Source organism: Ptychodera flava, chromosome 13 (assembly GCF_041260155.1).
Source record: "Ptychodera flava strain L36383 chromosome 13, AS_Pfla_20210202, whole genome shotgun sequence".
Classification (NCBI taxonomy): Eukaryota; Metazoa; Hemichordata; class Enteropneusta; family Ptychoderidae; genus Ptychodera; species Ptychodera flava.
The window spans coordinates 22,889,324-22,942,557 of NC_091940.1; the positions used below are offsets into that span (position 1 = coordinate 22,889,324).

General features: G+C 38.9%; 3 protein-coding genes across 4 annotated transcripts; 1 reads left to right on the top strand and 2 right to left on the bottom strand.

Annotated features, from left to right (window-relative positions):
• The first annotated feature begins 275 nt into the window (after positions 1 to 275).
• Positions 276 to 16,497, top strand: LOC139147857 (CUB domain-containing protein 2-like). The gene is made up of 10 exons (XM_070719070.1): positions 276 to 394; positions 2,485 to 2,678; positions 3,445 to 3,584; positions 4,889 to 5,239; positions 7,109 to 7,343; positions 11,070 to 11,243; positions 11,851 to 12,039; positions 12,629 to 12,763; positions 13,283 to 13,475; positions 14,861 to 16,497. Exons 2-10 carry the CDS (start codon positions 2,540 to 2,542, stop codon positions 15,018 to 15,020), a joined length of 1,716 nt encoding a protein of 571 aa, XP_070575171.1. The 5' UTR covers positions 276 to 394; positions 2,485 to 2,539; the 3' UTR covers positions 15,021 to 16,497.
• Positions 16,468 to 33,287, bottom strand: LOC139147856 (CUB domain-containing protein 2-like). Of its 2 annotated transcripts, XM_070719067.1 has the most exons (11): positions 33,122 to 33,255; positions 28,875 to 29,029; positions 27,097 to 27,248; positions 25,823 to 26,167; positions 24,007 to 24,348; positions 22,905 to 23,139; positions 22,470 to 22,640; positions 21,704 to 21,892; positions 20,397 to 20,528; positions 20,064 to 20,241; positions 16,468 to 19,174 (listed from the first exon to the last, which is right to left on the bottom strand). In XM_070719067.1, the coding sequence occupies exons 2-10, from the start codon at positions 28,963 to 28,965 to the stop codon at positions 20,105 to 20,107; spliced, it is 1,794 nt and encodes a 597-aa protein (XP_070575168.1). In that variant the 5' UTR covers positions 28,966 to 29,029; positions 33,122 to 33,255; the 3' UTR covers positions 16,468 to 19,174; positions 20,064 to 20,104. The 2 variants fall into 2 exon arrangements, with proteins under 2 accessions (XP_070575168.1, XP_070575169.1); XM_070719068.1 differs by having other exon boundaries at positions 16,468 to 20,241; positions 33,122 to 33,287.
• A 4,406-nt stretch (positions 33,288 to 37,693) lies between these two features.
• Positions 37,694 to 50,195, bottom strand: LOC139147858 (NXPE family member 4-like). The gene is made up of 5 exons (XM_070719071.1): positions 50,053 to 50,195; positions 48,076 to 48,260; positions 42,497 to 43,055; positions 40,901 to 40,953; positions 37,694 to 40,329 (listed from the first exon to the last, which is right to left on the bottom strand). Exons 3-5 carry the CDS (start codon positions 42,931 to 42,933, stop codon positions 39,563 to 39,565), a joined length of 1,257 nt encoding a protein of 418 aa, XP_070575172.1. The 5' UTR covers positions 42,934 to 43,055; positions 48,076 to 48,260; positions 50,053 to 50,195; the 3' UTR covers positions 37,694 to 39,562.
• Positions 50,196 to 53,234: the final 3,039 nt, after the last annotated feature.

A 53,234-nucleotide genomic window follows, 5' to 3' on the forward strand; every position in this document is an offset into this window, starting at 1 on the left:
GACCTTCGCAGGAACCGTCATTTTGATTGTGTATCTTTGCAGATATGTCAAGAATAAATTCTTATTCCTCAGAATAAGGGAAAAGAATTCGGTTTTATACATTTTGAGATTACACCTCATTAAAATTTATTGCGTTTACTCCCCCGACCTATATAATAAATCAACGGCAACAATATAGATTTCACCTCTAACCCTAAAATAAGTGTGTGTTGTTATACGATTTGAACAAGCGGTATACGTGCGTCAATTATGATAATGCCGAGCGAGTCCGCTCCCTGACTACGAATATTGTCGACGACGTTCAACTACAGAGTGGAATGGTTGGCGAATCCTTGTCCACGCGGACTCTTCCCGGGATGCCGACGACGAAGCCGGTTTGATCAGGGAGCGGTCTGTGAGTATATTATGCGTTTTGTAAGCGCGGGTACGCGGGGACACGTCAAATTTGTGGCAGCTCGCCCTTTCATCATTTGAAATTAATCATAACCCGATCGACGGCAGCCATCTTGAAAATAACGGGAAACCGTTCGACGTGGACACAAGGGCTGTTTGCACACGCAAATCAAATTTTACTACACTGACGAGTGTACGTACGTGTACACAGCTTCTTTGCAAGTAAATTATTAATAGTATAACACAGGTACTCTACGAGTGACTTCAGCGCTTGTTTTGTTTGAATTGTTTAAGTAAAAGCCCACGGGCAGCTCATGGGAATTTTGATATCTTCCAACGCTTTGAGTGATTGCATCAATTTGTTATGAAATTATTAAGGACAACGTACATCCACTTGAACGCGCTGCTAGAGGTCGTTACGGTACTTGCTTTTTTAAAAATCCTTGTTTGCACATGAAAGCAATATTAAAACGAATATTATTTTACAAATTTTGCGATAGATTTACTGGAAAGGCTCGCTGTTTATTAACATAGAAGCATTTACGCTGCTTGGGTTACATATAATTCTCACAGCTTACGACACCTGCCTTGTCAAACTGACACGGGGGCAAAACCTGTGACTGTTATCGGAGCTACATGCATGTTTGTTTTTTTCCCTTCAAATCTGTCGGCCCGGCTGTCTTTCTGCTCGTATCAGTAGCTCTTTTGCAGTATTTTATGGACCAAATTGTCATCATTTTGAAAATATGACCAGGCTATCTTCGATGCTTTGCGTAATTCACACGGCAATTGTGCGTCCCTTGACTAATCGCCACGTTTGAAACTCTGAGAGACAAAGAGAGACAACAGGTCTGGAATAAAAAGGGTGAGCAACATCGCGTCTTATATCACGGGAATGTACGACAGATTTTGAAGTTAGCTGTGCGAGTGCCTTATACCCATCTGGACTCCAGATAGGGTCATTCTGATTGCCTCTTCTGTCTATTAACCATCTTGTCTGTCAACCAACTTTCCAGAATTTTCATTACATGACTATCAGTTAGGCATCGGTATTTGGCATAGTGATCGTTCTTGCAAAGGATTTTAAAAGTCTATAGGGATTACGTTATTAAAAGAGAGAGAGAGAGAGAGAGAGAGAGAGAGAGAGAGAGAGAGAGAGAGAGAGAGAGAGAGAGAGAGAGAGAGAGAGAATTGACATGATTATGATATGTAACATGCTGTGGAACGAACAGAGAATCGTGTTAGCTGCTCAATACTGGACTGAATGGGCAAAATTTTGAAATAGATTCAAGCAGTATTTTGCAATGAATGCTGAGGCGCAAACATATATGAATAACACCATGCCAATTTAGTGTAAGTATTGCCACTACAAGTAATTACCTCATCGTGTAAGGGAATGTCAAGGTGTATAGATTTAAATTATGAATAAACCCGATGAATTTCATTCTTCTCGGAAAAAAACCCATCATTTTATTTTGTAACGAATGTTGATCTCGTTGTTAAGCATAAAGTTCGTTGACGCGTTCAAGTACGTTAACATAATTTGGCACCATAGCGCTTCCGTCAAAATAAATTACATGTGTGTTAGCAACCGAGCATTCACTTTTACGCTACACATCACCCGACTGAATGTAAATGCCAATCAAACGTTGAGTATGTGATCCGTACACAAACAAGCTGACCTTGGATTTGTAATGATATTGGAGATCCGAAGGAGAGAGAGAGAGAGAGAGAGAGAGAGAGAGAGAGAGAGGGAGAGAGAGAGAGAGAGAGAGAGAGAGAGAGAGAGAGAGAGAGCGCGCTGGGAAGGGGAATGCAAAATGACAAGCTGTGAAATGGTCAAAGGATCGTGTTTAGCTGCTTAATACCAGATTGAATGGGCAGAATTTCCAAATAGGCTTATACAATGTTTTTCAATAGCATATAGCTGAGGCACAATTCATGTAAATAACATAATGAAACGGAGGCTTAAGGTATACAACATATACTAAAGCAGAACTGTACATTCTCCGTGCATGTTTATTCAAAGAAGTAAACATTCAAATAACAAAAATCGTAATAACAGCTGTTTTCATATGATTGTTTCCATAGATTCATATATTCATAAGAAGCGGATAGAGTAGGACCACACGTCAGTGTTAAAGGGATGCAAATCTACTCAGATAAGCTGTTTTCAGTCTTCTTCGTTTTGTCTCTGGCCAAGCACAGAACAGACGGCGTCGGTAGCGACGACAAGACGTCTGCAGCACGGGTGCTAGAAATCGATGACGCTCCACATCACATAGGTGAGGGCGGTAAATATGTTGCGGTTGCTAGGCAATTATCAGTTAACGGCATGAATACGACGCCTGTTTTAGTAATACCGGTAAACGATTCTTATTGAATTCCGATGCTTTGATGGCCTACTTTTGAAAATTTACAAAGATACCTCACCGGTAGTAATTTCACTGTTTTGGTAACACTGCACTGGTGACGACACTTTCAATAAAATTATATGGTCAGATGACGTGAAAGCCATTCATAAATAATTCACACCACACAACCGGTTTTTTTGGTAACGCCCTGAATGCAGAACAAAGTACAGACTTTCTTCATAACCATGGCCCGCATTGTGAATCATTAAAATGCAATTTCGCAATTTTACAATATATTCCAAAATACTCGTCCCACTAGCCAAAACATGTAAAAATATCCAGTCTGGTATCCAACTGTATAGCCAAGTCAGTCTGTTTGAATGCGTAATGGCTAATATTATCGTTGACAACTGAATTTAAGTCCCAACTCAGCGAAAACCAGCAAATATATCAACAAGGCATTGTGTTTGTAAGGTAAATACTCCGTATTTTAACGTGCTAAGGAGTAGAGTAGTATAAGAGTTCCTATCATGATAAGGTAAAACTATTTATTGTAGTAATATAGTAATTACAAATAGCAAATGCAGTATCTCTTTACTTCAACTTATATAGCCATTTCAGATAACTTCAAACAAGCGAATATCTGTTCTTCATTCAGAACTTCTCTGTGTTTTTTTTAATTTCTTTTTTGGAACAGAGCGAAGAAATATCGGAGAGTGTGGCGGATCATTCACCGATGAGGAAGGTGAATTCACGTCACCTGGTTACCCTGACAACTACCAGGATGACAGCTCATGCGATTACTTCATCTCTGTGTCAGCTGAAAAACACGTAGAGGTCAGATATTTCAATGTTTGTGAATCCACGCATACACCTACACATTGCTTTGGTATATCCATATGTGTATGCATTTTACATTAATCTATTCATAAATGACAAATACACACACAAGCTGGTACCTGCTATATAAGCTTGGAAAGTGAGTATTTGTGCAGAACATGAGAACAAAGAACATTGAATCCTTTTATATCTTCGCAATTCGGAAATCCTCTTCTACCGATGTCATTTACATATATATATATATATATATTATATATATATATATATATATATATATATATATCTCAAGCGCTGTACATATATGATAACTATTTAAATTTGTAATCGTATTAAATCACAAAGTCACGAAATAAGCTGCGATTTGTCACATTCGACAGTGATATTATGTAGCATCGCTCAGAATTGTTAAGGGACATAAAATAGGGTTTGATCAAAACACAGCACTGTTGATTAAAGGACAAATATGATAACCATACGTCTTTATATCGTCTATATATTCATAACGTAGTTCTTATTCTGTCCGAGTATATGTTTTCAAAATTAATCCTCATTTATATACCTCATCAAAATTGAGCACTAAGTTCTGACTGGGTGGCAATCGATATCACGTCACCGGAAGACATCTGCACAGAACAGTATAACGAGTGTCCCTTTTGACCGAAAGCTTGCTGTATTTTCAAAATATCTAGGTCATAATTCACAACTATTGAGAGAAGCCCAGAAGAGTTTGAGCGAAAACTCTGACTCTTTCAGATTTTGAAAACCGCCCCACTTACTAAATCTTTTCAGTCCCGAACACATCTAGAACAGAAAATGGCAGTACTATATTAGCACATTATAATCAGGACATAAATTGACGAAGTGTATCAGCTACTTCCAAAGGCAATGACGTAAATTGTATTAAAATTTTACTTGGAAGTATACTATGACATGATCAACGGAACACTTTAAATCCGCCTTCTGTGCTAGTCTGACCCCTTAGTTTAACTAAATAAAAATATCATTCCGTAATGACGGCAAATATCTTTATCAAGTATCCATCCAAAATTACATCCATTTAAAATTTTTTGTTCCTCAAACCTAATTCTTCAAAACAACCGGAAGGTTTTTTGATGGATTCTTTTCAATAATTCAAACATTGACAGCCAATACGATATGACAAAATTGCGATTACTTCCGTTTAATGAAAGATATGTCCATGTACTGAGAAGAGGCGGCGACGGAACTCTCCGATGAGGAAAGATATATTCTATTCGAAATGATGCCGACTTCTATCTGACTTGTGCCTTTATTTTCTCCAGTTAACGTTTACGGTGCTCGAGACGGAGTTCCAGTTCGACACCGTCAAGATCTACGACGGCAGCTCGACGTCCGATCTACTGATCGGCACGTACTCGGGCTACTCCCTGCCGCCACCAGTCAGCTCGTCCGGTCCAACAATGTTGGTTGTCTTCCAAGCGGACGCCAGTAACAGCTTCGGGGGGTTTCACGCCAACTACCGGGCGACCGAAGAAACCCTCGATGACGGCTTCTGTGGCGGCACTTTCATTTCGAATATCGGCACCTTGAGCTCACCCAACTACCCAGACTTCTACACCAACGACGCACAGTGCTACTATTACATCGCAGTGATGGCGGATAGAATTATTCAGGTAGAATCATCAATTTATTGAATTATTATGTAATTTTCAAGTTAAAGAATGAATACGATAAACAGCGTGGAACTTGGTAGGAATTATTCCACGAACAGTTTTACTGAAGTGATTAGAGCTCAAAAGCATATCAAAGTTCGTTCGCTGCTACAGCCAGACGCGTTTCATCTGTACACTTTCAACCTTTATGAGGGGCTGAAAACAGGTTTGACAAGGAAAAATATTTAATGATAATATAAAACGAAATAAAATATTCTAAAATTGGCAAGCTGTTGTAACAGCCCAACCACAGCAGCGGCTAAATGTTTAGTGCCCTTTGCTGCGATAATTATTTTGAAGTGCATATAAAATAAAGGCGTATAAAATAGGTCATGTGCATATGTGACAATTTAAGATACCTGCTCATCCAAAACAAAGTTGAATACATTTGTAATTAAATAGAATTTTCTGCTAAGACAAACTATATCACAAATCCACGGTGACTTTGCATCATGTACCTGCTGTTAAGTTTCACCAATGAAATTTGCTCTCCCTCTAAAACAACGATTTATCTTTGGGTGGACAAGGAGTATTAATAATCATAAATATAATATTCACTTTGTAAACAGTTTATGGTTGAAAACCATGTTTTTAATGTGTTTGGTCACTCACATATCACAGATGTTATCAACAGTTAATCGAATTCGGATTGAACGTCAATTGCAAAAGCTACCGAATGCATGTTCTGAGGACTAGCTTGTGTTGACAGGGTGAACACTGGGGTTTTTCAACGTGATTCAGGGGCAGGAAAAAGTTGATGCACTGCAGTGCAAAATGACAATGAAATCGAAATAGCAGAAAGCGAATATACGTTGTTTTGGAGAAAATATGCCAAATTAATGATAGTGATAATTCTTCATATATTTATGAACGATGAAGTGATGACGACGATAATAATAAAACATACTGTAACAAAGACATTTTGAAGACTGGAAAGGCCCTGAATTTCGTAATAGTCATGCCTAATTTTAAAAAAGCAACAATTTGACAATGCATGTTTTGAAATGTTAACTTGAAAGCACATCCATCGTTCTTCGTTCCCAAAAGGATTGTCCTTTTAGTTCTTTAACACTGTTGTGCTCATACATTACTTTTCATTCATGTTAATTCTAAATAAGATATAACACATCATTGATCATTTCAGTGTCCGGTCTTGTTCCCGGTATAAATGTAATATATTGTACCTATCATTCATCAACAGACTTCTCCCGCTTTTTTTTACTTTGCCCAAGGCAGAACTCAGTGTATGTAATAGTGTATTCTGTGTCATGGGCGCGCTTTGATATTTAAATTACTTTTGAAAAAAATCTTCAGGGTATAACTTGGTGCCGTCATAGTCAATTTTTAAGCGTATTCCAGAAACGAGAATGGCACCAGTGAATTCTTCTGTCAAACAACAATAGCTTGAGAATATATTTTTCGTCATTTTGCCATGACAGAAAGGTAGAATCACACTGAGTAGCTGTCTATACAGTTGTCAGTGATTTCATAGGCTCATTCGGGAATATAGTGACACTGTCATATTATTGCTCAATGGTCATTCTCTCATAAAATACGGTTTGAGATTGAGGTGTTCACAAAAGAACATATTTCACTTTCGTACAACGCATGCGTGACTATATCTGATTTGCCTGAAAACAGAGGCTCCCTCGAAGTCTGACTATCTCTCTTACACACAGACACACTCAGAGAGAGAGAGAGAGAGAGAGAGAGAGAGAGAGAGAGAGAGAGAGAGAGAGAGAGAGAGAGAGAGAGAGAGAGAGAGAGAGGTAAATGTTTACTTTTAAACGAGATTGTCTTTTCTAAGAGAAATTTGTTTTCTGTATTCAGTTACAATTTACAGCATTCCATGTCGAATATAGTTGGGACAGAGTAAGAGTGTACGACGGACGAGATGTGTCTGGAGAGGTGATTGGTTTATTCACCGGTGATGTCACACCACCCGTCGTGTTTTCCTCCGGTCCAGATCTGGTCGTTCTGTTGCAGTCTGATGCCTCCACAACGTACCAAGGTTTCTATGCCATTTACACTGCTGTACCCAAGAACAGTGATCGATCTTATTCAGGTACTGTCGAATATGTATATTGGGGTTTGGAGATTCCAAAACATGCCTGTATGCGCACCTACCTTCTTACCTACCTTCTTACCTATACATACATACATAGGCCTACATACATACATACATACATACATACATACATACATACATACATACATACATACATACATACATACATACATACATACAATACTTATATATAATCCCATGGTATTTTTCTCTGTTTGACGTCATCGTATACGAGTGTTTTTCGCGGAGCCGTACAACTTCGAGCCGAAGTTTGGAGATTCCAAAACATGCCTGCATGCGCACCTACCCACCTACCTACCTTCCTTACCTATACATACATACATACATACATACAATACATACATACATACATACATACATACATACATACATACATACATACAATACAATACAATACTTATATATAATCCCATGGTATTTTTCTCTGTTTGACGTCATCGTATACGAGTGTTTTTCGCGGAGCCGTACAACTTCGAGCCGAAGGCGAGAAGTTGTGCGGCTCCGCGAAAAACACGAGTATACGATGACGTCAAACAGAGAAAAATACCATGGGATTATATATTTATCCACATGAACAGTCTTCTTATTTTTCTTTTGACGTAAATGGATCAAAATTATCGTAACAAATTGCATGAATTTCGTCGCGATTTGTGTTTTACTTACGCGGATTACTTTCATTTAAAGGGTAAAGCGGCCCGTCACCCAGGAGATACTTTCATTCATAAATCCCATCAAGCTGAAATTTGCTACATGAAATAGTATCTCCACCAACCAGACATACGGATTCGGTCACGTGAACCTGTCAATCATTGTCTCGCGCGATGCCAAGGCAAGTCGGCCATCGGTACGGTCGACATAACTTTCATCGTGCTAGCGACGGATAGCCACAGTATTCAGAGTTATTCAGAATATTTACAAATAGATTTATGAAGTAAATGCAACGACACGATCGAAACAGTAATTCTCATTCTCAGAGATTCCGTGGCTTTTCAAAATATCACACAAGTTTACGACCGTGGCGAGCGCGAAAGATTCCGTTCGATGACACACAGAGTGTACCTCATTGCATGTTTACGCCCACAACGCTGCCGTCACCGGTCTCTGCCATGCCGGTGTCAACTCGTTAATCCCGATCTCGGTCGTCAATGTTTTCGTCTTAAGGATTTTGATGTTTGCAGTGACATATATCTCACCCGTCGATACATCCTAATTTTACTTGACGGAAACTCTGTTTTGAGTGTTGTCTGAGTCAACTTTCGAAGTACATCGGATTCCACAGCGCTGCAATGCATAAGCTTAGCCTACAACTCAACAGTTGATGTCTTCGCTAGCGCTACAACCTTACGCCGCTACAGGTTTGATTCCGAGCAAGAATTTACGGAATTTATGTATGATGAAGGAAATTTATCGTTGTTAGTCGAATGACTTTATGCTTGTGCCTGTATGTCGCTTTCCCGAAGATTATACTGTACTCCTTTATTCAGTTGAACTTCCGTTGAGGTGAAGATTTTAGGTTTATCGCCAACCGGGATCGCCAGGTACGACGTCCACATTGAGCCTTACGAGGCGACTCGACTGGATCGGCGGTATCCCCATTCGATTCTCGGGAACAGCTATAGTTTTAGCGACTCGAAATTTCGCTGGACATGCCTTCTATGTTTCCATGTGTGAATTTATCGGGTCACCTTTTTTGAAAAAGTGTCTTGAGAGCATGGCACATGGCATCGATCACGACAAATCGGTCATGTTCACGTCGCGACCCGCATGAAGGGTACCACGCAAGAAAAAAGTTCCGGTTGATGACGTACAACAGGCCTAGGGTAATTCGGATTTCTTATCCGTCCTGTTCTACGTCACACAGGTGAGAATTCGGGCCAGTTCATGTGATAAAAGGATAATACACTGACGACAGAAAGAATTTTAAAACATAGAGAGTGTACATACATTAGGTGGCATAAGACAATGGCAATGAAAAAATATGATGATTGTGAACCTCGCCTTTTCTCCGAAACCTTGAAATACAAAGGAAGCAAGTACTGGACGTTAGCAGGCCTGGAACTCAGAAGACAGGAAAAGTCAAATGCCTGGGTGTTAAGACTACCAAGCCAGCGACTATTACATCTCGTTATTAAAATTGTACCCGACCATGGATTTTGAATTCCTGATAAGAAATGTTGAGGAGCAGTTTAAACGCCGAAAAGTACCACACTGTCCACAGGCAGACTTTGCGGAGTCCAAGGTTGCAAAGCAGAGGTCTGATGAAGACTTGCATGATTGGGCAATCCGGGTGGAAATACTCAGCCATTTTGCATTTGGCCAAGATTGTGGGTCGTCCACAATAGATTTGATGGCCACCGCAAGGTTCTGTCACGGATGTGATAATAAAGGCGCGGCGTTTATACGGCTACGTCACGTCCTGAATCCATAGATGAAGCTACCAGGAAAATTGAATATCATCGATTACTTGAGAAAATGATTTGTGGTGAAGCACATCGGCATCGGGACAGCAATACGGTATCAGACCAAGGGGAGGATCAGCAGCGTGAACAAGTCGGAACAATGGCGCCTACTGATGAACGGGTGAAACGCCTTTGATGATCCTCATTGGGTAGCAACAGAGTTGCACAGCATATTACACCATGTTCGCAGATAAGGACAATTGCCGCTAGTGTCAAGCACCAGATGATTTTAAGGATGGACACATCCCTTACACGAAGAGATTCACCATCCAAAAGGCCAGTTTCATGTCGGTTATTGACTCAGAACAAGACCAGCGTTGACCAGAGCGAACGTGGTCATAGTGTAGGGACAGTGGTTGTGTTACCAATTTTCCCACTCAGTTGGCCTTGGTATCATACCCTTTCATTCTTTGCCTTCGGATAACTGTCTCCCAATTGATGGAAACAATCGACAGAAAAGTTGTGCCCCTGCAAAAGAAGTAAAGGTTTTAGTGATTTTACCTCTCTGTTGCTAACGATGAGTAGCTTCATTAGTTTTCTAGTTTAAGTAATTTTGGGAGCCCTTCCTTTTAGGTAGATTGTATTTGTAAAATTTCCTTCCTGGTGGAAATTCAGCAATTTTTGCAGATGCACTTTGACATCTTCTGCAGCCAAATGGTCTCAAGTGTTCTTCAAATTGATATCAAACTAACCAGTGAACGAATATTGAGATCGGCCTTCCGTTGCAACTGTTTTTCTGACCACTCTCTACGCCCCTTCAAAGTGGAAAATCAAAGTAGGACAATGTAGAAGACTATAGGCCTAGGTAGATATTACTGCAGAAACAAATTCATCTGTAGACTTAAGGAGTAACAGAATGTATTCACAGTATAAATTGGGAAGTGTGACTTATTCTCAAAAAAGGCAATTGTTGGGGATGTTTCATAAAGTAATCCTTATTACACCTCTTCGGTTTTCACTCGTCATCCCTCATATACAAATATCCATTCAATATTTTAACTACACATTTCGGAAGCTTATATGTTCATGCACTCCATATTTCGCCATGAAGTCTTATGCAACCTATTGTATCCACATTCTTTGATATATTTTACACTTTTGCTCGTTATTTTTCGCACTCATGTACACTTCTGAGGCCCTAGGGCAAAACGTTGTCGCAATACATATCTGACTGTCAACCACAAAGCACTGGGTAGATCAGCTCTGTTCTTGAAAACATGTACACATTTACACCTGCTTCTAGTTTGCAGCAATCAGAACACGGTGATGTCACTCGGGGGAACCATTGTATCACATTACTCGTACGAAACGGTTGAGAATGACGACCCTACATCTCCTGGCTGCACGCTGAGTATATATCCATTCGGAAAGTATGACCACATCTACTTGAACTTCATCGAAGTTGATATCGATGCCGGTAAGGATATATTTTTTATGTTTATTTGATGTTTTAAGGTTTATGAAATCATCATAAAAAAGCATTACAAGTTCTATTGTTTATTGGGGGCGCTCTCTGATAAGAGATGCATTGAGACTGGTCTCTTAATGGGCATGATTGAGGATTATGTGAAAACATTTTCATGGTAGTGTGCATATTGCGGCTAATTTTTAGTTTAAATTAATTCTCGTGTAGTTGATGTTTACAATTACATTATTCAATTGGCATCATGGGACTGTTTGTCACCATAATCGCTTTCATAGTGCCTTTACAGTTGCGTATGAAGTCCTTGTGGAAAGTTTAGCACACAATTAATACATAGAAAGCATAAAATGGAAGCCCTTTCTGCTCCAGTATTTGACGAAACAAAAGATCCCCCATATTATGCAAATTATGAACTGCTTTGCATATCCAGTAGTCGCGCTCGCGCGCTCTCGAGTTGTCAGTTCTACATGCAGATGTCTGAAGTAGAGATGTTTCCATCGAGGGCAGTTACAACGATATCCTCGCTTACGATGCATAAACTGCCCATAGATTTTTAAAGTAGTTTTGTTCGGCGCCTAATTCGACCTTATTCTCCTACAAGATTGCTTGGGCGGAAGTGACGCAATAGTCGTCTATGACTCTTCTGAACAGCTGATGCACCTGTGTAATCATAACGAGACTGGAGTAGTCACGACATCCCCGGATGAGCGGATGACCGTCACCTATACACCCAAGTCAGCTTTACACCACCGCCGATTCAAAGCTGTATTCTCAGTCTACACAGAAATCGGTATGCAGATACCTCACATGTTATGATAAATATAAAACCTCTGTGCGGTAGATTGGAAAATTGCAGACATAAGCGCTTCGACACTTGAAGGTCGCTACGTCTATCCGATTTGAAGAAACATTATAATTCTTTCTGAATTCGAAGGAGCAAAATAGGTTGAACTTATCAATTGTAAATATGTTGTCAGAAGTATAACTCACCTTATCAGAGTCAGTATCAACGTATAGAGAAAAGAATCGAACTTGCATGCACTTCATAACTTATTCAGAGCGCATGCGCCCTCCTACGCACACATTACGTATGTCATTCGTATTCTAATCTGTTTTTAGTCCCACCCTGGAACGAAAATATTTCGACGGGAACAACTGGAAAATATATCAAAAACTGCAGCTAATGGAACTTTATTAAAATTTAATCGATAAATAATAGTCCTTCATCAACTCACGGGAAAACATAAAGAAACAGACGTACCGGAAACGCAAAGTGCGCACTAACACATTTTCAGCCGATCGTCTCTGAATCGCCGCGAAGCGGCTGATCTGCCAAAGTACGACACTGATCCACAGACTGACCGACTTGTATTTCACAGGTTCATCAGAGAGCTGTACATACAGAAACGATTACCGCTGCGGCAATAATCGCTGTATATCATCCATACTGCGTTGCGATGGTTACGACCACTGTGGCGACGGTTCTGATGAGGTCAAATGCTCAAATGCAACAGGTAAACTTGAGTTCATCATCATCAGACAGATTTTTTAATTCTTTAAACGATTATCCAAAGTCTACATTTTATGCCACTAAGGTCTTTTTTCGAGGAACAAAACCAAGTTGTATGTCGTCTCAGTACGCCTATGATTAATTCAAGTTCAAATATAGCGAAAACTCTGTTGATACACATGTCTATTGATCCGCTAAATAGGAAATTATTTGAACTATACTATTTGGGCAATTCGATAAAGCTCATATTACACCTTCGGGATCACCAGAAGTGTAATGACGTCATCACAGTCTGTTGTTCTTGCGCGAATCACAGTACAAGGCTCCTTTATCCGATTTTACTCGAACAAAGTGTTTTATCATGCATGTTTCTATCGAGGAACTGTATATTTCAATCAGTCACAATTAGACAGGAATCTATATATGTGTTCTTAAATTCCCACCGTTCTTATCAATAATAGATTTATTAGCTTTAATAAGAAATAAATGTATGAATATCCGGATTTTTTTATATCTAACAAAGATGCTGGCATCGGAGTTGCCGTTGGCATAGTTTTCTTTTGCATAATATTCATCGTCGTCGTAATCTGCGTCGTCACGTACTGCAAAAAGAAGAAATCGTCGACGTCACCGATACGGCCCAGACACGAGGTCATTTCCATGACGACAGCGTCAACGGTCCTGACCTATCAAAACAGCGGGTTCGTCGCAACCGGGTGAGTCATTATTTCACCCAGACTGGCAGAACAAGTCTTTTGTGAAAATAATATCATGAGATAGTCCAATCTGTCTGAAGACGTGATGTGTGTGGTTCCTTTGATGAACTCTTTTTGTGAGTCGGTAGATCGAATTGATTTTGATGAAGTTGTACATGATCAACATAATGCTTAGAGGCGAGACTGCTTTGAAGGGCAGTATACTAGAAATTGCGATAATTGTCACAATTTCTTTCTATATCGACTTAGCTGTGTGTTCTGTGTAGTGTATTGAAATGCGCGTTGTTAGCTTGTCAACGCAGCCTGCACATGCACAGGGCCTCAATATGGATCGCAAAAGAAACTGAACATTTTTTGACATGTATCAAACAGTTGTGTAAACGGTGGACAAAGGGTTTGGCATCAATATTCAGTACTCAGAACTATGATATTTGATTGCTGTACACAACATACATTGAAAAAATCTGCTTCCTTCTTTAAAGGTGTTTCCTGTTATATCGTTATAGTTTTGCCAATTTTTTTCTGCAAATTTGATAACATATCTCACGGTTAAGAAAGTCAACATTGTTGGCATCGACTGCTGTTATGAATTTTCGATTGAAACTGTTTAATTCAGAACAATTAACGATTTTACGATATATTTTCCTATCGAGGAAAGGTGACGGTTACATATAACTTGCTCAGTCTGGTTCCCTGACCCATTTCTACCGTTTGCTGCGCTACTAACGAAAATAGGGTCAGGTATGGACTAAGTTTTCAGTCAGAATTTGACTGCATATTAATGAGCACAGTCACCTGACAAGATCATGTGATCAGCACATCTGTACAGTGGCAAGCTCGGAAATTACATGACGAAACATCGAACGTTGAAGTTGTTTGCACGGCCGACTCTGTCTTTGATCTTCTATGATGGTATTAAGTGATGAAATGACGATTATCGTCTATGATTTTTTTTTCTCAGACGTGACCTGGTGACCATGGTGACCTTTGGCACGTACGGCAATGACTAAAAAATAAATGACTTTTCGTTTTTCATCCAATGTTGACATAGGATGCTTGGTTCGGGAAACTATGGAGTAAAAATCACTCCTTGGGCATACGAAATCTAAATTCGAAAGTAGCTCCAAGTTTGAAATGAATTCAACGCAATCATTACAATCGTACTATTGACCAATAGCCATGCTTAGCCCATACCTGCCTCTTTTTTCGTTAGCAGCGCAGCCAGCGGTAGAAATGGGTCAGGGAACACAGACTAATAATTTGCTCTTTTTTAATATGCTTAGCCCATACCTGCCTCTTTTTTCGTTAGCAGCGCAGCCAGCGGTAGAAATGGGTCAGGGAACACAGACTAATAATTTGCTCTTTTTTAATCTTAACTTCAAAAGCCCTTTTACTGTGAACGTTTTGCCGGAGCACCGCAAACAACAGGAAGGACAACTTGGACCGAGCGCCGAACAACAAATACTACCTCGCGTAGGGATATGGAACCCTCCGCCGCCAAGGTCACGAGAGACTACAACGGGGCCGCACAATCGGGACATCTGAAACCGCAGTTGCCGAATTTCCCGTCGGAACGGGTACACCCTTGATGATCGTGCCGACAAGCAGACACTTATTATGCTGATGTCGCAACCGATGGGACAGTGGGAGAAAGTACCGGAGCAGGAAACGGCTGTTGCATCACACAGCGATTTTGATGGTGCTGAAACAGGGTTAACAACAGAAGTTTTAAGAACATAAGCAGTATTCTTGGTCTTGTGCGGGATCAGCAGTCAGATTGCAAGGATAAGACCTCTGTCTTCAGGGCACCGTCAGTAGGGATTTCAAAACTACCGTAAAGTGTTGGGACTTTAGGAAAAAGATCACGTGACCAGTTGTGCACTGCAGGCCGACAGACGAGGCAATATGTGTTCTGTGCAGGTATATATTTCGTACACCAACAAATCACATTTTTTGAATCAAATTATTGCGTCATAATATAAAAAAATGAATGTATTCTTTGCAGGCTTCATAAAACTTGTTCCTTTGCCCTTGTAAGGATGGAAATTTTCGTTTTATTTGATTTAGGCCTAGTCCTTGTAAATATGGCCTGGGGACAACCAGGGACAAACAAGTTTGTATATAAACCTGATAAAACACACAAAAATAAATCTGGGAGGGTAGCAGTCAGAATTTAGAAAAGTAATGATGATAGATATTATAGTGGCGTTGGATCATTATTTACAAATGGAACCTATAAATATTTGCAAATTACATAGTTTGAGTCGAAACGTAACAGGGGTACATAAGTTCTTCGATATAAAGTTTGACTGTAAAATTTACTTTTCATCATGAGAACCGTAAATTTACGATAAATAACAATCACTCAAAGGTTATATTTGACCGAGAAAAATGGTGTTGGATACATTTTCAAATACCTGTAAAATATTATTTTTTTACGATGCTAGTGGGTTTCTAACAGTATTTTTATATCATTGCTGATGATAGAGAATGTAGACAAGGCTTACTGGCTTTTCTGTGTTTAACACGATTGGAACTAATTTGGGATAATTGGATGATGAAGTAATGTCGGTTTAATCTGCAAATGTAAGGTCATCTGCTTGTCTTTTCACGTTAAACACTCGTTTTTATGAGTAATTTGTAATATTGCAACATTCAGCTATAGAGCACCTAAGACTTTTGAGAAATTTGAAAAATGTGAAGGTCCAATTATCCCACATTAGTTCCAATCTTGTTGTTTGAAAACATCACAGCAGCTGAACTATTATATTGTCGTATGTATCACTCCCATTTTCTTTGTCAGTTGCAACTAAGATAATTGTTTGATGTAATAAAAATTCAATTATACTTTGTAGCATTGCAACTTCCTTTGGTATGGCGAAGTTGTATGCAAGTACAATTCATTCCCTTTAACTTTTTAATTTATAAGTGATAACATTTATATTAAATTTTGTGTCATTTATGTAGCGTCAAAGAAATTGCTTAAAAAACATTGTTTTGACATGCGTTCATCGAACAGTTTTAATCTCATTTCAATAATTATAATGTCATACATTACAGTAAATATTTGATGGTTTCAAGAGATTCCCATTGTAAGCTGAAAATAGTATTTTGGCACAATTCCAATATTGAATTAAACATTAATGCGTTTCATTTATATCCCAAATAGCCTTTCTATATTCTTTGGATGTCACAAGCTTCATCTACGAATATCTCCTTTGGTTGGGATTTTTATTATAAAAACTATACTCTTAACCAGTCATTACTTTGTAAATAAAGTAAAACAATGAATTGTCGACTTGTGAATGTTTTCTCATAGCCCCAAATCAAACCCCGCGAAAGAAAACGATATCATGCAAATTACCGCAGGGGAGCGTTCACGGTAAAGGGCAGGATTCCTCTACCTCAGTGAAGTGTACGGACAGAAATACTGTGAAATGCAAGAGAATACAGGTCTATAAGGAATAATACTACACACAATATGCTTGTAAAACTTAATACTTTCAAATAAGTCTACAGTCAAATTGTACCAGTAAGCGGTTTCGCCATGCAGAGATAGTACAAAGGCATATACATAGAAAATATACCTTTCTTGTGTAATTTGCATTTATATTCCATACATTTATTGCTCAGATTTGTTACTCATTCGAGACCTACGCCGCTTTGAGACCTTACCGGTGAGATTTTTTGATCACAGAAAATTTTGTGAAGTGAGATCGGCGGTTTAAGTGCATAATAACACAGACAAACATAGCCAGACTCGCAACGGTTATTGTTTAAGACGTGAAGCGGTTACGTAACCCATCCATGTTCGCCTCGCCTCAGGTTGCTCTCGCCTCTCTTTTCCGAAGAGTGACGACCATGCAGCCTTCGGTAATTTTCGGATTTTCGCCAATTGTTAAGCGAAAGTATGTTCGGCGAAGTTTGTGTTGTTGTTGTCGTGTGGTGCTGAGCGGAATTGACGTGCTGGCGAAAACGGAAGTGTTTTGAGCTTCAGGAAAGTGAGTTTTATAGTTTTAAAAATTCCTCTCATATTTCTACGAATATATAATGAGTGTGTTTGAACCAAATTTGAAAGTATTTTATCGATACTGTCTGGTTTTACTCAATGGTTTACGGTCAGTCATACCGTCTTTTACACGTGCGTCAAGGAAGGACATGTTTATGAAACTGTTGGCGTGTTATGTTTTGATTGGCGTGAAGCAGTGTTTCTGGCCTGAGAGCTCACAAAGTAATTATGGTTGCTATGCGACTGGCAGTACGATGCCATCTCGTCGTATTTTTCGCATAATCTCGTGCAATTATCAACCACAAACAAAGCCTCCAAAAAGTTTAACACCTTTTGAAGCTCATTTTAATATGAAAAGCCAATAGGTTACCGAGACGACCATGGAACAAAACGCATGCCGCGTTTCCAGTCTGTCTATATTTGTCTGTGATAATAATCAGTATCTAATTTAATGCCAGAGTAATTTGCATTCCATAACTGGTATCAGTAATTGTAAATATAAGAGACTGGGCAGTGTTCATGACCCCTGGATGACCTCAAATTCTGTTAATTTTGATGGCATGTATGTATTCAAAATTCAACATTTTGTTGCGACCAACAGGCAAACTTTAGTCTGAAAAACTCTATTCGGAGGCAAGTGCAGAAGTCACATGAATACAGCCAGATTGGTTGGCGCGTTTGTACAAAAATACCCGGATGTATCAGTGTACGAAGGGGTCATGAAACTGGCTAATTAGGATCTGAAAATTTGCAAAACCCTGCCGCAGATTGACTACCCAAGACAGGGAACCACCATTAATTCAATCTATAGCAATCAGAATCTCCTTGAAAGATAATTTTCATGATTATTCTTGAATTATCAACTGAGTGAAAAAGGTCAGATGCAGTGGTTGCCCATTCAAAGTACCGATATACAAAATTATGCGACAACAGAACAAACATTTCAGCAATGCCTTGTAAGCCGCTTTTGGAATAATATTATGTAAATCTTACAAAAGTGGAGAAGTATTCATTCCATAAACACACCCCAATATAAGTCAATAGTGCATGATATAGGCCAGTGAAAATTCTCAGATGATGAGGTTATCAGATCATTTACATATTTAAATTTCTTCATTAATACAATTTGCATAAATGAATATATTTATTAATGATATCGAACATGATACATCGATACAAAGGCGGCCCAATAACATTATGCCAACAGAAAAATATCCAATCGAAATATTACAAATAATCGCAATTTTATACATTGAATAATGATTAAACATGTGTGCATTAAACTGGATCAAACTGAAGATATCTAGGCTACAGCCAAACCTTTGTCCTATGCTAATGACGAGATCTTTACAAGAAAAGTACCTTTCATGTTGATGTGGTATAGAACTTAGTTCGTATGCCACACGCTGGCTCTAAGAGTGTCATGACGTTGTTTGAACTTTTAACGATATTCTAAGCAGGCTATCTTCCCGGCAATACATGGCCACCTTCTAAAGAGCTACATGAAGCTATTCAAAAAAGAAAATATTAATGATACAAATTCCATAATAACATTTTTTAATATCACTTCTCTGATTTACCTTTGCATTGATATAATATGTATATATAATGTTCCCTGAACGGGTACGACACTTCTTTTAAGAGGCAATATTTTCTTCCAGAAAATGGGTACACTGTATTCCTCCGCTACCTGGAGTACGAAGAAATACATGGTGTTACCCTCTGGTCTCGCACACGAAATGTATTGACGGTCAAAATGTGTGATCCTGTAGTTGACAATAAAGTAAGATTCAGGTCTCAACGGTAACAGAAGACGTTATAAAATGTCATACAGGCTTTGTTGAAAAATCAAACACGACGCACTTTGACATGATTTGGGGAGAAGGACGAGGAATGGGACGGGAAAAGGCAACGCGTCTTAACTTACAGCCAATATAGACCTCTCGAGCTCTACTTTTAATGATTGAACCGAAGGAAACTTGGAAATCTGACTGCCGTTCTTGTCCATGCTATTTGGTCATAAAATTGAAAAAAAAACCCACTGTTGTGTTTGCTGTTGCAATCACATTGATATAGTTAATTGGGTTGCAGCAGCTGTAAGTACCAGGCAGATTTTGAATAAAGTTCCAAATGTTACGCTTCTCCCAACGGTCACTGGTTCTCGCAAAAAAAAAAAAAAAACTTTTCAATCGATCGGTCGTCATTAGGTCGTGACCTTTTGCCTTAAAAGTTGATTTGTGAGCGGGAAGGTTGCTGGAAGATGCAACCTTGTGTGACTTTAGGAAGGTGTGTGACGTTGGACGCTGTACTCAATACCTACCTGGTACTTCCAGCCATCGAAGCCAATCATTATGTCGTTCCTTGACATTTGTATACGGTGGTATCAATATGATTAAAACAACAGCAACGAAAATTCGGTGTTCTTCAATTTTATTAGTAAATAACGACATAAACAACAAGAACAACAACCAGATTCCCATTTGATTGAACCATCACAATGGTTTCCTCCGACTTAGTAATGCGAAGCTGGATTTCTACCAAGGGAAATGGGTGTGAAGGGTTAAACCCGTAGGGTGTACCTAAAAGATGATGCAAGGGGCAGACTTCGTCCGTTTCTTGTCTATTCGTTGACCATCGTTTTGAACGGAATGGTGCTGCTGGATCTCCTCTTGCAGATGACAGCGATGCCGGAGAGGAGGGCGATGACGAAGACGACAAAGAGGGCGGCACAGCCAAACACCAAGGGAATGCTGAACCCTTTAAAAATGAGAAAAGTAAATAGCAGTAAAGAAAAGACCAGAAATTGCACGATGGAAGTGATTCGTGTTTCTGAGACGTTGATTGTCAGAATGTTGAGTGGAAGCATTTTAGCAAAGTCTCCAGACCGATCATCAAGCTGATTTCGTACTCACCTTTGTCGCAGTTTTGTTCGTCGGACATGTCGCCGCAGTCATCGTAGCCATTACATTTGAGCTCGTCTTTGATGCACCGTATCGTGGTCTGGCATTTGAAAAAGCTAGTTGCCCCGCATGGATCTTCAATCGCTGAAAACGGTAAGAAAGAACGAGTAACCAGTCACGTACGACACATTAGCAAAACCTATACCGGCAATATGCAGCGTCTCGGAAGTTTGTTTATATACAGCTTATTGGCTGAATATCATCGTTATTATTGAATCATTTCCAAACAGCCAATCAGCAACACAAAAGCCCTTGTTTAAGGCTCCTTAAGTTATTGCAAATGATGTATGAGGCGCAGCGCAGGCGGCAGAAGTTGCAACTGAAGAATGACCCGAGGGCAGCGCTGCCCTTAGGGCAGTTCAGAACGGAGTAGACATGTGCACAACACACAATGGCGTCACTAAGGAACTGTATGTCTGCCCTGAGGGTAGCTAAGATATTGCTGCCCTCAGGGCAGATTGGCAGATAGGATAGGAAATGTATGTCTGCCCTGAGGGCAGCTCTAATATATTGCTTCCCTAAGGGCAAATCGGTAGATATACACTATGCAATACTTATTGCTGCTCTCAGTCCAGATTGGTAGATATACACTATGCAATACTTTAAGGATAGGATATAAATGTGTCTGTCCTGAGGGCAGCTCAGATATATTGCTGCCCTCGGGGCAGACTGGTAGATATACACTATGCAATACTTTAAGGACAGGAAATGTATGTCTACCCTGAGGGCAGCAATATGTCTGAGCTGCCCTCAGGGCAGACATAAATTTCCTATCCTATCTACTAATCTGCCCTGAGGGCAGCAATATATCTGAGCTGTCCTCAGGAAAGACATACATTTCCTATCCTATCTGCCACTCTGCCCTGAGGGCAGCAATATATCTGAGCTGCCCTCAGGGCAGATATGCAGTTCCACAGTGACGTCATTGAATGTTTTGCACACGTTTCCTCCGCTCTGAGCTGCCCTCAGGGCAGCGCTGCCCTTAGATCATTTTTCAGTTGCAACTTCTGCCGCCTGCGACGGGCACCTGAGCATCTGACGCGCATCTGCTCGGAATCTCTGTTATTGATTGATAAATTGTCATTATTTACAGAAACTTCAGGAGTCCAAAACTCGGACTATCGAGTAGCTGGTTGGCTGTTTGGAAGTGATTGAATACGAATACGATGGTGCGTTTCCTTGACACTGATGAGCGTCCATGTGTATAGCGTGTATAAAGAAAAAATTACAGTAAACGATTTGGTTGGCACACCACTCACCATTTCGTTCCAGGTATACGGTAAAGTAAGCGTGAAAACCACTGTGATTCCCGGTGTGTTGGTATGTTTTGAAGAGGAGGGTTATGTTACCACGTCCTTCGATCACTTTCCCGACATCGTTGCTGCACAAGGCGCGACCAGCCAGTCCATACACGTCATACATGTACAATGCGTCTCCATATATGCAGTCTAGGCAGTGGCCAATGCCAAATGAAGAATTATAAACATGTTACGAAAATCACCAGGGCTTCATTCGCAAAGCAAACTGACATAATTGTCGCTTGTTATCGAGTGGTTATCGGCTGCAAACCATGTTCAACTGACTGATCAATGTACTTAAAATACGAGCAAGCAATTTCATGCAGTCTGGCGATATCGCTGTCATCCTTTGTGAAATGCTTCGCTTTACTTGTTCCGGGAAGTTATGTTGACTTTTTGAAACAAGCATGACAACAATCGATGTAGACTCACGACGGGATGAACGCGGGCCAGTTTCCACTAATTGTTACTCAAAAATTTCTAATAATATCTACACTAGTCATATATTTTCACAAAAAATGCATTTTTTCCTGCATTTATCACAGAGATACGGTTGTACTTGTCGAGAATCATTGAATGCCCGGAATAATGGATTATGATTCTCTCAGTCAGCATAATCTAAGTGAATATCTTATGAAAACAAAGTCACACAATCTGGCCTACACGTGATGGCAGCCTCAGCCGACTTCAATTGAGACGATGTAAAGTTTTGAAGAAGTCAGCTTACCGTCTGTTTGATTGAGATTGGCAAGATCTAACTTTAAAAACTTGATAGCGGCATTAAAGAAAGCGGGAACTATCACCGTGGAACACTGTTGATTGGTCGGGTAGTTCGAAGGGTACGTAGCGTGCGAGTTCAGGAAACCGTTGTACCCATATACCATGCTATTGTCACACACTGTAAATGAGAAAATTGGAAATTTATACATTCTGTATTTAAAACATGACAGGAGCTAAAGACATTCCAAACAAAAAAGAAAAATAATTGCAAAATTTGTATGATACGGCGCGAATCTGAATAATTACTCGTGGAAACGAGGGCATGTATGAAGCACTATACTCCCGTTAATAAGGAGTTCGTTCTGAAATTTTGCCGAACACTTATGAGTATCATGCCGCCTTTCCTGTGAGCGCCACCACCGGCACTATACCGAACACTTACCCGAGAAGTTACCACCGACAGTGATAGGCCCGTTGCGGTACACAGCGTAGAAACCACGGTTTGTTTGATCGTGTTCTCCGTAATAATACATATGGAGGTATGAACCCGTCGAATTGATGGTGGGCGGGGCTGTGTCGCCGGTGTAGTTGCCTATCAGAGGAGCCGTGTCGTCTGCGCCGTCGTAGATGAGAAGGTAAGTGCGAGACGACTCCATGTCGAAATCCACAAATTCTAACTGAAACCAAATCACGGTAACATATCCAATTATAGATGTAATCAAATTCGCCTTTACAAAGTTCCACTATCCACTATATCTGAAGCATCACTCTGTCACAGCCCCTCTTTTGCTACAGTCCCAAATTTGCCCTCGCCATCCTCTCAATGGAGTGGACGGCGGACGACAGCGCAGTGCAACGTCTCAGGTTTATCCAGCTCACTGAAAGGGGTTAGCACACCAAGCTTTCAAAGGCGAAATACGCCTGGAGAACAGTTTTTGATCACTTAATTTTTTAACAATAATTGCCAGTGATATGGGAACCTTGTCTATGAAGTTTTCACTGCCCTGATTTTGGTTGAAATCGAAAATTTTATTTCCGCCTTTAGAATTAACGCAGGGCATATCAGTCATTTTGAATTTTAATTCAGTTACTGTGTTTCTCTAATGCCAAATTATTACATTGTTGATCAATTATAAAAGAGGATCGTTTTAAATTTCCCAGGGGAAAATTGACCCAGGAATTTAAAACCTGTATTTTCTGGTCTGGGGCGCACAGCTATTATGCAAAGGGGTAGATTGGGAGCAGACAGGGGCTGTGATCTTAATCGAAGTAGTGAACACGCGCCCATACAAACACCGGATGTCTCCTATTCAACTTACTCGAAGGTTGCGACGATTTTTTCACTTCTTTAACACAAAATGATAAAAAGGCATTCAACCCTGTCTAGGTACAATGGGTTTAGGGCGAGACACTGTAAAGGTATCGCAATATTTCAATCAATTTTGTTGATAGAATTATACTTCGGGTACATAGTCAAAGATGTGTAAAATAAAGACCAACCCGTTTTTGATTTGGGCCCATCATACAAGAAGCCGAGCACATACCTGAATTGTAGCGTCGTTTGTCGCAAAGGAGAGGTAGTTGCATGTATTCCTGTGGAAACGCCAGTCACTCGGGTAAGGGTATGAGGGCGTTTTAAAGTAGCCTTCATCAAAAGTTCCATAAGTGGTCTCCTTGCACGTATTCCTGGTGTATCTGGCATAAAAACCTCTTTTTGTTTTATTTTCGGTTGCCTCGAATTTCACATAGAGGGCGCTGTTGGTTGAAGTCATTACGTTATCTAAGGTGCCGTAGGAATACTCGCCGAGCACGGCGTCTTTATCCGAAAGCCCGTCATGAACTGTCACCTCGTCCCCGTACATTAAATCCCAGTCTTCAAAATTCAACTGTTGATTAAGATGAAGTCGCGTTATTCTTTCTTCATTTCATAGTAATAATTCACAGAAACTTGTAGGAACATTTCTGGCAATCAGTGTTCATTTGCCAACAGAGAACTGTAGTTTGGGGTATTCAAATTTCTCTCGCAGCCGCTAAAAACAGCATAAACAGCATGATCGACAAAGGTAGGCTCAGGCAAAGTAAGCGAATCACACAAAGCATTTTGCATCGTCTCTTACACTTTCTAGCGTATTCTCCTGTACATGGGTCCAACCAACTTATCGAAAACTGTGAGGGTGCTTCAGCGTCTCGTTGGTGTCACGATACACTAGAGTGACTGCACACTCAACGGTAGCGGTATTTTTCAGGTGCCGCCAACTGATAAATTTCATGAATTTCGCAAAATCATCACAAAACATGTTTTGAAGGCTGATATACCGATTATTCGTATTTTTGACCTTGACCCAAAATTTGGAGGGGAAAGTAGAGCTGTTCGTAACTGCCCTCCCACTGGCATACACGGAAAATATGCCCTCCCTCTGAATTTTGATGCCCGCTGCCCTCCAGTATCTATAGTCTGCCCGCTCCCCACTCCCCACAACATTTCAAGCTCCAAAAATGCCCTCTCCCCACTACTGATATTTCCCATTGCCAACTAGATGCCTACTATAGGCAACCCAGATCAACGCAAACCGTGGGAGCAGCTGGCAGTATAGCTTGGAACATTGCTCCCCTCTAAGTTAGGCGCTAAATCTCCCCTCAAGTTCTATCAACCACGCCGCTTTCCCCTCCCTCTACGTATCTTCCGGTGCCCACTGTCAAAATTTTCTCCCCGCCCACTGAAAATAGTGAAATTTCTTCCCCGCCCACAGTAAATATAGATTTTTTCTCCCCGCCCGCTGATTAGTTTTGAAATTTGCCCGCCCGCTGAAAAACTTCGCACGAACACCTTTTTGCACGAACAGCTTAGTTGGCGGCACCTGATTTTTAGTCCACCGTGAAGACTGAAGCATACTAAACCCACACGGGACGATTATACAGATGCAGGTTGGGTGTCGTTGCACGCTCAGAGTCATATAAACGAACGAAACTCATGTATGGGGTGAGGAGTGACTCACTTTAGATTTAAGTGCACAATTCAACGCACTATGTCCCAAGGCTAAGTTTGTATACATACCGTTCTGATTTTGTTTTGAAATTTTATCGCTGAAGAATCTTATAAGCTCTGCGTTTACACTCCAAATAGCATGCTTAAGAAACTTCATTATGTCTGTTTAAGGCTGCTAGTCGAGTGAATATATTTTGTCAAAGTGGTAAGACCCTGCCTAAGATATTTAAGCAAGCTTGTTTTTTCTGCAGATGTTGTCCATTATTACAGCCCTCCCTTTTAGAGATCAACTTGTCGATCCCTAACCCTAGTTGTTTCCTCGCTCTGTGAACGCTGACTTTGTGGTGTAAAAGTAGTGTTTGAGAATAACTCACCATAATGCCTGTGCTTGGGGGCGCTGCGATGAAATAGTGGCAAACTTGGTGTTTGATGTAGTCATGGGGGTAGTTCGGGGAGTGAATCGCCCCAGCGGGTTCACTGAAAATGCCGCCACATGCGGGCGCAGAGGCTGTTGTATCGTAGGTAGCGTTGAAAAAGTTGTATGAGGGCGGCAATCCGTCGTCGTAGTGATAGTGCACCAAGAGGCTATTCCCGGTGGACGTAATCGGGGGTGGAACGCCTTTCCCTGAGAACGGTCCGATCAAGGTGTCTGACTGCGAACTGCCATCGTAGACTCTAATGTTGTAGCTGGGGTACCCCGGGATATTTAGAAACGTTATCTGCAAGAAAATTTGCATACACTATTAACATTGAAATATTTACATCATTTGAAAGACAGTAAAACTAATATTCTGTTGCCGATAACAATGCAAGAAAACTCCAGTAACGCAATATAGCAGGTGAATGATTTTGTCGTGAATCAGTGAAATATGTAATTTCACAAGTTTCCTCAGCAAAACAGAACATTTGGTCTCGAGCGAAAAATAGAATTCAGCTTTAAACATTACTTTCTGAAATGGGATAGATCGGTCGGTAGCATTCTTATTTCTGTCTTTGAATAATTATTCGTTGCATCTGTGTTCTACAGGTGTAAACGCTGGTGCCAAGCAGTTTTCAGAAAATCAATTGTATTTTCACAGGTTGCCGAAAAAGGTTGAAATTTCGAAACAAATTGAAGAATCATCCGGTTTGAACTAGATTGGTTGGAGTTACCGGAAACAGACAGAATATTATTTCTTTGACAATGACACGACACTGGAATAATTTACCCGGGACATTATAGTAGCAGAAACACTTGACTTCTTGGAATGAATTGTCTTTGCACCGTACACCTTTTCAGTTCAGTTTCGAACTTGCAAAATCCTCTATTTGATGAAGGTGGCTAGGCTTTGGAGAAGAAGGACAGCGTACAACAAAGTGACTGTATTCTTACTTCTCTCTCTCTCTCTCTCTCTCTCTCTCTCTCTCTCTCTCTCTCTCTCTCTCTCTCTCTCTCATATGCACACACAATTAGTGACATATCACAAAACACACAAACTCACAAACACAGACAAACACACAAACACAAACACGTATAGATACAATGACAACAACTTATCACCGAGTCACTCATGCGATGAAATGTGCGATGAAATGAACACAAGTAACAGGGCAAAGGGTCATATTCGTCTTCATATTCAGAGAATCTGAACGCTGGAATTGCGCTTACCAATACGTGATTGTCTGTCGATTCGTTGGCCTTGATCAGATAGAAGCAGTCTGGGAAAGTCGTCTGATTCTCTCCATAATCAGGAGATGATATCACACCGTTGTCGTCGGTGAAGCTACCTCCGCATCCGAGTCCTACGGCAACCGGAGGTTCTAGCGGGAGACAAAATAATAGACGTATCGCTGACTGAGAAAACAACGAACAGTTACCATAAGGTGAAACAGAATGAAACCAAACAGACAGTCAATGATGCAATAATATTTTTCATGTTATGTATATGATCTATGAATACTGTTAATACACACCATTTATCATAGCTACATTTGTCGTAACTTATGATGCATTTTCATTCTTTTTGCCGCTATTGTGAAAATACAGTATCTGAAGTGTAGTGTAGTGCTGTGCAGTGAAGTGAAGTGTAGAATAGTACACCGTGGTGCATTGTAGTGTATTGTAGCACGGTCCCTTTTATATGGAGGGTCCATGATTGTAGTGTAGTGTAGTGTAGTGTAGTGTAGTGTAGTGTAGTGTAGTGTAGTGTAGTGTAGTGTAGTGTAGTGTAGTGTAGTGTAGTGTAGTGTAGTATAATGTAGTTCAGTGTAGTGCAATGCAGTGTAGTGTAGTGTAGTGTAGTGTAGTGTAGTGTAGTGTAGTGTAGTGTAGTGTAGTGCAGTGCAGTGCAGTGCAGTGAAGTGTAGTATAGTGTAGTGTAGTATAATGTACTTCAGTGTAGTGTAGTGTAGTGCAGTGTAGTGTTGTGCAATACAGTGTAGTGTAGTGTAGTGTAGTGTAGTGTAGTGTAGTGTAGTGTAGTGTAGTGCCGTGTTGTGTTGTGTTGTGTTGTGTTGTGTTGTGTTGTGTTGTGTTGTGTTGTGTTGTGTTGTGTTTGTTTGCAACGCTGATGTTTTTGCTATTTGTTGCACTTTAGGGAGGGAAAGACAATCTTAGAATCATTGTTAATTTTTAATAAAGTATGCCTTGGCTCCAAATCCTCAGAACCAACTGAGGTCAAAATACAATTTCTGTAAAACTGCTACTCTGACATTCCATATGTTTTGCTGTCTGTCCAGCTTGAATTATAAAATTAAAAAAAATGAAATTAAGTTCGATGCTGATTTCACATCTTGTTACGCTAAAGGCATCAAAGAGTTTTAGACAGAGAATTTGAAATTTAAAGCACCCTTTGTTACGTGACAGAAGACGGATAGTTGTATTTCTGAAGACCAAACGAGAAACAAAGGAAATTATACTCTGTAGTTGTGACTTCGATATGCTGAGGTAAATTACGTCGCTTTATTCAGATTTACTAATTGGCAAGACATGGAAACGTTACGGAAGGAGAAATGAATATTTTATTATTCAACTGAACTCCGTGACGTCATCGAATGTACATGTACATAGTGACGTGTTACGCATTAGACTCACACACGTGCCGGGCCGTGATGTCGAGCGTCTCAGCACGCTTCAGAAAGCCGTTACAAAATGAAAAATGTTTTCAATATGACGGGAAAAAATTCAGTACCAAACAGATGCTTTTGAGCAGTGAATGCTGTATGCATGTACAAAGTACGGTACTATCTTGGGAACGATTAATTTCCTGCGGATGTTTGACAGCAATACAGCGAAGCCCCGCTGATAAACGAGTTGTGATCGTCATAATCCGATACGTCAACGGTGTTCGATCCAAGGTTTTATTGAGGGAAGCAGGGTGTTTCGCTGTTCCCGCTGCAGAAATGAATCCCAAATATGATGAGAGGAAGAAAATGATTTCTCGTTACCTGTCGTCTTGCTGTCGTCTTGACCGACGACTTGGTCGGGGAAGAGAAAAGTAGACATAACGCAAAGAAAGAGAGACGCCTTGAACAACATCTTCACCGTCTTTGTGTTTGGATCACTGCCTCTATGAATGTATAGAAATCAGTTACTGCGACCCCTGTTGTAACAAACAGATGATAGGAAGGTTAAGCGGAGGAAGGTCTATAATGATGATGATAAGATATTTAGAGTTGTCAAGGTTTAATTGCCTCTCCATGATTTTGAAAGATGCTGTTTTTCTTCTAAAATACCTTGAAAGCAAATATATTTAGGACGACATGAGACGTCATATCTCTCTCTCTCTCTCTCTCTCTCCTCTCTCTCTCTCTCTCTCTCTCTCTCTCTCTCTCTCTCTCTCTCTCTCTCTCTCTCTCTCTCTCTCTCTCTCTCTCTCTCTCTCTCACACACACACATTGCGCTTGTGGTATTTTAAAGAAAATGTATACAAACACTGTAAATATACACATTGACGCACAACACACATATCATTTATATATATATATATATATATATATATATATATATATATATATATATACAATATATACATATATAAATATACATAATATACATATATGACAACATTCTGACAATATATATATGTATGTATATATATATATATATATATATATATATATATATATATATATATATATATATATATATATATAACGTCAGAATATTGTTCGCAGACCTCTGACCCTTGACATTGATTGTCACATTTATTGATCAGAACAATATTGCACGATATAACTTGCAGTGTTCCGGTTGAATCTACCTGTGTCACGTAAGCAACGTCAACGAATAAAAGAAAACTACTATGATTTGTGAAGCCTATGACCCAGGTGAAAACGTTGCACCCTTACAATTACAGGCCTGTTGAATTTATGCCCAGGCTTCATGAGATATCCGTTCACTTAATGTAGCGCGTAAATTTTACATCCACGGTTTACATCTGAGACTAAACGCCAAAAGCGTAATTAGGGACGGACCAGAAAAGCGGGGAAGGGGAGGAGAATGGAAGAAGGCCGAAGAGAGAAAATAAATTTAAAATCACCTCGCTACCTTTGCAAAAAATCACAGGGAAAAAAGTGTGGAATTTGGATAAAGTCAGCGCTCTGCCTACTCCGAGAAGTCATCAAATATTGAATATAATGAAACTGCCTCTCTTTGATCACCCCTCCAAAGATCAAATAGTACATGCCTAACATGATGACATTCGGACCTTTAAGTTCCGTAGTAGGAGGCCATTCCACAGGTTGCGAGTTCGTGTTTATGTTTCAATCTGTGGGAGGTGTCTGTTTGAATACTTTAAAGTCATCAAACGCTAAATTTTTTACTAAAGTGTTTACAGTGTGTTTGCAATACAAATTTTACTCCATTGTCGTAGTCAAGGGGTGAATAGTAACGATTGAACTACAAGGCACTCGGCAGTAAGAAACGGTCGATAAGATAGAGGGAAAGTCAAAAGTCAAAACAAAAGCTTTTGCCGAAAATTTGAAAGAGAAACTGGAACAATACGAGGAGCAAATATACGCACTGTTTGACAACTAAATATATTATTTGAAAAAACGAATGGTTTCGTTATTTTTGTTTAACATTACAAAACAAACAATTTCCTACAGTCATCTCGACTTACACCCGTGGCCACTTTAGTGTTGATCAAGGCTACTTGATACAGACAGAAATTCTGATTGTATAAAGACAAAACAGGCCCTGCTAAGGGTTGTAAATGAGAGCTAACGATTGGTACCCCGTCTTAAAAATTGAGACACCAGATACCACTTCCATTCATGAAAGCCTCTACACGATAATTGGTTTATAGAGGCAACATACTTTTATGAGATCACTGCTATAACATCAAGTAAAATTGCATGCATGTCCCATGTAGAAGGTGTGTCTTGGGAAATTGAAATAAACAAGACTTGTACATGAACCAGTGCATGGTTATGTTACTTTGTATCTCGATCTTGAACACAGCGTGCCAATCGTAAACTTTCATTTACAACCCAAGACAGAGCTAGTTTTGCCTTTGTACAAGCAGAATTTCTGTCAGTATCAAGTGGCCTGGAAGCAGAGCAATGAATATTTTTCACATGGGGACAACAACATCGGAAAATGTCTCAAAAGTAATGTATTTCTCAGAATTCTAATCACCTAGGAATTATACTTAAATTCACTAAATTAATCAATTTGATTATATTGTCGATGTAAAACAAAACACCAGCTTAGGCCAGAGTAAGTAAATTCTTTGTTTTGCGTCCACTCAAATTCCGATAGGTAGGTGGGTAAGCGGTTAAAAAAAACACACACAAAATTTAACACAAAAATATTCCTTTTATTATTTGACAATTTTCTAATACAACTTGCTTATTCTGGCAGCTGGATAATTCCGACTGGAGTGAAAGGATTCTTAGCTATCTTTTCACTTCCGTCTGAAAATTGCAGGATGCATGAAACTAAGTAACAGATATCATTTACTTTGTACTTTAAGTAATTTGTGTTATTATTTAGAACGCTCTGCTTTCCGCATCGATCCACTGTAATTTCCCACGAGGACATCTGTATACTTAGATATATATATATATATATATATATATATATATATATATATATATATATATATATATATATATATATATATATATAAGCTTATATATCCCAAAAGTCGACACAGCAAACAAGTCCCGATGGTAATATATCGCCATAATACTCGAACTAATGTAACCTGTCTAATCTCGTTTGTCCTTGTTTAGGTTATCAATCGTTTCATTCATGCAAGAGTAAAGTAATAGAATGCACTATACCGAAGGTGGTGTTTGAATATTTCATTAAGGAACGCATATATATATACATAACGTGCGACGACTTAAGAATGAAAATGCCGTGCTCCGACCATTAGTATAGTATTGTGTCTTTGATTGGTGATTCAGTGATCTTGTCGTCGTTCATGTTTTTAGTATTTGCTGATAAAAGGGAAGAAATCTAATTTTTGTTTAGTTTTTTGTTTCAATCATAGTGTCGTTACGAACACATGAAAACTATAACAAACAAACAATAACAATTAGCGTTCTTATATTTATTACCAAACAAAATCAAAACAAAACAAAATCCACAACAGCCAGATTACCAAGATCCCTATCATGCCTATGATATAGCTACATTCATGCGAACGCACAACACCAAAGTAAGAATCTACGCGCGCGTTTTAACAGAAGTCCAATTGAACACTGGACAGCTGCAGTAGACACACACATGCACATGCACATGCACATGCGCACACACGTCCAGGTTATGGGTTCCGATCCGGCCAACTAACTTTAACTGCTGCTTTCGGCATGTCTTCGTTTCATTCAGACACATTGTTGGAAGATCGGGTTACCGCATTTGCAGCCGACATTACATTATTAAAAGCGTCTACTATCCTGTTCATATCCTCCAGCCATTCTCTCAAACGTCTCCGTAACTTAATCCGAATCTTTCAACAGTCGCAATCTGGAGCAATCCATCCAACTCAATCGTTTCCCCGCGTGGGAGGAAGCAGTCTTCTATCTCGCCCTGAGTTTCGGACCCGAAACTGCCTGTATTTCAAGTTTAAAACAAGAGGGGGATACCATACTACCGCGGCTATTGAAATACATCGCCAAAACTGACGCGAGATAGACGCGTAGGGATTACAGACTCTCACAAGATAGTCTAGAAGAAATAGCTTAAATTGGTTTAATTAACGTAAGGGATAACTAGAGAAGCTCGGTAAGAAAAATAAAACGTGTTGGTATCTCTACAGGCTTTTGCATCATTCGTTAAACTATAGCTCTACAGTAGGGTCGGTCGGTCAATCTCAATGTAGATATCATACATGCAGTACTTTTCAGTCGTGCATGTGAACACTTTAATTCCAAGTTTAGCCGTTTACGTTTGAGTCTAATTAATTCTCCGTTGGTTCGCGCCCAGAAAATCCCCAGCGTTACAACCACGCGGAGGGCACGATGACCCAGCGATGTCGCGCCGACGGTCATCAGTCAATGCTGACAAGTGTTGAATTTGCAAAGAGGCCAAAGACACAATTGACCTTGGCATGGATTGGGATGGATTTGATGAGCGATAACGAGAGCGGAAAGGTAGGGAGGACATCGCAGGTAGGGCGTCGATTCACGCAGGTGTATAAAAACTGTCAGGAAACTAGGAAGGAGTGAAAATGTGTACATACCTTACAGTACGGTTAGATCAATGACGACGACGATGTATGTCACACTCATACAAGATGGCGGCGTTTGCCCTCGTCTGCTTTGACCCCGTTTACCCTTCGCTTCGAAAGCGAATGTTGTATTCACTCAGTCTCCTGGAGGTCGGACGCCCAAACAGGAACACACTGCACTTTACGCGGAGACATCCGGGCCTTTTCATGGCCTCCAACGATATCAGGACTACCTGTTGCTATGGCAACACATCGATATAACTTCTTCGGGGACATGCCCTGACTGTATATTCTTGTTCAAAAGCTACGGAAATAAGGTTTACTTTCAATATTTCTGTTCAATAATTCACTTCTATTTACGTCACAGAAATGTCGCAGACATACGCCAAAAAGTGGAGAGTGGAGGTTATATGTTTTGTGCGCGCATGGCATGTGACGATAGTGTTTTAAAATTAAATTTCATTATATATATATATATATATATATATATATATATATATATATATATATATATATATATATTGTGTTTTAAAATTAAATTTCATTATATATAAAGATAGATAGATAGATAGATAGATAGATAGATAGATAGATAGATAGATAGATAAATAATAGATAGATAGATAGATAGAAACATGTCATCACGTTGCTATGTTAAGAATTGGGTAACATATGTGACGCTAAATTGTAGTGTGAAAAGGAATTTCCTAATGGAAAAGACAGTGGAAATGTAATGAATAACACATTCAAAAATATGAAGACGTCGATTTTGTAACAGGTTGAAGACACTGTTGATGAATATGTACCGTGATACTCTGCAACGACCATGCGTGACGTCAGATGATCGATTCAGGTGGACAGTTGATGAGGCTATCAGGCACATCGTGCGACCTAAGGTCAACGATGCCATTGGGACGAACCATTGATTCGTAGGGATGGTCGAAGCGCGATGCATGAGCGAAAGTGCTTTTTTTACCACCGTGTCACTGCACCCCTTCATCGTGCTGCCCTTTAAATGGGTCATCAACTCTCGACATTATCGGTCTTATATGTGGAATTATTTGATTTTCAAAACTTTTCATATGTTCTTTTCTTCAGCCATTTGTACCCCCTCCCTTTTCAATCACTTGCGCTCGGTGTTTCCCAATCGAGAACAGATTTTCCGCAACGTCTCCCACTATTAAACTGCGGTCTCTGTTGCGAGAAATACCGTGGGTGTAGAGTTCCGATGAATTGTTGCTAATGCACCGCGCTGTGAATCGGCAATTTCTAAAGACCAGGCCTGAATCCATTGACGTTTTAAGAAAAGTGTCGCACGCATGCAACTATACAATGTCTATACTTTGTGGTTAAATCCTTATAATTATACCAAAAAAAACTAGTTACTATTTTATATGTTTTTCAGTCAGCGTCTCCGAGAAAGTTGTTTTCGTCAATCATGGTAGGTATGGTAATTATCAGAAAAGTTAAAACCATAAAAATAGGATATTTCATTATGTACGGGCGGAAGCAAACATTTGACAGTGGCTATCGCGCACCAAAGTCCGATCGTGGGTTTGTTACGAGACAGATACAGTACAATTCAAGGTGCAACAAATTTTGTCAATCTTTTCGCGCCAATATTTGCAATGATTGGATCCGCGGACATGTGATTTCTCTGGTTTTCATAATATTTGTGGCAACAGAACCCCCTTTTTGGCATCCGGTATTCGTTATTTTGACGTCATTTGGTGACAGCGCTATTTCACCGCTATGTCAGACACTATCGACAAAAAGGTGTTTTTTACATGCTTTTGACAAATGGTTACTCATCTCGCGGCGTATACGCGTATCAGAGTTTTGTTTTTCGAGCATAGTCTTAGGTAACTGCTATAATGTTTAATTTCCTGATAGTTGTACGGAGCAAATTGACATTTGTCACCTTGACACCCTGTTTTCGAATTTCATGTATCACAGGTCATAAATGTAGTTTCAAACGAAGTTATAAATGTAAAACAAAATGCTCACCTTTCAAACTGCCAACTAATTTCTAGCGTACACAAACAAAGGAAGTATTAAAGTGTATGGAACGAAATATTTGTTATGTTCTAAGAAAGTTCAGATCCAAGGCTTATCAGTCTGAAATGTTGCTACACAGCTGTGAATATTTATTTATTTATTTATTTATTATTTATTTATTTATTTATTTATCTGTTTATTTGTGTACTGTAAAAGCTAGAGATGAACATGTAGCAGATTAGACGTGTATATTGAAAAGGGAATGCCTAATTAGGAGGAATCTGTAACATTTTATATTTGGAGTTAAGTGAACACGGGTCATACATAAAAGCAAAGATGTATGTGAAGACAGATGTATTTTACTGATGAACAACCAACATGCCTGCTGTGTTTGACGTAAACATCCTCACAAAGCCTTTTCATTCATTTGACTCCAATAACTGATAAATGTTTTTAAATGACTGATGTTTGACCTGTGCACGTGTTGTCCGTTGCCTTGGGTGTGTGACGTCAGTGTTCAAGGTGAAATTTCAGTGTGCAAGGTTTACGCGTTTAGAATTTTTTTTGAGCGTAAAAGGTTGTCTTAAATGCGCAGTTTGCGCAATAGTGCTGGCAAGAAAACTATGTGAAACCGTTTAGACATCAAAACCCCGGGACATCAGATAGGGCATCAATTGCCGGCAGGGATCCTAAAGGAAACATCGTGTTCCGTGAACACATGCGCATGCGTGATCCCCAAGTGACCACATAGCGTGACTTGGGTGTCTAAGGTTTTGTGATACCTACCGAATCTCGGCCCAACGAGGTAAAATTTAAATAAAACACTATATCGCTGTTTGAAAATCAAGGTAACTGATCTGAATATCTGAGAAGTAACGATAAGACTCATGAATCAAACGACCCCGGTGCATGCTCTGCAACATTTGTACAACAATTAAGCCTGAGCTTACTAAATGAATCAGTTGACAGAAATATATTTGGAAAAGTCTAATAACGAATTGAAATGACCGCATTGGGATTATTTTACAAGGTCAGAGTTCACGAGAAGTAAAAGGATACACTAGGTATTAAATGCATGACAAGACGTAAAAGCGATTCCTCCTTGAAATCGAAATCAGTTTTGTTGGTGGTGGTCCCTTTCTGAGACAGAAAATATCCGATTCGGTAGTTTCATCGCTGATGAGCGAATAAGGTGACACAAATTCCATTGTAATTGTAAAGATGTAATTATGGAGATTACATGAAGGGAAGGCATATTCGGATATATTTTTCTTTCGTGCGATGTGTTCAAAAATGTGCATGGGTTATTTTGACATTGTCGCCGTGAAGCTGTGACGCCCTTGAGCTACTGATAACGCCGAAGGTTTCTTTTTCCACGTGATATACTGACGCGTATATGAACAGCGCCCTTCGTGCCTGTGATGATTCCAGCTTGCATTTCTGTAGCTGTGTACTATAAACAAAATCACAAAATTCCTTCCTTTGATTCGGATAGTCAAAGAAAAAAGACTTTAATGATGCCTTTCATCTTTTATATATTTCCTTCAGCTGGAGAGTATCCGAGGATCTATACTGGCGCACGAAAGGCAATTGATGCGCAACTACAACGTAAAAAATGTTGTGATGTATGGCGGCAAAACAGCCATGCATGCAAAATAATATCGTTGACCTCAAGGTAAAAATCGCCTCGAGAACAGACATTTGAACTTTCAAATTTGCATAATACGTAGCCCGTTATTGGACCGGGACTCATTTTGAGGCTTACGGAGCAACTGAAGTTCCTGATTTTAGTGAAAATAGAAAATTTAACGTTTCCACAAAGACTTGTCACGGGAATGGCGGCCATTTTGAATTTCAAATATCAATAACTTTTCGGCAGTTTGTTTCTCTCGCGCCAAAATTTGCACGGTGACCCTTAACTTTTATTCTTGATTGTAGAAGATAATTATTAAACTTTCCAAGGGGAAAATTTATGAAAAGTTTAAAGCTTTCAGTGTCATGACGTGTATTAAAACAAGATGATTCTCTCCCGATCCGTGCTCTGAAATCCATGCTGTCGAACACAAATATAAAGAATCAGCCATATTCAGCACATGTCATGTATCCGCTAGGTAGAACGCCCCTCGGGGACAGATATTCGGTCTTCCAAATTCTTTTCTGATATACCACTTGTTGGGCTCATTTCAAAGCTCTTGGTGAAAGAAAATATTTTACCGTCTTAGATTTTCGAAAATCGAAAATTTTATTTTTTCCCATAGAGTTATCACAGGGATAGCGGCCATCGGAAAATCTTTGGTAATTTGGAAATCTTTTGCTTTTGGAAAGTTTGAGCAAAAGTTTGAGTCTTTCACTTTCGAGGCGCGTACTTCCTTAATGAAGTGTTCAAGGGTACCGGTGAAGGTTTATAAGTGTCAATGTTTTGGAAGTGTACATGCTTACACAAGTTCATTAGAGGGCTAAGGAGTTCTGAGTGAAGACTGTTCACATAAATATCATGATCGATGAATGGGTGTCAGACGTTGGTGGCGATGTTTGTGCTAAGGAACGTTGATGAAAACACTTAAAAGAGCAAGAGAACTAGATATTTAATTTCAGTATTTAGAAAACTGAAAAAAAAATATTTATTAAATTCTTTGAGGTGCACTTAGGACAATGGAAAACATTTCTGGTTAACAAAATGTGGAGATCTTTAAGTTGCAGTTAGGTAGCGACTGATACAAAAGTCTACCATTACATCAAAACTCAATAACTACAGAACATCTCCAGTCATTATATTATACAAATGTGAAAACGTGCGGCATAGCAGTCGCGCTTCGATATAAACACTGAGAAACTGAAATGTACTCTGCAAGTTGTTCAACTGAGGTAGAATGCTCTTCGGGGACAGATATACGGACTCTTAAACTTTTACAACTCTTTCCTGATATTTTGGGAGTCATTTTAAAGCTCTTTGTGTAAGAAAACTTTTCACCGGCTTAGTTTTCCGAAATTCAAATTTATTTTTCTCCATAGAGTTAACGCATGGACATTTTGAATTTTAATTATCGGTAAATCTTGGGTTATTTATTTCTGTAGTACCAAAATTTGCCCGGTGACCAACCCCCCCCCCCCCAATTTTTACTCTTGATTTTGAAAGAGAATGGTTGAAAGATTCTTTGAGGAAGGTTTGGGGAAAAGTTTAAGTCTTTCACTTTCGAGGTGCATACTACCTTTAAATGAGGAAATATAAACAGTTCAATGCATATGCATAACAAGTTTTAGAATGTAAATACAAAGGATGGACTAGAGTAATACAAAAAGATTGTTCGTTGAATAGTAAACCGTCGCGGGCTTATACCCATTAGAGAGACAGTAGCTTTAAATTTTCTCAAGTTTTCTCACTATCTTTTTGAATGTCAGCTGCAGTTTAAAACATGCTGTGATGTACAGTGTTGAGTTAGTCAGTTCAGACTGTACATCTGTAAATTGCGTTGTTATTGTTGACAAGTGAATTGTGGTCCGGACTAGAATTCAAATATAAACAATTAAAGTGCATTTTAGACGTACATGTATAGACGCTGTGTTGATGTGCTGAAAGTTAGTGTTTCAACATGTTCTGGGAAGTAAAACAAGAATTGCGATTGACATAAAAAAACAAAAATAGTAAAAAATACAGGTAACAGCATCAAAAGTTACAGCTAATGTTTCGACGGCCTTACAAATCCATATCCCACTCCCCTTGACATAGTGCGGATCATCTTCAGTGTGAACCCTAGTGTTTCGGGTCATTGACATGGATGTGATGCTGCCATCCCGTAACAGAGGTTGCATTGGACTGTTTGTGAAGACGGTGTAAAAAATATCGTATATGCATTGAAAATTCATTTACAAAAAGTAACAATGACCTCTTGACAGGACAACAGACAATCTCTTGAGTTTTTCATGTGATTTCGTTCAGGTTCCATGTTAGTTACACATGTAAGCTCACTGTCAGTAGAATCATAACAGGCAGTAGAGAAGGTCATTTGTAGGCAGTCAAATATCTGCATTTTCTAAAGCGTAGTATGTAAATACCTTTGGTCACGTGATGAATGATATTTTGCCTGAAATAATAGAACTATAATATTAATTGAAACAAGACAGTACATAGTTCTGATGGCCATCTACGAAGGATGTGTGAGAGGACGTTCAGAAAAAAAGCTCCTTTCCTTTCTTACTTGCTTTATTCATTCATACATTCATTCATTCATTTAGAAATAATTAATTTTTTGTTAAAAGATGGTGGCTTTTCCCTTAAATTACGCTGCCAGGTAGACCAAACATAGAGCTTGAGCTCACATACGAGCAAGAGAAGTAGGATGACACACAAACCTAACTTTTTTGGCCTAATCAATTTTAATCTCCCTTCACCTTGGCTAGAGGGTACTTTAAAGCGAATCTCCGCTATGTAGATGAGCGCCCTCAAATGATGAAATGTCAGTTGGACGGACAGATATATGATAAAAATAAATCTACTTGTTGCCTAGTCTCTTTCCTGGAGACATGGACGTCGTTTGAAGCGGAGAAGGCCATTGACATGTCCCAGACATCCAAGAAGTTCACTCCGAGACCTTCCAGAGTTTCCCGAAGTATCCTATTCATATCGAAAAGTGTCCAGTCGCTGCTGTGGATGTACGATGACGGGATTGTGTGGTCCCTGGGATGTGAACTCTTCACCACGATGACGGCGCCGGGGCAGCGCTTCTTAAACCTAAGAATGGCTTGACGCAGGTGCAATAGCCTCTCGGTGTAGGACTGCGTCGTCCACGTTGCAAGGTGATAGCTTAGACTGAGCACGACGACGTAGTTGCACCGCGTGAAGCTGTCTAAGATGTCGGTCTCGAACTTCTGGCCCCAGAAGTCGAGCATGTACGTGCCGACTATCACTGCGTGAAACTCAAATATCATGGTGGTGTCGAGCGCCGGGTCGGTCCAAGTTTGACGAATGATGTCGAAGTCCATTTTCTGCCCCATAGCCAGAGTGATTGACTCATACATTTGTCTGATAGTTGAATCTCCTATCATGTAAAGGGTCTTCCCGGCGAGACAACGTTTCATTTCCCCACTTGTCCAATGCCGAGCTCTACAAACCAACGACGTCCAAGTATTGTAGGTTTGCCAAAATCCGTCCGACACAGGTTTCGGCAGATCGGGCCCACATGCTGGCAATTTGTCCCTGACGGTTTGAAGGTTGTAATCCGAATCTAGAAGTTGAAAAATATTCCAACGATGACGACAGTCACAAACTGATGACGTCAAGAATATAATTCAGACAACACATTGCAAATACATGTGCCGTTTATCTTACTCTCTTTGCTGTTCCTGACGTCAACACCCTATCATCAACCAAGGAGATTCAGATTTTGGAAATTATGTTTCCGGCATATTAAATGACAGATCATTTTTGCCTGGTACTTCTAAACTTGATCGAAAGAAGAGTGATTGTAGCTGAGACGCTAACCTAAATATTGAGTCGTGGTCTGTAATTTCCTTCAAAATATGTGAGTTCAATCCGTTTGACAGTGATATGTAACGGTCCCGTAGAGTAGCTTGCCACATGTAATAGAATTCGGCATATAGTGCATCTCAAGCCTTCATTGTAAGTTGCCAATATTAAGACAGAACATTATGCCCGTTGTACTATGGTACAAAATTTGCAATAATTGATTTTTGTGATGAATGGAATTTTGCTTTTTGCCATGAAACGTGCGACAATTTTCACTCTTTGGCCATTGTGTATTTTTCATTGCCGATATTACTGTCAGAGACACTTACCTTTTATTTCAATCCAAAATGGGCTTCCTTCCAATGGCGTCATCACGTAAGGCCTGCCAGTTTGACAAGAGGAATGAGCTTAGTTAAAGGTGTCTGTATGTAAAGGTCAAAAGTATGATACGAGACACATATCGTAAAATTCCAAGAGCAAGCTTGGCAATTTGTGTTGAAAAAAAGATCAAGTGTTCGTACAGGACAGGGAAATCACTTCGGTTTTTTTCAAACGAAACAGGCTTAACATCATAAACATATCATACTAATACATTAAACGAATGCAGTCTCATACCAAAAATATTGATTGAAGGTAAAATGCGCCTCGGGGACAGATATTCGGACTCTCAAACTTTTACAATTCTTTTCTGATTGATCCATGCACTTGTATACCACTTGATACCCCTTGTTTGGGTTCTTTTCAAAGCTCTTGGTGTGCGAAAACTTTTCACTGGCTTAGTTTTTCCAAATTCGAATTTTATTTTGCTCGTAGAGTTTACACAGGGATGGCGACCATTTAGAATTTTAAATATCTTTAAATCTTGGGTTATTTGTTTCTGTAGTACAAAAGGTTGCACTGTGACCCCGATTTTTATCTTGATTTTGAAATAGCATGGTTGAAAGATTCCTAAAGAAATGTTTGAGCAAAAGTGTAAGCCTTTCACGTTCGAGGCGCATACCACCTTAAACCAGGCATTCCTCGGAATGGCTAATTCTGCGTTTGGAAATCCCATAACCGCAAATACTTCAGCATTGTTTTCGATATTTAATTTTGAGCAAATCATATCAGCCTCTTTCCAAGTATGAATTCCGTCGCTTGAAGCACGCTGTTTCTATTTTAGAGTGCAAAACAATCTTCTCGATGATAATATGTAAAATCACCCGGATTACAGTCAAATAGGATGTTTCATGGTGTACAACTTGTTGGAAAGACGGTAAACAGGCCAGAAGATAGAGAGTCCAAGTAAACTAAAAAGCTCAAATATTAGGTCCAAACCTTCAGGACGTTTGAGAGAAAACGACTGGATATACTCGTACTTTTTCAGCACTTACATTCTATTCTGTATGTTTTCACATATTTCTGTACTACTCAGAAATTAGTGTTTAATTGCTCAGATATCACTTTGTAAACATTACCTGTAACGGACTGTGCATTGTTATTGTTAACAATTGACTTTGAGAAATTAAATTAATATTAATGTGGCTACATCATGCAGGGAGTATTTGCAAGCTAAAGTACTTAGGTCATTCACAAATGCTCAAACTTTGACATCATTTTCCTCTGTACAGGTCCGACTCTTAACCAGAAAACATTGGAGATGGAGTGAAAATATTGTAAAAATATATCAAATGTCGCAGTTACTCATCTTTTCCAATCAAATAAGCTTACTTAATCAGTAACTGTGGTTTTGTTTCATCACAAGAAGAATGAATTCATTATAAATCCATTTGTCGTTTAGTTTTCCAAGTGGTATATATTTGCTAAGTATTCATTACCATAAATTTGTCTCTGATGCTTTGCCAGAAAAATCCTAGGAACATTTTCTTTTGTGCGGCCATACGAACGTACAGAAGTGTTATATTATGAGGCTTTTGTCAACTGACCTTTCAAACAGGAATGCTTGTTCGCTGGAAAGTTTGCGTGTGGCATGAGCAGACAAGGCCTCAAGGCTGCAAGTGATGGATTTCAGTTTTTCGCATGGTAGCGTTGGCGGGCGATCACATATGTACACTGTCTTCCCCATCGCCTTCTCGTTCCGATATTCACATTTATTCGCCCACCTGTTGTTTCGCAGCATGTAGCAAGTACTCTGCTCGGTCACACCGCTGGTGGCGTCTTCGAAGTAGCCCGTCCAATCGGCGTTACGCTCAGTGGCTCTGTACACGTTATCCAGCCAGCGAACGGCTTCCCGAGGGTGTGCCAACGTTATCGTAATGAAAGCGGTTCCTTCCCAGCTTGCGTGGAAATACACGCTGTATGAACCGTTCCCGTAATCGATCACCCTCCCTGCAGTGGACTGCCTAGACAGCGAGTCTTTCATGGTAGCGAAGAAGAAATCACCTCCAACTGTTCGCCGCCTTCCAATCGAATCATACGATTCGATCTGTACATGGACGAAATCACCAAATTTCACTTCATCTTCCTTCTGGTATAGTTTTCAATCTGAACAAAGAAAAGAAAAGTAAACAATGAAAGAGTTACGAGATCAAGACATAACCTAAGGAACCTTTCAGTTAATTTGAAACGTGGGCTGGGTAAATGGGGGGGGGGGGGGGAGGTGGGCTGGGGAAATGGGAAGGGTCATTTTTTCAACTGTGGTGTCGGAATTCACTCAAAAATGTCAGTTCACTCTACACATGGGTGTCTATGGGGGAACTCGTAACAATATTCCCAAACATAAATAGCTATGTCTGTGCATTTATCTGAGTGTACCTGACTAGAGTATGGTGGTTAGAAGTGTGTTTGTATTCAACAACTGTGATTAAGAATTTCACCTAAAACTGTAGATTCACTATACATGGGCGTATATGGGGAAACTAATAAATAAAATGTTTCCAATACAAAACTAGCTAAATCTGAGCATTTACGTATGCTTGATTATTTATACTAGAGTAGGGTGGTTAGAAATGTATATGTGTACAACAAATATAATACTGAAATTTACTCAAAATGTTATTCACTGTACAAGGGAGTTGACATGTGACTCGAGTGGGCAGATTGGAAGTGCACATATCTACAGCAAATGTTATGTTGGAATTTCACCCCAAATGACGTTTAATTTAAGAACACGTCTGTATCACCCCAATATGTAATAATTAACCCAATATGTAATACTAACCCAATATGTAATAACACTTAACCTAATATGTAATACTAACCCAATATGTAATAACACTTAACCCTATATGTAATAAAATGAATTTGGGATATAATACTGACCAAAATAAAACTAAAATATGCATAGCAACCATGATCACGCCCCTTCACAACCTGAAGCATTTATAAAATTTGATAATTTTTCAAAGTTTTTTTGAGTTTTTCTTTACCAAATATGTAATACTAACCTAATATGTGAGAACATTCACCCAATAAGTAATAATATTCGATCCAATTTGTACTACAAAACGAATAGGTAATGTAATTCTAACCAAAAATAATCCTAGCCCTATATACGTAATAGCATATAGCCCAATACGTACATTCGCATACAAAATCACTTCAACGTCCAATCCTCAGGACATTTCTTCATTATCTTCAAATTAAATTCTCAACCTTCAAGTTCTTGTGACATAGCAATGGACTATGTTTTCAAAGTACATAACATTAATTAATGAGTACTATGGAGTCGATAGAGACCATGAAGTTGATATACTGAAGATACACTGTGTTAAGCTTAAGTCAGGCTGTTTCGCTCCTGAGACGACTACAATGATTTTGGCATGCGAAAGCCAACAAATGTGTCTGCAAACAATGAGTACAATACGACAAAATGAAACGTTCTGCAGAACATAGAATAACCAATGAACATAGAGTACTAGTGCCAATAATATAAATGCCAGTTTTTATATATTTCCATTTTATTTGTTGAGCTCAATTTTTATATAACATTTGAAGAGCTGTAACATTTTTAACAGTAAGTTCAACTTCAGCTTCAATATTCAAAACTTTATTGTGAACCAAGTAAACTCGGTTTCATTCCATCGATAAAAAATCCAGTGGCCAGTCATCCGCCAGAGTCTGTGGTGTTTTACGTAAACACTTTGTCATCTGTATCATGCATGGTGATTTCTTCAAGTCTAATGCAATGTAGTTTTTCTTCATGAAATGTAATTAGGAAATCGTAATGTAATTACATTTCCATGCATTCTCTATGGGGACTTTATTACATATTGGGTTAACCCAATATGTAATAAACCTCCCATGCATTCTCTATGGGGACTTTATTACATATTGGGTTAACCCAATATGTAATAAACCTGCCATGCATTCTCTATGGGGACTTTATTACATATTGGGTTAACCCAATATGTAATAAACCTGCCATGCATTCTCAATGGGGACTTTATTACATATTGGGTTAACCCAATATGTAATAAAACTTCCATGCATTCTCTATGGGGACTTTATTACATATTGGGTTAACCCAATATGTAATAAAATTTCAATACATTCTCCTTAGTGGACTTTATTACATATTGGGTTAACCCAATATGTAATAAAATTTCAATGCATTCTCCTTAGTGGACTTTATTACATATTGGGTTAACCCAATATGTAATAAAACTTGCATGCATTCTCCTTGGGGGACTTTAGTACGTGGAATGTTTATTACATATTTAGTGAACCCAAAATCGATCGTTAATTACATATTGAGTTAACCCAAAAAATATTGTGTGGGGGCACATATTTTGAGAGAATATCAAAAATAGATAAATGAATATTTTTTTTCTATCCCATAAAGTAAACCTTATAAACGAAAGGCAAGTATTATCATTCAATCGAAGTTGGTCTCTTCAGTCTTTCAGAGCTATCATGTATAGTTTCTCTCTTTATTAATCTGTTGAAACATTTATGTCTGGATAATATTCCCGTTTATTTGCCCATAATGTTGTGATATTACACATCATATTAATATATCGGTAGTCGCTTTCATATTTACCATAAATTGTGTTTGGTTTTATGAATGTTGACAGCCATAAGCGTTCTGCATGTAAATAAACAAGTAAAAAATTTGAACCATTGCTGTCATTTTCTGATTGTTGTAAGGTCAGGAACTAGCAATATTGGTGAAACTTTTCTTTCCGTATTGCTAAATGATTATAAGAAATGTGTGTGTTTTCAGGTATTTCCCGCTGTATGAAAATTAAGGAACAATTAAAATAAAAATTTAATGCTCGACGTTGGCTTGATTAGGGTACCTGGGCGTTCTTAGCCTTTTTTTAAGTTTACTGATCTAAATAATTGTCTCCACTTTTATCTAAAGCTTTGAAGTGTTCTGGCTACACAGGGACGTCTTGATGGTTGTTAGGCATTTTTTGTATTATTTTGCTTAGTATTTATATCCCAAGTTTAGTTTTATTACATATGGGTTAAATGTTATTACATATTGGGTTAGTATTACATATTGGGTTAAGTGTTATTACATATTGGGTTAGTATTACATATTGGGTTAAGTTTTATTACATATTGGGTTAGTATTACATATTGGGTTAAGTGTCATTACATATTGGGTTAGTATTACATATTGGGTTAATTATTACATATTGGGGTGATACACACGTCTAGGTATTCAAAGTGTTGGGCTGTACGTCTCTATTCAAACAGCTTCAACAATTACATCATAGACAGTGGAAGCTCGCTTCTATGGAGCGAGGGTAAGGTGAGGTGTTTTGATGTTGGGCAAAGTGATGTGAGATGAGGTAAAATGCATCAAATACAAACAACACGATTGGAAATATTTTGGGATAATAGGAAATTGTGGTAATATTGGTTTATTCAGTAAATTTAAGCTAATCTACTCTTCGGTTTTTGCAATTCACTTGTTTTTTATGGTAATTTGTAAATTTTGCAACTTTCAGCTATACGGTACCTGACACTTACGATAAATTTGTACAAAAAAGGGATTTCTTCCATTTTAAAATGACAGACCCCATTATTTTCTTTGAAATCTCCATTATTGTTTAGTCCTGTCCCCCAAATTTGGGTTATTTGAGAATTTAGCAACATGTCTGAAGGTTAATGGATAAGGACGTTCTGTATGGGGTCACAATGGATATGAACTTCAATAACCATACTTGAATATACAGGGTCACGGAGATGGCCTTCTATAATAGTACTTGAATATACAGGGTCATGATGGAGATGGCCTTCAATGTACAGGGTCATGATGGAGATGGCTTTCAATATACAGGGTTACGATGGAGATGGCCTTCAATACTAGGGTGGCCTTGAAAAATACAGGGTCATATCCAAGATGGCCTTGAAAAATACAGGGTCATATCCAAGATGGCCTTGAAAAATACAGGGTCATATCCAAGGTGGCCTTGAAAAATACAGGGTCATATCCAAGATGGCCTTGAAAAATACAGGGTCACGTCTGACGGGGCTTTTAAAGCACAGTATTAAAAAAAAGGATGACAGATCATAAATTCATGCTGATTTTTTGCCTTCCTAATTTTACAGGGATATTTTATCATGTAATATGGTGTTTTATGAACGATTTTTAGATATTTTCAAATTTTCAATGTTAAAATTTAATTTTAATACAAATTTTTCACCAGCTACCTGAATTCCTTGTAGTTTTTAAGTAGATAGAATAAAAAACTATATTTTAAGTACTTTACTCTGCCATATTGAGGTACTAACTTAAAAAGTATGAATAACTTAGTTTTATGAATGCCTACCACATAATGAACATGACAGATCGGCAAAATACAGAGAGTTTACAATGTACTGGCAGCATTCAACAATGTAGTGATTATAAATGTTTGAAAAATCGCAGTCTGACAACCGTGATAAATCAAAAACAGGTAAAGGATGAAAATTTGTAAGATTTAAAACGTTCTGCAGAAATGTATGACAATGACAGGTTGGCAAAATTTTTGTTTATAACACTACATTAACTTTTGCAAAAACAGCAAATTTGACTGGAACTAGTCAAAACAACTAAGTTACCTTTGTTACCTTGTAGATTGGACAAAATTCAGAAATTTACCTTAATATGTACGACAAATTACGGTCCGGTACCTTATTTTTCAATAATTTTCGACGAACTGTTCTAAATCCCATTAACCCAAAATATTTCCAATCGTGTTAAACTTTTACTTGCGTTCTTTCATTCAAACGCCGACGACATCATGTGTAGCTTTTAAATGAATGGCAGAATGGCTTTTGAAATTTGCTATACAACAGAGTTTCTGTTTTCTCTTCTAGCCTCCATCTTCACAGAGCGTCATACAGTAGATGTGTGGTGAGATCGTACTTGGTGAAACGAGTGTTCATCACGCCAAGTACAATGCAATAATTAGTATTTCATGTTGGAATGTCTCATTGTTATTAGATATGTCAAATATAATGGTCTTGTTGGCATTATGGGACTCGATGCGACAATGATTGAATTAGCAGTTAAGTATACCTGATATGTGCTGAAAACTGAAAGCTAGACTTCGCTATACTATACTACCTTGATTTCAAAGGGGACGTAACGTTGTGAGGTCCACCAACGGTAACTGCAAACGGCAGCCCAATGTCAGGCACCCCTGAGTCAGCTTTCGTCGCCTCGGTCTCTTCCGGTTGTTTCTGAAGTCTCGTTGCGGTGTTGAATATGTTGTAGTTTTGTCCGTACGATAAAGCCAAGTCATGCAGTTCCTGCGATTGAAGCAATGTACAGAATGTGATTACGATGATTGTGCAGAACAGTTGAAGAGACAGCTCGAGAATTTCAGCGTTAGACTTAGAGTCTTCAGGAAAATGTAAGACTCTAGATGTTGACCGGGATGAGTGGGGTTGCTACCAGCTTGTATTGGCGATTTTCGACAAATTTGTGAAAGATGTGATATGTTTCTGATATAAAGGTTGTTTTTTTCCATGGCAACACTTTCACAATATAGGCATTTCTTTCTATGTTTATAAATTATTTTTTCTGTAAAAGGCACTATATAAATGTATAAATCAATAAATATTGTTGTCCTTGATGATTTGATACTGGTTCCTTCTCACATGTATAACCGTCACAACTCTTGTATACGTACACTTACATACATACTGTCATACATACATATACATACATACATACATACATACATACATACATACATACATACATACATACATACATACATACATACAAACATACATACATACATACATACATACATACATACATACATACATACATACATACATACATACATACATACATACATACACACACACACACACACACTCACACACACATACCACCACCACCACCACCACACACACACCGAGAAGCGGGTACAGGCGTGTACGTACGCACGTACACACGTGCTAAACCTCTGAGAATCCCCTGCTGCTTCAAAGCGATTTTCATCGATGAAGCACCATTGTTAGAGTGGTGATATCGATTTTATAGGCATATTATACTTTGAACTTATGTACTTCGGTTACTTCAGCTTAGTTCCTGTTGAAATATGTGCGAAGTTACCAATACTTTGACTGTGAAAGGACGATTGTGCAAACTCTTGAAACGCCTCGACTGACATTTCTACGTTTCTTCCTGCTTTCAAAATGAACTGGCATGATTGTTTCTTAAAATAAGAATCAATGTAAAATGTGACTCCGACTCGGTAGTTTTTGTAACATTTCTGCAATCCGGCCGGATTATCTCTTACTCCCCTCAAAGTAATCTGTGAGGGAATATATTGGAAATGTACAGTGCAAAGATATGAAAACGCTTCATAACATCCAAGGTTTCGGTGTATTTCTATGTATCTCGAAAAGTAAAAATGGAAAAATCCTTTTATTCGTTGCATTTCTTGTACAATGATAAAGAAAATGGTAATATGTTTCCTTTTGCATTGCCGTCAACCTTAATTCCCTTTTACAACTGTTGGGAATACGTCGCCCCTATAGAAGTAAACAGTATAGTTGGTCGAACTCTGCCTATTAACATTATGAGGTCATCCGAATAAATAACCTCGTTACTGTGTAGTACAAGGGCTTTCCGTGTTATGATCACGTACGAATACATCATGTAGCCAGTAGTGGAAACGTAGATGGGGTGACACAGTTTCTCACTGGCAAGAAGTTTTGCGTGAAGTAAAGTGAAGACATCGGCAGTAATCACAGCCGTTACCGCAAAAAAGTACGCCACCTTTAACCAGTTCAACATTCCTAGTTAGAGGGCGCCCTCGCTGTGCTGCTGGCAAAATTATTTATGTCTCATCAAGAGCTGTAGGCAGAGACACAGTCCCCAAGCGTCACGTTCAGTTACAACATCACACGATCTGTTACGATTGGGACGGAACTATTGAAACATGCAGAAATCATCGCTGTCTCCGCAAGTATTGGAGTTTGGCAGCAGTGACAAGCACCTTTGACCGGAATACAGCTCTTGTCACAATGAGAGAAGGTGGGCTGTTTTCCCGTTAGGCTGATACGGTACATGTTACCAACTTACCAATCTCTCGATCATCATTCCAAGGACTATACCCAGAAGCAGAGCGAACATCGGTCGAATCTCGCAGATATAGTGACACCACTTCCTTCGAGCGAACGGATTGTCGGCCATGACCGTTACGGTCAGTGTGGTCTCTGTTTACCTTGCCTGTCTCGCTCTGCTAATTATTAACTTTTTCAGATCATGTGCGTCTTTTGTCATTCTAATTACTGATTTATGGTTCATGATTTGCCGGTGTCTTGGCTAGGTACTCATAATTTTTCATGTATCTTGTTATTCTGACGACTTTCGAACTGAGCAAGTCCTTGGTCGATTTCAAGCCTGACGCTTGAAAAGAGAATTTAAAACTTAGACTTTGTCTTCATGTACTTTCAACCCTTTGAGTGCTGTAATTTTTCCCCACAAAAATTTTAGTGCAATATTTTACCAATTTTTATTAATTTTCCTGTAATTTTGTTTGATAATGTTGAACCAAATGGCCATCACATTTTATCGGCTACAGTTTCTTATCAAAATTTTGGCAAAAATCTTTAAAAAATTGACAGGGATATATTTTTTTAAAGGCGACAAAAGTTGACTTTGGCGCTCAAAGGGTTAAATATTTTAAAACATTGTCATCAGTTCTACTCTCATAGTCACGCAGGGAGTTCAGCTCGTCAACAAAGCCTGTTGTCAAACGTTATAGTTAAAAATGCAGCTTATTCTAGATTAGAAATCACCATAGATTAGAAACGAAATAATGTTGTGTTTTATACGCGATACATTTGCTCTGCCAAGGCTAATACTCGGAGTTAGAACAGCTCAGGGAGAACAGCAAGAAGATAGACATATTTTATTTAACAGAAATAAAATTCATATTACTAAAAGTTACATATTGTTCCTCGAATGATATTGGTGATTTTGTAAGCTGTAATTTTACCACCGACGTTCTCGACACGGCCTTTCATCATTAGGCCATCGATATTCAATGAACTTGCCATCGAAATGAAAACCAGGGCAACGGTATGGGTATGTAACGATATGTGCCAAATGGGTGAGCCCTTCGTCTTTTCTTTGAAAAAGATAAATTTATTCCAACAAAGTGGCAAATAACACAAATTTAAGGCTTACAGAACTGGGAATGTGTCGAGCGAATGAAAAAAAACAAAGCAACTTGTCTGAAAAAAATCAATCATTTAACTACATAGAAGAGAAAGAGAAATATAAAAAACCATAAAACCATAGTAAATGCATTCAGGATGCATCTTTCACCTTCAAGTCTTAAGGCTTGAAAACTTTGTGATAAAATTCTCAGCTTAGTTCATCATCTTTGTGAAATGCAATATGTTCATTTATGAAGATTGGTGGCATTTTAATTGCATAACATAAGATTGGAGGGAAACTTTTAACCCTTTGAGTGCTGTTATTGTTCCAATCAAAATTTTAGTGCACCATTTTTACAAAATATTTTTGAATTTTTCTGAAATTTTTTATTATTTTGGACCAAATGGACATCACATTTCATTGGCTACAGTTTGTTATCAAACTTTTGACAAAAATCTGAAAAAACTGACTGGAGTTTATTTTCTAAAGGTGACAAAAGTTTACTTTGGCGCTCAAAGGGTTAATTAATCCCATCAAGAGTTACAGCAGAATTTCTGATATTCCTAACTGCCAGTGTGTATTTTACAAAGGAAGTGACACAGTATATAATGTCTGGTGTAGCATTATTATCATTTTCAATTCCTACAATTGCTAATCTTTTAATGTTGGTATTGCTATCAAAGTTGTGTTTTCTGACAAAGAAAGAAAGAAATTTTTTTTTTACATATTTACACTCAAATAAGACGTGTTCCAGTGTTTCTTCTTGGCCATAAATATGGTATTTCCCATCACTTAAATTTGAAGTTTTGGCCAAGGTTCCTGTGACTAGGGCTCTATGAAATATCTTTCAATTTAAATCATTTACTGAATTACTGACAATGCTGTTGAAGTAAGACGATTGAACGAAGAAGCTTTGTAATCATTGGCGAGAGTAAGATTTTCAGCCCATTTTTGACCAATTTGACCTTTGACTTCATGCCATTCCTTATCGACTAATTTCCATAAGGTGACTTGGCTTTGGCATCACTCTTTGCCAGACCATAATTTCCTACGTGTAGAATATCATAGCTTTCTTCATTTTGGATGTTTGAACTGATTATTTGTTTCCAGGAATCTGGAAAGGAATTGACGAGTGTTCATATTCTGTCATAATTTCCCCTTGCACATTTCTATTTGTACCTCCTCTAAGTTTTACAATTATTTTCCATTGTTCATGCCAGTCCTTTCGGTTATCATCCCAGGTAGAGACTGCCAGTCTTCAAAGTTACCACCCACCCCTTTATTTCATAAGAGTAGAAGCTACATGTCGTGAGGAATAGAGCGAAGCCCTCTCTCTCCCATGCCAGTGCCCCTCCTCTCGATATACCGAAACAATGTTTTCTTATACAACACACCGTGGTTTTAATCATAGGAAAGATATATGGATTAAAGATAAAGCAATACATACAATCACAGATATCAATGCAGCTCTTGATCTTCAATTTATATGTCACAAATATTGTTAAAAGGTACTGTAACACGCTGGAAACCCATCACGTGAAATTCTCATGTTTTTTTTTCATTAAGTGTTAACATGGATGTAAAAAATAGATTACATCCATGGTGTTAAGTATCTCCATTATTGTAATATCATTCAAACAAATGTTGCGTCCAATTTAGAAACGTCCTCGTTAAAAGGAATAAGCTTGTTCGTCCTTTTACCGCCAGTATGGTGTGTATCCGATTGCTATGCAAATCGACTTATAATTTAGCTCTTGTTGGTTTAATTCGTACTTTTTAGATGACCACGCACCAGGTGCGCATGCATCAATCTTCGTGTGTGATAACCCAACTCCGTAACACCTGTAACACCCTAAGGATTTGCAAAACCTTGTCTGAAAAATCTATCCCTTCCACTGAATCTGTGCGGTTTTTAAACTCCCTTGCACATAAACCTTTAGCTATCTTTTTCTTGACCTTTGCACCTGTTTCTTTTCATATTTGTTGAACATTTCCAAAGACTGTGTGATGCTGTCTACCTTTATCAAGTATAAAGTTGTACCATCTGCATAACCCTTAATTTTTTCTGCTTGTTTGTCTGGTAGAATGAACAATTATAT

Coding starts and splice junctions, on each gene's coding strand:
- LOC139147857 (XM_070719070.1), top strand. CDS start 2,540: ATGCAAATCTACTCAGATAAGCTGTTTTCAGTCTTCTTCGTTTTGTCT. Junction 12,764..13,282: donor CAAATGCTCAAATGCAACAG/GTAAACTTGAGT, acceptor TATCTAACAAAG/ATGCTGGCATCGGAGTTGCC. Junction 13,476..14,860: donor AGCGGGTTCGTCGCAACCGG/GTGAGTCATTAT, acceptor TAACTTCAAAAG/CCCTTTTACTGTGAACGTTT.
- LOC139147856 (XM_070719068.1), bottom strand. CDS start 28,965: ATGTTGTTCAAGGCGTCTCTCTTTCTTTGCGTTATGTCTACTTTTCTC. Junction 23,140..24,006: donor CAAACGACGCTACAATTCAG/GTATGTGCTCGG, acceptor ATTTGGTTTCAG/TTAGAATTTGTGGATTTCGA. Junction 20,242..20,396: donor CGAACAAAACTGCGACAAAG/GTGAGTACGAAA, acceptor TCATTTTTAAAG/GGTTCAGCATTCCCTTGGTG.
- LOC139147858 (XM_070719071.1), bottom strand. CDS start 42,933: ATGAAAGACTCGCTGTCTAGGCAGTCCACTGCAGGGAGGGTGATCGAT. Junction 40,954..42,496: donor CAAGCATTCCTGTTTGAAAG/GTCAGTTGACAA, acceptor TCAAACTGGCAG/GCCTTACGTGATGACGCCAT. Junction 40,330..40,900: donor ATTTTGGATTGAAATAAAAG/GTAAGTGTCTCT, acceptor TTCAACTTCTAG/ATTCGGATTACAACCTTCAA.